Source organism: Heptranchias perlo, unplaced genomic scaffold (genome assembly GCF_035084215.1).
Source record: "Heptranchias perlo isolate sHepPer1 unplaced genomic scaffold, sHepPer1.hap1 HAP1_SCAFFOLD_538, whole genome shotgun sequence".
Taxonomy (NCBI): domain Eukaryota; kingdom Metazoa; phylum Chordata; class Chondrichthyes; order Hexanchiformes; family Hexanchidae; genus Heptranchias; species Heptranchias perlo.
The window spans coordinates 79,069-150,953 of NW_027139557.1; the positions used below are offsets into that span (position 1 = coordinate 79,069).

Consider the following 71,885-nt stretch of genomic DNA (forward strand, 5'->3'; position numbering starts at 1 on the left):
AGCTGGTCATTTCCTGCCCGTCATGTCCGTCTGTAACCCCAGATCGTCAAGGTGTTTTTAGTGAAGTGATCTTTAAACACAAAATCCTCACCTGGGGCAAGTCCTGCGTCCGTCTGTAGTGAAATGAGATTCAATGCTGTCTGGGCCTCACCTTGTCCTCCTCCTTTTACATTATTATATTGTCCGCACACAGTGATATGTTTGGTTAAGATGAAAATACAAATTATCCGCTCTGGGCTCCTCCAGTCTCTCTGTGTTTCTCTCTCCTCCTAAACTGACTGACTGTCGGATAATAGTAACTGGTGTCCTCTCCATCCCGTTCTCAACACCCAGACACGACTACTTACTGAATAAATTCAACACTCACAGACAGTCCAGTGTCAGACAGTTACAGACGGTTTCTCTCCACCTTTCCTTACAGGACTGGCGAATGATGAATGCCCCGTCAGACCGGTTGATATACAGTAAAAGGGACAGTAACCGTCTCACCAATAGCACCGGAGGTCTGTTCACAGACACAGAATCAGTCTTTCCCTTTCTATCAGTGTGTCTATATTACGCTCAGTAACAGTATCCCGCCTCCTTGTACAGCACGAGGGAGAGAGAAAGATAGACAGACAGAGAGAGACACACAGACAAACAGACACAGTATCAGTCTCACACTTCCCATCAGTGTGTCCGTTTCACACTCAGTAACAATATTCCACCTTCATTTACAGCGCTAGAGAGAGATAAAAACAGACAGGCACAGCATCAGAATTACACTTCCTATCGGTGTCTCTGTATCACTCTCAGTCACAGTATCTCAACTTCATATGCTGCACAAAAGAGAGAGAGAGAGAGAGACTGACCTGTAATGTCCTGTTTACACAGAGTAACAAATTGGAAAATATTTCTTTCCAAATGCTATTCCAAGGTGGAGAGACAGAAGATGCAGTCTCATCTCTCACTGATATTATTTCAGAGACAGACACATTATTAATCCCACTCTCAGGGACAGTGTCACACATTTAACCCTCTCTTGCATGTTGTCCCCTCTGCAATCTTGCAGCTCAGGGCCGTTCTGTATTACTCTCAGTGACCGAGAGTTTCACTCCGATTGAAATAAACTGGGACTGTTGCTGCCTGATATTAATCCTACACGGTCCCAGCAAATCCACCGACTCCCACTTTCCTCCCCCGTTTCTCCAGGATTGGTTTGAGGAATCCTCCCTCCAGTTTCGGAGTCAAACGTCACTTTATCAGTAAGGGAGCCAAGAATGAACAGAACCCATTGGCTCATTCCACAGCCGCTCACTTTATCTCTGAAAGACTCTTTCCCATCAAAAGAGCCCGAGAGAAACAGCAGGGATGGAAACCTCGAGTTTAATAGTTGGAGATTGTAAAGTCAGTCTGGATTCCAGCGTTAGGCACTGGTGGAATCCCATCTGTTTCCCATTCTGGTGCCTGTTCCTGCACTGCCTGTGGAGCCCATTCCCTCTGACCTTTCCCCCAGACCCACTTCCTTTGCTCAGACAGGCGGGAATGGAGAGATCACGGCCCCCGGGGGAAGGGAGCAAAGAGCAGCCTCATTACAGCAGCTCATCGCTCCGGGACCGTGTCCGCAGATGGGCTCAGAGATCGGCATTGAGTCCGGGGGAAGGGCAGGGGGAGTCCGGGGGCTGTTTGTAAGAGGCGGAGTGGATCAGGAACTGGTCCCGGAACATGGAGTGAGAGGGGGGGAACGGAGAGGTCATTCTCGGGCTGTGTGTGGACAGGGTGTGTCCAGGGGAAGGGAGAGAGAATGGGAAGAACCTGCTATTAAAACCATTGCTGCTTTCACTCCCCAAACCAGGAGTGAATGGTCCTGGTTTAGTTCCAGTCTCACCCTGTTTATTGTTATTGGACAGTGAAGAGTGGAAACAGAGCCGGACAGTAAGGATGTGGGGAGTTATACAAAGAGCATCTATTGCAGGCATCAGGTGAGAAGTGTGAAGGACACAATTTAAACAGCGGCTGTTTATTTTCGGTTGAACGGTTAGTCCCATGGGAGAGGGGATGAGAAACCTGACCTGGACAAAGGTCCCTGCCCCATCGGGTAGTCCCATTCATGGATCAGTGCAGGGGTTGGGTTGTGTCTGGATGTCACGAAATTGTTGTAAAACAGCCCAACACACCTGGTGTGCAGAAGCTGAGTGCTGCAGTGGAGTCAGACACTGACACTGTTTGTATCACTGGTTTTCATTTGTGGATATTCAAAATGATCATTAGCAGAGATATTAAACTGATCACTTTTCCATTTTCAACCTCACCGTTTCTTGGGTTACAAGAGATCATTTTCTTTCCACAGGCGAATCCTTGAATGATCCAGAATGAATGTGATGTTTCCTCCACCCGAGGCACAAGGAGGAGTGCAGCCAGCTCCTTCTCACACACAGGAGGTACATTATCACCCACAGAGCACAGAGACACAGACAGGTCATCAGTTCCACAGTCTCAGACAGCAGAAGTAGTCAGTCCCACACTGATCCCAAGTTCCAGAGACACACTTTCAATCCAACATTCAAACAGAGCGGGTGAGGCAGACACTGTTCCATTTGCCCCGAACTCAGTCCCGCTGACAGGTCGATACAAAAATCCCAGTCCAAAATCACACTCTCAGATTGTCAATCTCACAATCGGGCAACATAGCTAGGAATTAAATACCAGAGAGAAATCACACATGGTATCCGATTGAAAGGGACAGAATGAATCCCAATAATGTACCTGAGATTCCAATTGAATACTATCCCAGAACTCTCACACACATGACTTTAATACATGCAATATCCATTCGAAAAGTGAACCATTTGCTACAAATTGCAAACAAATCCAAACCTCACGTACAGTATCGATTGAGAAATACTGAAATATAGTAAACCTGAGAAACAAATTAGATTCCTGTTCAGAATGCACTCGTAGAATGAAATTTAAAGATACAGTATCAATTCTATTAGTGCAGACATTATATACCAGTCCAAAAATCTCATACAATATTAGACTGAAAGATACAGTATCAATTCCATTTCTACAGACTGATCTACACATTACAAACCAATTCAAAAATGTCACCTTATCCGTTTGAAAGATTCATTATCATCCACAATCGTACTCACAGAGATGCAGATTTAATAGTGGTCCAAAAAGCACACAAATTATCTGATTAAAACCTCCAACATTAAAGCCTAAAGTTCGTCCATATTTACAAATTAAATAAGGAGTAAAACTCTTCAAACATTAAGATATTAAAGCTGAAGTATTGAACGCAATAATGTAATCTGAGAGAATAATTACGTACAGATACAGAATGAAACTCACATTCAGATACAGTACCAGAGACACACAGACACAGAATGAATCCAACACTCACAGATACAGAAGGAATCCCAAACTCACATACAGTACTAGAGACTGACAGACACAGAGTTAATCCCACACTCTCATCAAGTACCAGGGACTGATAGGTACAGTATGAATCCCACACTAACATGCAGTATGAGTAACTGCATATTTAGGATGAATTCAACTCCCACATACAGTACTGGGGACTGTATATAAAGAATGATTCCCACACTCACATGGAGAAACAGAGATTGACAGATACCGAAAGAATCCCACACTAACACACAGTATGAGAGACTGCATATAAAGAATGAATCACAAACTCTCACACACACTGCTGACAAGATAGAGAATCAATCCCAAGTTCACACACAGTATCAGTGAGTGACAGATACAGAATGAATCCCACACTAACATACAGTACCAGAGACTGACAGATACAGAATGAATCCCACACTCACACACAGTACCAGAGACTGAGAGATACAGAATGAATCCCACTAAACTATCAGGGAATAAGCACAGACCAGGGATCAGGGCCTTTACCCAGTAAACTATCAGGGAATCAGCACAGACCAGGGATCAGGGCCTTTACCCAGTAAACTATCAGAGAATCAGCACAGACCAGGGATCAGGGCCTTTCCCCAGTAAACTATCAGGGAATCAGCACAGACCGGGGATCAGGGCCTTTACCCAGTAAACTATCAGAGAGTCAGCACAGACCAGGGATCAGGGCCTTTCACCTGTCGGAGAGAACATTGTATCACAGATCGCTTGTGATAAACCGACACATTCTGATTTACAGCCGTGCATAACAGATGTTTGTAGCTGCGATGGCCGAGTGGTTAAGGCGTTGGACTCGAAATCCCCTGGGGATTTCCTGCGTACGTTCGAATCCTCCTCGCAGCGCTACTTCTTAAAGTTATGTTTACTGCTCAAATAACGATGAACTGGAGTTGACGAACCGCATTCCCTCTCTCAGAGAGACTCTCCAGCGCGGCTCATGCTTTTAATTCGGAGCCCAATGGTCTCTTGCAAAATTGCAAGACACGTGAAGGAATCTCTCCCAAGCTCCATCTTAAATTCTGCCCGTTCGCAGAACTTGACATTGATCCTATTTCTTCCTATACTTTGATCCCACCTTGTCTCTGTCTCTTGACTCTCCGTGTTTTTCCCTCATGGACTTCTCAGGCTTCGTTGAACGGCCACGGATGATCGAACCTGGAACACCGGCAGTGAAGGGTAAAGATGGAAAGACTGAGACGGGGGGAGTGGCGAGAGGGTGGATTTGGAATTCCTGAGCGACCGCACTGCGCATTTTCCAGATCTGCTTGGAGCACCAATCCCTTCAATTCATCACTTACAGGGACAATTCGATTCGCGGTTTCTTTTCCCTGAGCTTGGCGAGATCTTAAAAATTGAAAGCGACCAATATCAGAGCGAACCTCGTCACCGACATGATCACAGATACAGAGCGGCCACACTCTACTTCAGTGAGGGGAAAACCCAGAGCGGTTTCAAGGTTGAATGTAATTGGAAGCAAAGCTCGTTCAATGAAAGTGCAGGTCATTGAGGTGCCTTTAAAGTCCTGATTGTTTGAACTGAATTTCTTTCAAAAGCGCTTGAGATTCAGGTGGAGTGATTTGGGGACTCCTTTTCCCTCTTCGCAAAACTTTGAACTGCAGATCAAGATCCAAAGTCCAGGGCTAAATTAGGGTTTCTCCAGGGTATGAAACATCGAATCAAGAATTATACCCCGACCTCAACGAGCCCAGAAATAAGAACGTGTCACGGACACATTCCATGAGAGGGCTGTCTGAATGATGAAAAGGCATTTTTGAAAAGACCTCCTGATCAGTTCCGTGTTGGATCCTGAACAAAACACAGCACTGTGTGCTTCTCAAATTCACTAAACACCACGAATTACACAAAGGCACCGCTGGGAGTTGAACCCAGGATCTCCTGTTTACTAGACAGGTGCTTTAACCAACTAAGCCACGGTGCCAAGTCATGGTCCTGTTTCCCACCTCCTCTCATTAATATCTATCAGCTACACGTCACATTCTGTTGTGGGTTCAGACTGTTTGATCTTTGTCGATTTCACTTGCCCGTTTCCCTGTGAATCCCGATACTGACTGCGTTTCAAGCTGTGTTTATCTTTCTGTGTCCATCAGTGCTTTGATACACGAATGAATATTTGTGCTTGTGTTTGTTTGTTACTTTAAATAAATTAGGGATGGACAATTCTCGCTCTGACACTGAAGAACTAATTGAACAAATTTCACAGTGAAGTGTTGTTTATTGTGGTGCTGAAACTAAAAAAAATCGTAAAAGGTGCAAAGAGGGAAAACGAGAAAAACTTGTGAGTGAAATTAAGGACAACTTTCAAGGTTTTTACACGTATATTAAGAGAAAGAAGGGTGACTAAGAGTAATGTGGGCCCCTTAAAGACAGATGGAGGTGATATTGTAATTGAAAATCAGGAAATGGCAGACTTGCGAAATACTCACAGAAAAGCATGAGGATAATATAACAGAGACACGAGGAAAACTGAAAATAAATCAAGGGGATTCAGTGTTAGTAAAATAATGGTAATGGAGAAAATAATTAGACTAAAGATAGACAAATCTCCAGGACCTGATGTTTACCATCCCAGGGGACGAAGGGGAATAGGTGAGGAAATTGTACATGCTTTAGTCATGATCGTTCAAAACTCTCTTGATTCAGGAATTGTTCCATGGATTGAAAAAATTCAAATGTCATTCCATTAATTAGGAAAGGTAGGAGAGATAAAACAGGAAATTTTCGACCTATTAGTCTGACGTCTGTTGTGGGGAAGTTACCAGAATCTGTTATTAGGGAAAGAATGACTGAGCACTTGGATAAACATGAATTGATCAGAGAGAGCCAGCATGGATTTGTAAAGTGTAAGTCTAACGAAAATAGTTGAACTTTTTGAAGATGTAACTAACGTGGTAAATGATGGAGTGTCTATGGGGGTTATGTGTATATTGACTTCCAGAGGCATTCGTTAAGGTTTAACATCAGAGACTGTTCTCATTTCTGTTGACATGTGGAATTCAAAGCGACCCATTGACATGGGGAGGGAGTTAGTTTGGAGGTAGGAGACAGAGAGTAGGGTTAATGGGTATGTACTCAAATTGACAGGATGTGATTCGTGGTGTCCCCCAGGGATCTGTTTTAATGAGGCAGATAAAGGAATAGAGAGCGGTATATCCAGGTTTGTTGATGACACCAAGTTAGGAGGCACAGTGAGTAGTGTAGATGGGAGCATAAAGTTGTAAAAGGAAATTGATAGATTCAGTGAGTTGGTAAAACTGTGTCAGATGGAGCTTACATAGAATTACATAGAATGTACATCACAGAAACAGGCAATTCGGCCCAACTAGACTATACCGGTGTTTATGCTGCAGACGAGCCTCCTCCAACCCCTCTTCATCGAACTCGATGAGCAAACACGAATATTCCTTTCTCCTCCATGTGTTTATCTCACTTCACCGTAAATGCATCCATGATATTCGCCTTAACTACTCCTTGTGGGAGCGAGCTGCACATTCTAACGCCTCTCTGGATAAATATGTTTCTCTTGAATGCCAGATTGGATTTATTGATGACTATTATATTCATGGCCCTAAGTTCTGACGTCCCCACTCCCAATTCAGATATGCCACTTTGGATGCTGTTGGGGGGGATGACTTATCAGGGGAAGGCAGCAGCAGCCAACTTCCTGGCACCACGGGTAGCTCTGCTGCACAGGCTGGGAGGAAAAAGAGTGGCAGAGCTATAGTGATAGGGGACTCAATTGTAAGGGGAATAGACAGGCGTTTCTGCGGCCGCAACCGAGACTCCAGGATGGTGTGTTGCCTCCCTGGTGCAAGGATCAAGGATGTCTCGGAGCGGCTACAGAACATTTTGGAGGGGGAGGGCGAACAGCCAGCTGTCGTGGTGCACATCGGCACCAACGATATAGGTAAAAAAGGGGATGAGGTCCTAAAAGCAGAATATAGGGAGTTAGGAGGTAAATTAAAAAATAGGACCTCAAAGGTAGTAATCTCAGGATTGCTGCCAGTGCCACGTGCTAGTCAGAGTAGAAATAGGAGGATATTTCAAATGAATACGTGGCTAGAGGAATGGTGCAAGGGGGAGGGATTCAAATCCCTGGGACACTGGAAACGGTTCTGGGGGAGGTGGGACCAGTACAAACCGGACGGTCTGCACCTGGGCAGGGCCGGGACCGCTGTCCTAGGAGGAGTGTTTGCTAGTGCTGTTGGGGAGGGTTTAAACTAAAGTGGCAGGGGGTTGGGAACCTGAGCAGGGAGAGAGAGGAAAGCGTAACAGGAAGGGACAGAAGGTATGGAGTAATAGGTAAAGTGTTAAAAAAGGAAAAAGCAGGAACTAAGCGTCACAAAACAGATTTGAAAGTTCTTTATCTGAATGCACGTAGCATTCGTAATAAAATGGACGAGTTAACGGCACAAATAACTACGTATGGGTATGATCTTGTGGCCATTACAGAAACATGGCTGCAGGGTGACAACGACTGAGAATTAAATATGCCAGGGTATTTAACAATCAGGAAGGACAGGCAGGAAGGAAGGGGAGGTGGGGTGGCTATGTTAATAAAGGAAGGAATCACTGTAATACAGAGAAATGATATTGGGACAAAGCATCAAGATAATGAAACAGTTTGGGTGGAGATAAGGAATAATAAGGGAAAAAAAACATTAGTGGGCGTAGTATATAGGCCTCCTAATAGTTGCAACTCTGCTGGAAGAAGTATTAATCAGGAGATAGTCGGGGCATGTAATAAGGGAACAGCCATAATTATGGGGGATTTTAATTATCATATTAACTGGACAAATCAAATTGGGCAGAGCAGCCTTGAGGACGAGTTCATTGAGTGCATCAGGGATGGATTTCTTGAGCAGTATGTAACTGATCCTACAAGGGGGCAGGCAACCTTGGACCTGGTCCTGTGTAATGAGTCAGGATTAATTAATAATGTCCTAGTTAAGGATCCCCTTGGAACGAGCGACCACAACATGGTTGAATTCCATATCCAATTAGAGGGTGAGAAGGTTGATTCTCAAACAAGCGTACTGAGCTTGAATAAAGGAGACTATGATGGTATGAGAGCGGAATTGATTAAAGTGGACTGGGAAAATCGATTAAAGGGTAAGACGGTACATGAGCAGTGGTGTTCATTTAGGGAGTTATTTTACAACTTTCAAAATAAATATATTCCACTGAGGAAAAAAGGGTGTAAAAGAAATGACAGCCACCCGTGGCTAAGTAAAGAAATCAAGGATAGTATCCGACTAAAAACAAGAACATATAAGGTAGCCAAACTTAGTGGGAGGATAGAAGATTGGGAATTCTTCAAAAGACAGCAAAAAGTAACTAAAGGATTGATTAAGAAAGGGAAGTTAGATTATGAAAAGAAATTAGCAAAAAATATAAAAACAGATAGCAAGAGTTTCTATAGTTATATAAAAAGAAAAAGGGTGGCTAAGGCAAACATAGGTCCCTTAGAGGATGAGACCGGGAAATTAATGGTGGGAAACATGGAGATGGCAAAAATGCTGAACAAATATTTTGTTTCAGTCTTTACAGTAGAGGACACTAAGAATATCCCAACACTGGACAAACAGGGGACTCTCGGGGGGGAGGAGCTAAATACGATTAAATTCACTCAAGAGATGGTACTCAGTAAAATAATGGGACTCAAGGCGGATAAATCCCCTGGACCTGATGGCTTCCATCCTAGGGTCTTGAGGGAAGTGGCAGTAGGGATTGTGGATGCTTTGGTGATAGTTTTCCAAAATTCCCTGGACTCAGGAGAGGTCCCGGCAGATTGGAAAACTGCTAATGTAACACCGTTATTTAAAAAGGGTAGTAGGCAGAAGGCTGGAAATTATAGGCCAGTTAGCTTAACATCTGTGGTGGGTAAAATTTTGGAGTCTATTATTAAGGAGACAGTAACGGAACATTTAGATAAGCATAATTTAATAGGACAAAGTCAGCATGGCTTTATGAAGGGGAAGTCATGTCTGACAAATTTGCTTGAGTTCTTCGAGGATATAACGTATAGGGTGGATAAAGGGGAACCAGTGGACGTAGTGTATTTAGACTTCCAGAAGGCATTCGACAAGGTGCCACATAAAAGATTATTACTTAAGATAAAAAATCACGGGATTGGGGGTAATATTCTGGCATGGGTGGAGGATTGGTTATCAAACAGGAAGCAGAGAGTTGGGATAAATGGTTCATTTTCGGACTGGCAACCAGTAACCAGTGGTGTTCCACAGGGGTCGGTGCTGGGTCCCCAACTCTTTACAATCTATATTAACGATTTGGAGGAGGGGACCGAGTGCAACATATCAAAATTTGCAGATGATACAAAGATGGGAGGGAAAGTAGAGAGTGAGGAGGACATAAAAAACCTGCAAGGGGATATAGACAGGCTGGGTGAGTGGGCGGAGATTTGGCAGATGCAATATAATATTGGAAAATGTGAGGTTATGCACTTTGGCAGGAAAAATCAGAGAGCAAGTTATTTTCTTAATGGCGAGAGACTGGAAAGTACTGCAGTACAAAGGGATCTGGGGGTCCTAGTGCAAGAAAATCAAAAAGTTGGTATGCAGGTGCAGCAGGTGATCAAGAAAGCCAACGGAATGTTGGCTTTTATTGCTAGGGGGATAGAATATAAAAACAAGGAGGTATTGCTGCAGTTATATAAGGTATTGGTGAGACCGCACCTGGAATACTGCATACAGTTTTGGTCTCCATACTTAAGAAAAGACATACTTGCTCTCGAGGCAGTACAAAGAAGGTTCACTCGGTTAATCCCGGGGATGAGGGGGCGGACATATGAGGAGAGGTTGAGTAGATTGGGACTCTACTCATTGGAGTTCAGAAGAATGAGAGGCGATCTTATTGAAACATATAAGATTGTGAAGGGTCTTGATCGGGTGGATGCAGTAAGGATGTTCCCAAAGATGGGTGAAACTAGAACTAGGGGGCATAATCTTAGAATAAGGGGCTGCTCTTTCAAAACTGAGATGAGGAGAAACTTCTTCACTCAGAGGGTGGTAGGTCTGTGGAATTTGCTGCCCCAGGAAGCTGTGGAAGCTACATCATTAGATAAATTTAAAACAGAAATAGACAGTTTCCTCGAAGTAAAGGGAATTAGGGGTTATGGGGAGCGGGCAGGAAATTGGACATGAAGCTGAGTTCGGATCGGTCAATGCCCTGTGGGTGGCGGAGAGGGCCCAGGGGCTATGTGGCCGGGTCCTGCTCCGACTTCTTGTGTTCTTTAGATTTGTGGTTGGGATCAGATCAGCCATGATCTTATTGAATGGCGGAGCAGGCTCGAGGGGCCGATTGGCCTACTCCTGCTCCAATTTCTTATGTTCTTATGTTCTTATCCCAGGCTCTTACATTAGGTTTAGACCCTCACCTGGTTTAAAATCGGTCACTCACTGATATAAATAAACCAGGAACAATCCCGAAACCTCAGCGGGGATATTTGTTCCGATACTTAGTGACCGGCTCGTTCGACCTGCTCATTTCGTGAACTCGCTGGTGTCTCAGCACGTGTGATGACTGAGTGAATCCCTTCCCACGCACGGAGCAGGTGAACAGTCTCTTAACCAATGGGCATGCGTTGATGTGTCAGCAGTTCATTTCTGCTTTTAAGCTCTTCTCACAGTCACTGCATTAAAAGGTGACTCAATAGTGTGAACAAGTTAATGTTTCAGAAGGTGGGATGATCGAGTGAATCTCTTCCCACACACGGAGCAGGTGAAAAGTCTCTCCCCAGTGTGAGTGCGTCGATGTCTCAGCAGTTCGTTTCTGATTTTAAATCTCTTCCCACAGTCAGAACATTTAAAGGTCACTCAGTGTGAACTCGCTGGTGTTTCAGCAGGGTGGATGACCAAGCGAATCCCTTCCCACACACGGAGCAGGTGAACGGCCCCTCCCCAGTGTGAGTGCGTTGGTGTGTCAGCAGATTAAATTTGCTTTTAAACCTCTTCTCACAGTCAGAACATTTAAAAGATCTCTCATCAGTGTGAAGTCGCTGGTGTCTCAGCAGGTTGGATGACTGAGTGAATCCCTTCCCACACACGGAGCAGGTGAACGGCCTCTCCCCAGTGTGAACTCGCTGGTGTTTCAGCAGGCTCGATGAATCAGCGAATCCCTTCCCACACACGGAGCAGGTGAACGGCCTCTCCCCAGTGTGAACTCGCTGGTGTTTCAGCAGGTTCGATGAATGAGCGAATCCCTTCCCACACACGGAGCAGGTGAACGGCCTCTCCCCAGTGTGAACTCGCTGGTGTGACAGAAAGTGTGATGACTGAGTGAATCCATTCCCACACACGGAGCAGGTGAACGGCCTCTCCCCAGTGTGAATGCGTTGGTGTTTCAGCAGTTCAATTTTGCTTTTAAAGCTCTTCTCACAGTCAGAACATTTAAAAGGTCTCTCATCAGTGTGAACTCGCTGGTGTGTCAGCAGGTTGGATGACTGAGTGAATCCCTTCCCACACATGGAGCAGGAGAACGGCCTCTCCCCATTGTGAACTCGCTGGTGTGTCAGCAAGGTGGATGAATGAGCGAATCCCTTCCCACACACTGAGCAAGTGAACGGCCTCTTCCCAGTGTGAACTCGCTGGTGTGACAGAAAGTGTGATGACCGAGCGAATCCCTTCCCACACACGGAGCAGGTGAACGGCCTCTCCCCATTGTGAACTCGCTGGTGTGTCAGCAGGTTGGATGACTGAGTGAATCCCTTCCCACACACGGAGCAGGTGAACGGCCTCTCCCCAGTGTGACTGCGTCGATGAGTTTCCAGCTCTGAAGGGTAACTGAATCCCTTCCCACAGTCCCCACATTTGCACGGTTTCTCCGTGGTCCGTGTGTCCGTGTGTCTCTCCAGGTTGGATGATCAGTTGAAGCCTCGTCCACACACAGAACACGTGTACGGTTTCTCCCCGCTGTGAACGGTGCGATGTTTTTTCTGGCTGTGTAACTGGTTAAAGCTCTTTCCACAGACAGTGCACTGGAACACTCTCACTCGGGTGTGTGTGTCTCGGTGCTTTTCCACTCACACTGATGTTTGAAATCTTCTCCCACAGATAGAACAGACAAACATTTCTCCTTCCACATTCAAAGGCCGACGATATTCAGGTCCTGATGAATCGAGTGACTCTGTCAGATCTTGACGTGATCTTTGGTTTGAGTATCCCTCTGTAAATCCTCCCCTGTAAAAGGAGTTCATAAAAGTTATCACTGGAAGTACAGGATGGAAATTCAGATCAGATAACTCTACTTTCTATGGAACATTATTTCCTCTCTCATTCCTCAAAGCTGAAAATCCCCTGTCCCACACACTCTCCCTCCTCCCTGTGCTGAAATCCAAACCCATCGCATCATCTTTCAGTGGCCCGAAACCATGAGTGAAAGGGTGAGAGAGTGTGAGAGAGTGAGTGTGAGAGAGTGAATGTGAGAGAGAGTGTGAGAGAGAGACAGTGTGAGAGAGTGAATGTGAGTACAGCAGTGGGCTCAGTGTGGAGAATGAAGTGGGGCAGGTGGAGCCTATTTCAGTGGGGCAGCAGTGATCATAATTTCATTCGGTTTAGAACAGTTATGGAAAAGGACAGGGGACAGTCAAATGTGAAAATTCTTAACTGGATGAGGGCTAATTTCATGAGTTAAAAAGGGATCTTGTCCAGGTGGATTGGAATCAAAAATTGGCAGGCAGAACAGTAATTGAACAGTGGGAGGCCTTCAAGGAGGAGTGGGTTTGGGTACAGAGTAGACAGATTCCCACGAGGAGGAAAGGAACAGCATCCAAAGCTCGAGCTCCCTGGATGACTGAAGATATGGAGATCACCATTTCTCCTTCATTTACAGACGCTCCCTGACCGATCACCATTTCTCCTTCATTTACAGACGCTCCCTGACCGATCACCATTTCTCCTTCATTTACAGACGCTCCCTGACCGATCACCATTTCTCCTTCATTTACAGACGCTCCCTGACCGATCACCATTTCTCCTTCATTTGCAGACGCTCCCTGATTCGATGAGTCACGAGGTTTGACGCTGACACTGCGCATGCTCGGAGGCCGCGGGCCGTGTGTTGAGTTTCGGGTCTGATCTAAACCGGAGCCCCCGGAGTGTAGAGAGAGAGAGGAGAATGTTCACTGTTTGATATTCGGGCCCGGGGCCGCACTCGGGGTTTGTGAAGCCCCCGCCCCCTCCCCCGGGGTTTATTAACCCGCTCCCCCCGCCCATCTCTCACCTGTTGCCGACACGATCTCGGCCTCACTCCCCGCCCGCCGCGCATGCTCAGCTCACACTGCCCGGGTGATTGACGGGAGCTCCGGACCAATAGGAAGAGCGGAGAGGGGCTGGAGGACCGAGAGGGCGGTTGGTCCTCCAACCAATGGGAGTGGGTGAGGGGCGGGACTTGCGGCACCGAGTGGGCGGGGCTGAGCCCGGATCTCCCTCATTGGCTGAAACTCTGCATCAATTTTAAACCTGATTGATGTCAAACTCGAGGGAAAAACTGGACTTTAATAAAGGACAAAGAGGAGGGAATATTGGAGGGAATAACACAGTGTAGGGATAAAATGGATTAATTCAGGACAGACAGCAGGGATTATTGGAGGGAATAACACAGTGTAGGGATAAAATGGATTAATTCAGGACAGACAGCAGGGAATATTGGAGGGAATAACACAGTGTAGGGATAAAATGGATTAATTCAGGACAGACAGCAGGGATTATTGGAGGGAATAACACAGTGTAGGGATAAAATGGATTAATTCAGGACAGACAGCAGGGAATATTGGAGGGAATAACACAGTGTAGGGATAAAATGGATTAATTCAGGACAGACAGCAGGGATTATTGGAGGGAATAACACAGTGTAGGGATAAAATGGATTAATTCAGGACAGACAGCAGGGAATATTGGAGGGAATAACACAGTGTAGGGATAAAATGGATTAATTCAGGACAGACAGCAGGGATTATTGGAGGGAATAACACAGTGTAGGGATAAAATGGATTAATTCAGGACAGACAGCAGGGAATATTGGAGGGAATAACACAGTGCAGGGATAAAATGGATTAATTCAGGACAGACAGCAGGGAATATTGGAGGGAATAACACAGTGTAGGGATAAAATGGATTAATTCAGGACAGGCAGCAGGGAATATTGGAGGGAATAACACAGTGTAGGGATAAAATGGATTAATTCAGGACAGACAGCAGGGATTATTGGAGGGAATAACACAGTGTAGGGATAAAATGGATTAATTCAGGACAGACAGCAGGGATTATTGGAGGAAATAACACAGTGTAGTGATAAAATGGATTAATTCAGGACAGACAGCAGGGAATATTGGAGGAAATAACACAGTGTAGGGATAAAATGGATTAATTCAGGACAGACAGCAGGGATTATTGGAGGAAATAACACAGTGTAGGGATAAAATGGATTAATTCAGGACAGACAGCAGGGATTATTGGAGGAAATAACACAGTGTAGGGATAAAATGGATTAATTCAGGACAGACAGCAGGGATTATTGGAGGAAATAACACAGTGTAGTGATAAAATGGATTAATTCAGGACAGACAGCAGGGAATATTGGAGGAAATAACACAGTGTCGGGATAAAATGGATTAATTCAGGACAGACAGCAGGGATTATTGGAGGGAATAACACAGTGTAGGGATAAAATGGATTAATTCAGGACAGACAGCAGGGATTATTGGAGGAAATAACACAGTGTCGGGATGAAATGGATTAATTCAGGACAGACAGCAGGGAATATTGGAGGGAATAACACAGTGTAGGGATAAAATGGATTAATTCAGGACAGACAGCAGGGATTATTGGAGGGAATAACACAGTGTAGGGATTAAATGCAATGGATGTTGTGAAGATGGATTGTTAAAAAGTGTTTGATAAGATGCCGGGCAGGAGGCTTGTTGATCAGATTAAATCTCACGGTGTTACAGGGAATGGGTCAGTGTGGATGGGAAGTTTGATAAAGGGCAGAGTATTGGTTAATGGATGTTTTTCAGACTGTGGGGATGTAAACAGTGGTGTCCCCCAGGGGCAGTGTTGGGACCATTGCTCTTCTCAATGCAGAGCAATGACCTGGGCTTGGGTACAAGGGCATCAGATCAACAGTTCCTGACAGCATCAAGATCGGGAGCATTAAGAACTGTGAAGAGGAATGTTAGAAATTTCAGTGGGCCATTCAGCCCCTCGAGCCTGTTCCACCATTCTGTGAGATTGGTATCAGTGACTGTGGGATTGGTTTATATCAGAGTGGAGGAGATTGGTGTCAGTGACTGTGGGGTTGGTTTATGTCAGAGTGGAGGAGATTGGTTTTAGTGACTGTGGGATTGGTTTATTTCAGAGTGGAGGAGATTGGTGTCAGTGACTGTGGGATTGGTTTATATCAGAGTGGAAGAGATTGGTGTCAGTGACTGTGGGGATTGGTTTATATCAGACTGGAGGTGATTGTTGTCAGTGATTTGTTTCAGGAACTGGAATTAACCATTTAACCCCTCAAGCCTGCTCCACCATTCAATTTGATCAGGACTAATCTGTACCACAACTCCATTTGCTCTTCTTTGCTCCATGTCCCTTTCAACCCTCACACAACATAAATCTATCAATCTCAATATTGAACATTTCAATCGAGCCCCAGCATCCACAGCCTTTCGGGAAAGTGAGTTTGTAATTTCCACCACCCTTTGTGTGAAAAATTGCTGCCTTATTTTGCTCGTAAATGACCGAGCTCTAATTGTAAGATTATCAAGAAGGTGGCAGATGGAGTATAATGTGGGGAAATGTGGAAATTATTCACTTTGGTCGGAGGAATAGAAAAGCAGAATATTTTTTTGAAAAGTGAAAGACTAAGAAATGTTGGTGTTCAGAAGGATTTGGCTGTCCTTGAACAGAGAAAGTTAATATGCAGGTGCAGCAAACAATTAGGAAAGCAAATATTATGTTGGCCTTTATTGCATGGGGGTTGGAGAATAAGAGTAAGGGAGACTTGCTGCAATTATATTGGGCCTTGGTGAGACCACACTTGGAGTACTGTGCACAGTTTTGGTCTCCTTACCTGAGGAAGGATATACTTGCCTTAGAGGGGGTGCAACGAAGGTTCACTCGATTGATTCCTGGGATGAGAGGGTTGTTGTATGAGGAGAGATTGAGTAGAATGGCCCGATATTCTCTGGATTTTAGAAGAATGAGAGGTGATCTCATTGAAACGTCTAAAATTCTTAGAGGGCTTGACAGGGTAGATGCTGAGAGGAAGTTTCCCCTTGCTGGAGAGTCTAGAACTCGGGGGCACAGTCTCAGGATAAGGGTTCGGCCATTTAGGACTGAGATGAGGAAACATTTCTTCACTCAGAGGGTGGTGAATCTTTGGAATTCTCTACCTCAGAGGGCTGTGGATGCTCAGTCATTGATTATTTTCAAGAATGAGATGGAGAGATTTTTGGACACCGAGGGAATCAAGGAATCAGGCAGGAAAGTGGAGTTAAGGTAGAAGATCAGCCATGTTCTTCCTGAATGGCAGAGCAGTCTCGAGGGGCCGTATGGCCCACTCCTGCTCCTATTTCTTATTCCCTCTTGTTCTGGATTCCCCCTCCAGAAGAAAAAATTTCTCTGTATCTACCTTATTGAATCATTTTATTATTTTAAACATCTCGATGAGGTCACATCTCAATGTTCTAAACTCATGGGAATAAAAACCAAGTTTATGCCACCTCTCCTCATAATTTAACCCTTTTAACCCCGGCATCATTCTGGTGAATCTGCACTGTACCTTTTCTAAGGCCGATTTATCTCTCCCTCGGTTCGGTGCCCAGTTCTCCAGGTGGGGTCTGACCAAGGTTCATTACAACTGAAGCATCACTTCTGTATTCCAACCCCACTCAAGATAAAGGTCAACATTCAATTAGACTTGTTGATTATTGTCAAGATTTGTAAGGAATTTGCAAAGGATTCTAGGGGATCTCAGAGTTGGGATTTTTCTTTATTCTGTCCACTCAAGGAGTTTGATAACAGACTTACTCCTTTGAATTTAGTGCTGGATTATTGGGCCGTGATGTGTTTACTTGTTTGTATTTTGTGAAATACATTTGCTGAGTGTATTTAAATTGAAGACGAGATTCCCAGGCCTGATGCTCTATTCACACATCGAAGGTGAGAGAGATGCTGTGGGACACACGATAAGTCCAGTCGCTGAAAGTGATTCACAGACTGGGTTTTGTGTTTAGTGATCCCGGGTACATTACTGATACCTTCCCTGGATCCCAAGGCTGGGAGAGGCACTCGGGAAGGACCGGGGAGCTGGGACTTGGCCATGAGAGTAATTGAAGGGATGAGAACTGAAATAATCAACAGTGAGAAAGGAGAAAAGGCGAAATAATCGGTAATGAGGACATCAATTAGTCTCTTATCTTGAATTCATCAAGTAATTGACCCATTCTGTTTGAAACAAAGTTGATTTATTTGACATCGATCCAGAATATTGAATTTCAGCCCAGTTATCGCGGTTATTAACATCAGCAGAAACAAATCCCAACTTCCAGAATGATGTTCTGCTGCTGAAACCCTCATCCGTGCCTTTGTTTATCTCCAGACTCGACTATTCCAATGCTCTCCAGGCCCGGCCTTCCACTTTACACCCTCCGTAAACTTGAACCCACAATCTCCAGATCAATAATCAGTCCCATTATTCATTGTGTCACTGGCCCAGGCTGTGGAGAACACAGAGCAGCTCCCACTCCCACAGCACTGCGGTATGAGCAGGTACCGAGTCAGCCTCAGTCATGAGCACTGGAATCCACGAGTCCGGGTGTGTCAAAGGTGCACGGTGAACAATCACCAAAGTGAACCATTTTTGCCGCTTCCCTTCGATACCTCAGCTGGTCGAGCGACAAGACTGTCGTGGAAAATAAGACAAAGTCATCCTTCCGTCATTTGTTCAATTCCTGCTCGAAGGAGAACGCGTGATTTTGGAATAAGCAGCAATTAGTTCAAGGTCACTCTCTTAACTTGACAGGCAGCTCACAGATTAACATGTTGCCACTCAGGCACAGGACACCACTTTTCCTTTCCAAAACCAAAAGGCTTTCTGTGCTGCCCGAGCACGGCTGTTTCACTCGAGCATTTCCCTCTGTTCCCTTTGAGCAGCAACACTTCAAATCGCCCTCAATTTCAGGCAAAATGGTCTTCGATCAGTCAGTCAGTCAGGGCTCTCGCTGCTCCTCGAGCTCGGGCGGCTGTTGTTTTCCGGTGACCTCGTCTTCCTTCCGAAGGCTCGGGCTCTTCTCAGCATCACTCATGATTACTGCGGCTTCCCGTTCTGCTGTTCCTCACTTGCTGATGCTCGATACCGCCGATTGGAGCAAAGTATTTAATATATTCAGGGAGCGGCAACCCAAGGCAAGATTTCTCTGCTGGTCTTGGAGCAGCTTGAAGGCGAGAGTGAGGCAGGAACTGTGAGGGGCGATTTACAAACAGCAAACGAGGAATTAGCTCAACTGGTGGAGCGCTCACTTGGCCTGTGAGAAGTAGCGGGATCATTGATTATATTCTCCACTCACCGTTTGTCTTGGTGCAATTATACAGAAACAAGAGTGTTGTCAGTGAGTCCATCGCCCATGGACTTCCTAAACTTCACTGTGTGTTTGGGTACAGAGAGATCAAGGGGCAGCAAATCTTTTGATGTGCAAAAGTTCTTGATTTTGCTATGCAGCAAAGATGGAAAGATGAGGTGAGAGATGGAGAAAAAGCTTCGTAATCCTTGATGCCTTCTCTGAAGATTGAATTCAAGCCCTTCAGATTATGACACTGATGCACTGCTTGCTGCACTGAGAAGGCACTTACCAGGTATGGAGCCAGGCAGCACCACCAAGTAGGACAGCTTGCAAGGTATTGAAGGCCATAAAATTTTGCATTAAAAAATCCAAGCCAGGTAGGAATCGAACCTAATGCGTTATCCATTGCACCACTGGCCCAGATTATAACGAATTAGTAGCAGTGGGAGGCAGTGGGCATGGCGGAGGTACTAAATAAATACATTGCATCTGTCTTTCCCAAGGAAGAAGACGCTGCCAGAGTGTCAGTGAAGGAAGATGTTGTCGAGATACTGGATTGGCTAAAAATTTATAAAGAGGAGGTACTGGAAAGGCTGGCTGCACTTAAAGTAGATACGTCATCTGGTCCGGATGGGATGCATCCTCGGTTGCTGAGGGAAGTAACGGTGGAAATTGCAGAGGTACTGGCAAAAAACCTCCAAACATCCTTAGATATGGGGGTGATGCCAGAGGACTGGAGAATTGCAAATGTTACACCCCTGTTCAAGAAAGGGTGAAAGAAAAAATCCAGCAACTACTGACCAGTCAGTTTAACCTCAGTCGTGGAGAAAGTTCTAGCAACGATAATCCAGGACAGAATTAGCAGTCACTTGGACAGGGATTAGGGAAAGCCAGCACGGATTTGTTAAAGGCAAATCGTGTTTAATTAAATTGATACAGTTTTTTGATGAGGTAACAGAGAGTAGATGAGGGCAATGCAGTTAATGTGGTGTGTATGGACTTCGAAAAGGCATCAGATAAAGTGCCGCAAAATGTGTTTGTCATCAAGATTGAAGCCCATGGAATAAAAGCGGCAGTAGCAGCATGGATACAGAATTGGCTAAATAACAGGAAACAGAGTGTAGAGGTGAACGGTTGTTTTTCGGAATGGAGGGAGGTGTACAGTAGTGTTCCCCAGGGGTCGGTGCTGGGACCACTGCTTTCCTTGATATAATGTGGAGATGCCGGTGATGGACTGGGGTTAACAATTGTAAACAATTTTGCAACACCAAGTTATAGTCCAACGATTTTATTTTTAATCCCACAAGCTTTCGGGGGCTTTCCCCTTCCTCAGACGGTGTGGAAAACTTCTTTACATAGGGAGTAGGCAGTCTGTGGAATTCACTTCCACGGTTAGTGTTTGGGGCACACAGTTCTGTAATGACAAGTGGTCCTCATGTTTTTATCCAAGACAGGCCTCAGCCCAGTCATTTACTCTAAATGTTGGTGCAATAGTTCAAGCTCAGAGGTGCCAGGTATCGGGAGCAGCAGTAGCTGTAAATAAAATCTAAATGTAAGTAAATACCAATAAAGTTCATCTTCATCTGTTTCGAGTTTAATAACTTTTGCTGAATGTGGCCCAGGCCAAGTGCCAGGATATCGGGTCAGGTTCACCATAGGAAATGAGTTTGACATCCCTGAGATAGACAATGTGAACCGGATTACCCTCATCCACTAACCCAGCAACTTCTTCAAAAAACTCAAGCAAGTTTGTAAGACACCATTTTCTTTCCCAGAAGCCGTGTTGAGTATCTCTAATGGCCCCTTCTCTTTCCCCGTGATCATAAACAGCATCTCTTAGGATCCCTTCAAGCATCTTCCCTCAGATCCCCGGCTCTGATTTGTCCCCTTTAATGAAAATGGGAACTATGTGAGCTCCCTTCCAATCTCAGGGGACAATCCCTGACTCTATTGAGCTGTTGAAGATACAGGCAAGGGGCTCACAGAGCACCCGTCCCATCTCTTTAAACACCCGGGGGTGGATATCATCTGCACCTGGAGCACAATGCATTTTGAGAGTTCATATTTTATCCAAAGTGACATCCCATTCTATTTTAATATTTATGATGTTATTGTTGACAGCACATCCCACAGCTGGAATCTGAGCCTCATCCACAGGAGTGTAGACTGATGAGAAATAGTCATTCAACAGCTCTGCCATAGCCCGGGAATCTGTCCTGAACCATCTTTCAGTGGCCCTAAAGCATCTTTAATGGTCTTCTGACTCCTGACGTAGCTGGAAAGACATTTGCTATTATTCTCAGAATTGGGCACCATCTTCTTTTCCAAAGATCTCTGAGCTTCTCTCATGGCTGCTTTTGTCTCCCTCGATTGTGGGTGATATTTGACCCAATTCTCCTGTAAACTGAATTCATCCTGATCCGATCTGGGTTAAATGTAAGACAGTTCGGGGAGTCAGGAATCATTCACCGCTAGACCCACACTGAGAGGTAAAACCCCAGACGGTTCCTTAGTAAGGATTCCTCTGGTACCTCAGCATATCTTTGTCAGCTATCTTACAGTCCACTCCTGGAGGCCCCACTCCCTGAGCCTACAACCTTCAGCAGGGTCAGAGGTGGAGTTCCGCAGTGGGAGTGATCCCAGAGTAACTGTCGGGATCGCTCCCACCCTGTGGATGGTCCGGATCGTGTATTTTTAGTGATCCTGGTGTCTAACACGCACACATCAATAAAACCGGGAATTCTGGAAACACACTGCAGGTCCTTCTTTATCTGGAGATCGAATGACTGTTGTATAATTGTACCAGCAGTTAACAGGCTCCTGTGAACTCCTCCCTCTGCTATTTTGATGCAGACTTTAACCCATTTATTTTAAATGGGTTTATTTTAAATGAGTTAATGCCTGCCTTAAATGGTAGACTCAGGACTGTCACACAAACAGGTTAAATCTTCATAGAATAATTACCACAGTCATTTTTAGACTGGACGCCGCACAGTGACTTTGCTGTCAGTGAAGAGAGACGAGAAAGACCAAAGTGCCGTTTGCCCCTCTCAGTGTGGCCCTGAAGGACTGTGTCCAGGCTGAAGTTCTGTTCCCACCGGACGATCCTCCCCCTAGATTGTCCTTTCTGAGCTCCAGTCAGGTGATGCTAAACACTCAGGTGGGAAAGACCAAAATCTACAACAAGGTGTTTAAAACAAAGCCGATTTATTTAACAGATATCCAGAATATTAAACTCCAGCCCAGTTTTAGGGGTTATTAACATCAGCAGAAACAAACCCCAACTGTCAGAATGAACATGGTTCAGTCCTGGATGGGATGAACAGCAGAATCCAACCCCTGCAGTCATATGTGAACTCGCTGGTGTCTCAGCACGTGTGATGACTGAGTGAATCCCTTCCCACACACGGAGCAGGTGAACAGTCTCTCAACCAATGGGCATGTGTTGATGTGTCAGCAGTTCATTTCTGCTTTTAAGCTCTTCTCACAGTCACTGCATGAAAAGGTCACTCAATAGTGTCAACAAGTGAATGCTTCAGAAGGTGGGATGATCGAGTGAATCTCTTCCCACACACGGAGCAGGTGAAAAGTCTCTCCCCAGTGTGAGTGCGTCGATGTCTCAGCAGTTCGTTTCTGATTTTAAATCTCTTCCCACAGTCAGAACATTTAAAGGTCTCTTATCAGTGTGAACTTGCTGGTGTGCCAGCAGGGTGGATGACCGAGTGAATCTCTTCCCACACACGGAGCAGGTGAACGGCCTCTCCCCAGTGTGGGAGCGTTGGAGTGTCAGCAGATTCCTTTTGCTTTTAAAGCTCTTCCCACAGTCAGAACATTTCAAAGGTCTCTCATCAGTGTGAACTCGCTGGTGTGTCAGCAGGGTGGATGACTGAGCGAATCCCTTCCCAGACACGGAGCAGGTGAACGGCCTCTCCCCAGTGTGACGGCGTCGATGAGTTTCCAGCTCTGAAGGGTAATTGAATCCCTTCCCACAGTCCCCACATTTCCACGGTTTCTCCATGGTCCGGGTGTCCTTGTGTCTCTCCAGGTTGGACGATCAGTTGAAGCCTCGTCCACCCACAGAACACGTGTATGGTTTCTCCCCGCTGTGAACGGTGCGATGTTTTTTCTGGCTGTGTAACTGGTTAAAGCTCTTTCCACAGTCAGTGCACTGGAACACTCTCACTCGGGTGTGTGTGTCTCGGTGCTTTTCCACTCACACTGATGTTTGAAATCTTCTCCCAGAGACAGAACAGACAAACGTTTCTCCTTCCACATTCAAAGGCCGATGATATTCAGGTCCTGATGAATCAAGTGACTCTGTCAGATCTTGATGTGATCTTTGGTTTGAGTTTCCCTCTGCAAATCCTCCCCGTAAAAGGGGTTTATAAAAGTTATCACTGTAATTAGAGGATAGAAATTCAGATCAGATAACTCTACTTTCTATGGAACATTATTTCCTCTCTCATTCCTCAAAGCTGTAAATCCCCGTCCCACACACTCTCCCTCCTCCCTGTGCTGAAATCCAAACCCATCGCATCATCTTTCAGTGGCCCTAAACCATGAGTGAAAGGGTGAGAGAGGAATGTGAGAGTGAGTGTGAGAGAGTGAGAGAGTGAATGTGAGAGTGATTGTGAGAGAGAGTGTGAGAGAGTGTGAGAGAGTGAGTGTGAGAGAGGAATGTGAGAGTGAGTGTGAGGAAGTGAGTGTGAGAGAGTGAGTGTGAGAAAGTGTGAATACAGCAGTGGGCTCAGTGTGGAGAATGAAGTGGGGCAGGTGGAGCATGTTTTAATGGGGCAGCAGTGATCATAATCTCATTAGGTTTAGAACAGGACAGGGGACAGTCAAATGTGAAAATTCTGAACTGGAGGAGGGCTAATTCCAGTGAGTTAAAAAGGGATCTTGTCCAGGTGGATTGGAATCAAAAATTGGCAGGCAGAACAGTAATTGAACAGTGGGAGGCCTTCAAGGAGGAGTTGGTTTGGGTACAGAGTAGACAGATTCCCACGAGGAGGAAAGGAACAGCATCCAAAGCTGGAGCTCCCTGGATGACTGAAGATATCGAGATCACCATTTCTCCTTCATTTTCAGACGCTCCCTGACCGATCACCATTTCTCCTTCATTTCCAGACGCTCCCCGACCGATCACCATTTCTCCTTCATTTACAGACGCTCCCTGACCGATCACCATTTCTCCTTCATTCACAGACGCTCCCCGACCGATCACCATTTCTCCTTCATTTGCAGACGCCCCCCGACCGATCACCATTTCTCCATCATTTACAGACGCTCCCTGTCCGATCACCATTTCTCCTTCATTTCCAGACGCTACCCGACCGATCACCATTTCTCCTTCATTTACAGACGCTCCCTGACCGATCACCATTTCTCCTTCATTTACAGACGTTCCCTGACCGATCACCATTTCTCCGTCATTCACAGACGCTCCGCGACCGATCACCATTTCTCCTTCATTGACAGACGCTCCCCGACCGATCACCATTTCTCCTTCATTGACAGAAGCTCCCTGACCGATCACCATTTCTCCTTCATTTACAGACGCTCCCTGACCGATCACCAATTCTCCTTCATTTACAGACGCTCCCTGACCGATCTCCATTTCTTCTTCATTTACAGACGCTCCCTGACCGATCACCATTTGTCCTTCATTTACAGACGCTCCCTGACCGATCTCCATTTCTCCTTCATTTACAGACGCTCCCTGACCGATCACCATTTCTCCTTCATTTACAGACGCTCCCTGACCGATCACCAATTGTCCTTCATTTACAGACGCTCCCTGACCGATCTCCATTTCTCCTTCATTTACAGACGCTCCCTGACCGATCACCATTTCTCCTTCATTTACAGACGCTCCCTGACCGATCCCCATTTCTCCTTCATTTACAGACGCTCCCTGACCGATCCCCATTTCCCCTTCATTTCCCGGCGGGTAGTGAGGGGGGGATAATGTTCACTGTTTTATATTCGGGTCTGGGGCCGCACTCGGGGTTTGTAAAGCCTGAGCCTGGGCCTGAGCCCGGACCCGGGCCCCGGGGTTTATTGAGCCTCTTGCTCCGATCCTCTGACCTGCACCGAACGCGCTCCTCCCGCAGCCTCGACTGGCCGCGCATGCTCAGGACACACTGACCGATAATGAGGCACTACTGCGCCTGCGCACTAAGCTCCACTGATTCAGATAGGGCACAATCTGTACCGCGCTGCATGCTGGGTGATGCAGCCGCCATTGATGATCTTAATATCAGGCCGAAAAACAAAAACATTGGAAGCAGGAAGAGCGCGTTTGGACCAAGGATAATAAAATAAACTGAAAGCCCAGCCCTTCGTGCCATTTAAACCGGCACAAACACACAGCATCGAAGCCCCCGCCCCACATTGGTGAACTCCAGAAAATATTTTTTTCGGTAACTTTTATTAATTTCGTTTTATTCATTGTTGCAACTGACGGGTTCAATTAATGTTTAGTTTCCAACTGCAACTCAGGACCGTCAGTTTCACTATTAACCCCGCCCTGGTGATTAAGGAGATATCCCGACCAATAGGAGCAGCAGGAATTGATTGGAATTTCCTTTTATCGGTGGGGTGCCGCAGGGATCAGTGCTGGGGCCTCAACTATTTACAATATATATTCATGGCTTGGATGAAGGAACAGGGTGTCTTGTGGCCAAATTTGTTGATGATACAAAGATTGGTGGAAAAGCAAATTGCGATAAGGATACAAAGTGTCTGTAAAGAGATATTGACAGGTTGAGCGGATGGGCAAAAATTTGGTAGATGGAATCTCATGTGGGAAAATGTGAAGTCATCCACTTTGGGAGGAAAAATAAAACAGCAAAATATTATTTGAATGGAGAAATACTACAAAACGCTGCGGTACAGACGGACCTTGGTGTCCTCGTACATGAAACAGAAAAAGTTAACAAACAAGTGCAGCAGGTAATCCGGAAGGCAAACGGAATATTGGCCTTTATTTCGAGCAGGATGGAGTATAAAAGCAGGGAAGTCATGCTACAACTGTACAGGGTGCTGGTGAGACCACACCTGGAGTACTGCGTACAGTTCTGGTGACCTTATTTAAGGAAGGGCATACTTGCATTGGAGGCAATTCAGAGAAGGTTCACGAGGTTGATTCCGGCTCTGGAAGGGTTGTCTGAAAAGGAAAGATTGAACAGGTTTGGTCTGTAATTATTGGAGTTTAGAAGAATGAGAGGAGATCTTATTGAAACATACAAGATTCTGAGGGGGCTCAACAGGGTTGATGCTGAGAGGATGTTACCCCTCATGGGGGAATCTAAAACTAGGGGGTATAGTCTCAGAATAAGGGGTCGCTCGTTTAAGACGGACATGAGGAGGAATTTCTTCTCCCAGAGGGTTGTGAATCTTTGGAATTCTTTGCCCCAAAAAGCTGTGGAGACTGATTCATTGAGCACATTCAAGGCTGAGTTAGACAAATTTTTAATCAGAAAAGGAGTCAAAGGATATGGGGAAAGGGCGCGAAAGTCCAATTAATCTAAAAATTAGATCAGCCATGATCTCATTAAATGGTGGATCAGGCTCGAGGGGCCGAATGGCCGACTCCTGCTCCTTTCTCTTATGGTCTTTTGGTAAATTGACTGGAGGGATGAGCCGACAGCTGGTCCTGCAACCAATCAGAGTGTGTGAGGTGCGGGAGTTGTGGCACTGAATGGGAGGGTCTGAGCCCAGATGTCCCTCGTTGTCTGAAGCATCTTTCGCTCCAGGAGAAAACTCGACCTTTCTGTTGTGGCTTGAAACAGATGAAACCAGATGAGGTGAAGCAAACATTTCAACATTTGTTAGAAAAACACATGAATTAAGAACAGCCAACATGGATTATTTGAGATATCTCAAGTCTACTGATAAAGGGAATGTAGTGGATGTTGTGTAGATGGATTGTGAAAAGGTGTTTGACAAGCTGCCGGACAGGAGGCTATTAAAATGAATGGGGCAGTGTGGGTAGGAATCTGTGTAAAGGGCAGAAAACAGAGAGTCGTGGTTAATGGATGTTCTTCAGACTGGAGGGATGTAAACAGTGGTGTCCCCCAGGGTCAGTGTTGGGACCATTGCTCTTCTCAATATAGAGAATGATCTGAGCTTGGGTATGTGGGACACAAGGTGAAAATCTCCAGATGACGCCAAAATTGGCAGCGTGGGGAACTGTGAAGAGGAGTCAGTGACTTCATTGTGACGTGCACAGATTGTCTTATTAATTAACAAGTCTGAGAGTCAGCAACTTTAATACCTTATTAAGAAATATATGAGCAAATTCTCTTTCCTCCACCAGAGTAAACATGCAAGTCCTCCGTATACACGAGATGATCCCGCTGGATGGAACCTCAGGCGCCCTGAGCTTGATCTCCGGTGTCTCCAGTCCCAACTGCCCCTTACATCAGTATCCCCTCACTTTTATACCCTGTTGTGATCCATCTCTGTCACTGGAGCTGGAACTTCCCTAATCTGTGGTTTACAAGAACACATTGCTTGGTTCCCAGCAGTTATTTTTCTTCAGTAGCGTTCTCATGACCCCTAAACTACCCTGCTTACTGTTAAATAGAATCATAGAATCAATGAAATTTATAGCACAGAAAGAGGCCATTCGGCCCAACATGTCCGTGCCGGCCGAAAAAGAGCTATCCAGCTTGATCCCACTTTCCAGCTCTTGGTCTGTAGCCTTGTAGGTCACGGCACTTCAAGTACATACCCATGTACTCTTTAAATGCGATGAGGGTTTCTGCCTCTATCACCCTTTCAGGAAGTGAGTTCCAGACCCCCACATCCCTTGGGTGAAAGAATTTCTCCTCAACTCCCCACTAATCCTCCTACCAATCACTTTAAATCAATTCCCCTGGTTATTAACCTCTCTGCTAAGGGAAATGGGTCCTTCCAATCCACACAATCTTGGCCCCTCATAATTTTGTTCACCTCAATTAAATCTGCCTTCAGCCTCCTCTGTTCCAAAGAAAACATCCCCAGCCTATCCAATCTTTCCTCATAGCTAAAATTCTACAGTCCAGGCAATACCCTTGGAAATCTTTCTTGCCTTGTGTATAAAATGTCTGCTATTTGAAAGTCGTGACATTGATCAAAGTCTGCGTTGAGTTTTCTTGCCATTTGTGTCAAGATTTGGAGAAGATCTGCTCCCTGACACTTTAAATGTTACCGACCTTTAACTGTAGCTCACAGGGTCTTAACAGTCACTGTTATCATTGGCCTTTTATGTATCTCCTTGTGCTCCGTCTCCTTAACAACACCAGCTGATCACAGCAATGTTTTCTTCAAATTAAACCCCAGTGTGAAAAAAATGCACAATTTCAGAGCGAAGCAGCGTATGCAAGATTGGTGGGAGATGCGACTGGAGATAATGGGCCTGGGGCAGTGAGAACATCTCTTGAGCATTAAGATATTCAGTATCCGAAGAAGCTGGGAGATGAGGTCGTTGTGTCTATTTATCCCGGTATCTGCAAAATCCATCGTCTCTCAATACCCAGCATCATTCTTCACCTCCCCTGCTTTCCAGTTAAGGTATTTTTTCTCGTTAAGTCGCAGTATTTGCTTTGAACATCTAATTCACCGGCATCTGGAGGAGCAGAGGAAGCTGGAGATAAAGTAGTGACAGAAACAGAAGGAGATGGCTCGTGATAGCAGAATCTTGTGTGTGTCAATTGCTTCAAGTGAGACATGACAGTCCTGCGTTGCCTTGCACCTTTCCCAGGAGCTGCACTGATTCGGTGCGTGTGTTTTGGAAATGGAAACAGTTCCACCAGCAGCTTGTGGTAATATTTCCCCTCACTGTCCATTTCATGTACCTGCCGACCCGCACTTGGTGCTGTCATTGTCTGAACAAGTCTTTCGTGTTCTAACAGTAAATTCCATTTTGTGCGAGCAATTTGTCTGGGGCGAAAGTGACAGGGTAGATGCTGGGATGTTGTTTCCCCTAGCTGGAGAGTCTGGAAGTATTGGTTATAATCTCAAGATAAGGGGGCGGCCATTTAGTACAGAGATTTCTTCACTGAGCGGGTTGTGAACCATTGGAATTCTCTACCTCAGAGGGCTGTGGATGCTGAGCCATTGAACAGATTCAAAACTGAGATAGATCGAATTTTGGACACGAAGGAACTCAAGAGATATGGGGACAGGTCGGGAAAGTGGAGTTGAGGTCGAAGATCAGCGATGACCTCATCAAATGGCGGAGCAGGCTCGAGGGACTGAATGGCCAACTCTTGCTCCTTTCGCTGATGTTGGTCCGCTGGAAAAGCAGAACTTGCCAGCTGTTTTAAAACTCTTAGCCTGAACAGGGATTTGAACCCTGGACCCTCAGATCACTACCTGTTTTAAAAGTCTGATGCTCTACCGACTGAGCTATCCAGGCTCGCTGTTAAATTAGTTTCCATCATACAGATTCATGGTGGGACTCTGAATTATCCCCGTCGATGTCGAATTGGGGGGAGTATCTCTTTTATACAATTTTCAGCAACGTGTTGAGGAGAATCCTTGTTTCTGTTGAACATGATGTAAGAAACATGGACAGCGAACTCGTGATTTTACAATTCCTCTTGTTTGTACAAAATGTCTTGTCATTCGTTCGCAGCAATTAAATAAAACACTTTACCCAATGGCTCAAAAGCTAAACTTGTTCCACACGGGAGCTGGGAAATGCCTCTCGACATTTCAGCCGATCAACAATTGAAAGCTGAATAATTTCACCCGTTACACCGTGACACCAGGCAGCAGATTTGCCTCCCGAATTTTCCCTACATGACACTTCAAACCGATGAATCCCTGCTTCACGGAAAGAAGAATTGTGTGTTTGGTTCTTTAGATTTAAAGATGTCGTGCCGGCCGCTTTACCATTTCAGCTCTCGCCAATCGCCCCCTCTCCCTCCTATAAACAAATAAACTCTCACCTGCTATTGCAAGACGGGAGGCCCGAGGAGCCTCAGTGCCCACATGGGGACATGAAGAAGTCGATGTGTTATGGAACCGGTTGTACCTTGAACTCCAGTCAAAATGTTTCGAAGGTTCAACTACTTTAGATGGCGCTGAAACTCACAACCCCAGCATTTCTCGAGTGTATAATTATTGTAGAAATAACGCGCGCTGACCGATTGCTCCACTGGAGCCGCGCACGGTCTGTGTCCCCAGTGCTCCCATCAAACAGCTTCATCCTCGGTCTCTCAATTATCACTTCCTGATCTTTCCCACACAGAAACCTCCAAACAAGAGGCGATTCGTTAAACATCAGCAGATCTTTAAAAGCCGTGAAATCTGAAACAATGCCCCTGAAGATAAGAACATTTCATTATATTATTATTGACTAAAGGCCAATTTTTTCACGGTACTTTAAGGAGGATTTGGGCAAAGTGGGAGCTGAAATTATGAAACTCTCTCTGGGCTGTCGGTGATTGGAGAGATGGGCGTTATTTCATTTGAAAACCGAGGTTCGGAACTTCCTGATGGAGAAGTGTGAGAGAAGATTGTGGTTAGTGGCAGCAACTGGGGAGATCGAGAGGAGAGGGAGAAAAGTCAAAGTCACAGCTGTGACAGCTCAAGTGCTCTGCTTATCTGTAATATTTAGACAGTAATGTACAGTACAGGACAAACCAGTTTAGAATGTGACCGTGACAAGTAAATGTGACGACACGTTCTTGTTTCTGGGCTCATTGAGGTCGGGGTATAATTCTCGATGCGAGGTTCATATCCCGGCGAATCCCTCATTTAGCCCGGGACTTTTGATGTTGAGCTGCGGTTCAAACTTTTGCGAAGAGGGAAAGGAAGTCCCCAAATCACTCCACCTGAATCTCAAGCGCTTTCGGAAGAAATTCAGTTCAAACAATCAGGACTTTAAAGGCACTTCAATGACCTGCACTTTCATTGATCGAGCTTTGCTTACAATTGCATTCGACCTTGAAACCGCTCTGGGTTTTCATCTCACTGAAGCAGAGTGTGGCCGCTCTGTATCTGTGAGCATGTCGGTGACGAGGTTCGCTCTGATATTGGTCGCTTTCAATTTTTAAAATTTCACCAAGCATCAGGGAAAAGAAACCGGGAATCGAATTGTCCCTGTAAGTGATGAATTGAAGGGATTGGTGCTCCAAGCAGATCTGGAAAATGCGCAGTGCGGTCGCTCAGGAATTCCAAATCCACCCTCTCACCACTCGGCGATCATATTAACTGAGCTTTACTCTGGCCCAGTGTCACCGCGCTGAAATCGAGTATTTCTCCGGCACGTTTCTCTTAACTTCACAGTTGCTGGTTTAAGAGTGAAGACCGGCTCGTTGGATTTTCACTCCTGCAAGTTTCAACCATTCATTTTGGACTGACTGTGGACAACTGTTCTATTGGTCACTGCAATCAAAAAGTTCAGCTCAGTGAGTTACTGGTTCAGTGGGTGACTTCTTCACCTGTCTTGTTGGTGCTATCTGTTAGTGCAAAAGTTTGATGGTTCGAGCCCTAATTTTATTTTCCCTCAGGATTCATCACCTCAAAGTTCCAGGGTTTCAATGTGTGTTTTGTCTTCAAGAAAATGTACCGTGATCATTGCCGGCTGAGCAGGGCTGATATTCCACCATTTACCCTGTTGTCGGAGAGCAGGCACATGAATCATATAAAGGAATGGAACATTGGCTTCACGGAAATCACAATTCATAACCCATTTATTTTAAACGGGTTTATTTTAAATGAGTTAACACCTGCCTTAAATGGTAGACTCAGGACAGTCACACAAACAGGTTAAATCTTCATAGAATAATTACCACAGTCATTTTTAGACTGGACGCCGCACGGTGACTTTGCTGTCAGTGAAGAGAGACGAGAAAGACCAAAGTGCCGTTTGCCCCTCTCAGTGTGGCCCTGAAGGACTGTGTCCAGGCTGAAGTTCTGTTCCCACCGGACGATCCTCCCCCCAGATTGTCCTTTCTGAGCTCCAGTCAGGTGATGCTAAACACTCAGGAGGAAAAGACCAAAATCTGCAACAAGGGTTTAAAACAAAGCTGATTTATTCAACAGATATCCAGAATATTAAACTCCAGCCCAGTTATAGGGCTTATTAACATCAGGAGAAACAAACCCCAACTGTCAGAATGAACATGGTTCAGTCCTGGATGGGATTAACAGCAGAATCCAACCCCTGTAGTCACTTTTGAACTCCCTGTTGTCTCAGTACGTGTGATGACTGAGTGAATCCCTTCCCACACACGGAATCAGAGAATCAGAGAATGCTACAGCACAGAAGGAAGCCATTCGGCCCATCGTGTCTGTGCCGGCCGAAAAAGAGCTATCCAGCTTAATCCCACTTTCCAGGGCTTGGTCCGTAGCCCTGTAGGTTACGGCACTTCAAATGCACATCCATGTACTTTTTAAATGAGTTGAGGTTTTCTGCCTCGACCACCCTTTCAGACAGTGAGTTCCAGACCCCGACCACCCTGTCCGCTTCTGTGTATCCTCGAACTTTATCACTGCTATCCGGAGGTCGAGGAGACAACCATTCGCTCCTCGATGACATAAATCGTGAATTATACCCTGACCCCGACGAGCCCAGAAACAAGAACGTGTCCTTAAATTAAAGTGTTACAGACACATTCTGTGAGAGGTCTGTCTGTGCGATGAAATGGTGTTTTTGAACAGTCATTCTGATATCGGTTTCCTCCTGAAACCGCAACAAATACCAATTCCAAAGTGTGACTTTGTCGCTGAATTCCACAAATTAGGTAAAAATAATAAGTTACACAAAACACTGCTGGGAGTTGAACCCAGGATCGCCTGTTTACAAGACAGATGCTTTAACCAACTAAACGACAGCACCAATTCACAGCACCTGTTCCCCACCTCGTCTCACTAATATCGATCAGCGACACGTTACTGTCTGTTCGAGGCACAGACCGTTTTATCTTTGTCCATTTCCCTTGTCCGTTTACCTGTGCATCCTGATACTGCCTGCATTTCTCGCTGTGTTTATCTTTGTGTATCCATCAGTGCGTTGATACACGGATGATTAAGTGTGCTTGTGTTTGTTACATGAAATAAATTAGGGGTTCAGACAATTCTCGCTCTGACATTGGAGAACTATTGAGCTGAACTTTACAGCAAAGTGTTGTTTATTGTGGTGCTGAAACGAAAAAACCGAAGAGATCCAAAAAGGGAAAAGGAGAAAAAACTTGTGAGGGAAAATAACGACAACAATCAAGGTATTTACAGGTATATTAAGAGAAAGAAGGGTGACTAAGAGTAATGTGGGCCCCTTAAAGACAGATGGAGGTGATATTGTAATTGAAAATCAGGAAATGGCAGAGTTGCTAAATATTTAATTTAGATCGGTCTTCATAGAAAAGGATGAGGCGAACATAGCAGAGACACGAGGAAAACTGCAAATAAATCAAGGGGATTCAGTGTAAATAAAATAATGGCAATGGAGAAAATAATGAGATTGAAGATTGTCAAATCTCCAGGACCTGATGTTTACCATCCCAGGGGAATAAGAGGAATAGGTAAGGAACTTGTACATGCTTACTCATGATCGATCAAAACTCTCTTGATTCAGGAATTGTTGCTTTAATTGAAACATTGTCAATGTCACTCCATTATTTCGGATGGGTCGGAGAGATAAAGTTGGAAATTCTAGGCCTATCAGTCTGACGCCTGTTGTGGGGAAGTTACCAGTATCCGTTATTGGGGAAAGAATGACTGAGCACTTGGATAAATATGGAGTAATCAGAGAGAGCCAGCATGGATTTGTAAAGGGGAAGTCAAGTCTAACAAAGCTCGTTGAACTTTTTGAAGATGTAACTAACGTGCTCGATAATGGAGTGTCTCTGGGTGAGAGATGGACATTGACTTCCAAAGGCATCCAATAAGGGACCACATAAGAGACTGTCAACAAAAATTAGAGTGCGCGGAATTTAAGGCAACCTATTGAAATGGGTCGGGAGTTGGTTAGAAGGTGGGAGGCAGAGGCCCGGGATAATAAGGGATGTACTCAAATTGGCCGGATGTGATTAGTTCTGGAGCATCAGCTTTTTCCGATATGTATAAATGAGGGAGATGAAGGAATAGAGAGCCGAACACTCACGTTTGTCGCTGACATCGAGTTAGGAGGCGCAGTGAGTAGTGTAGATGGGAGCATAAAGTTACAAAGGGAAATTGATAGATTCAGTGAGTTGGTAAAACTGTGTCAGATGGAGCTTACATAGAATTACATCGAATGTACATCACAGAAACAGGCAATTCGGCCCAACTAGACTATACCGGTGTTTATGCTGCAGACGAGCGTCCTCCAACCCCTCTTCATCTAACCCTATGAGTAAACTCTAATATTCCCTTCTCCTCTATGTGCTTATCCAGCTTCCCCGTAAATGCATCCATTCTATTCGCCTTAACTACTCCTTGTGGTGGTGAGTTGCACATTCGAACGACTCTCTGGGGAAGTCTGTTTCTCTTGAATGCCAGATTGGATACATTAGTGACTGTATTAATGTTTCAGAAGATGGGATGATCGAGTGAATCTCTTCCCACACACGGAGCAGGTGAAAAGTCTCTCCCCAGTGTGAGTGCATCGATGTCTCAGCAGTTCGTTTCTGATTTTAAATCTCTTCCCACAGTCAGAACATTTAAAGGTCTCTCAGTGTGAACTCGCTGGTGTGACAGAAGGAGGGATGACTGAGTGAATCTCTCCTTAAACACGGAGCAGGAGAACGGCCTCTCCCCAGTGTGAACTCGCTGGTGTCTCAGCAGGTTGGATGACTGAATGAATCTCTTCCCACACACAGAGCAGGAGAATGGCCTCTCCCCAGTGTGGGAGCATTGGTGCATCAGCAGGGTGGATGACCGAGTGAATCCCTTCCCACACGCAGAGCAGGTGAACGGCCTCTCCCCAGTGTGGGTGCGTTGGTGCATCAGCAGGGTGGATGACCGAGTGAATCCCTTCCCACACGCAGAGCAGGTGAACGGTCTCTCCCCATTGTGGGTGCGTTGGTGTGTCAGCAGATGAATTTTGCTTTTAAATCTCTTCTCACAGTCAGAACATTTAAAAGGTCTCTCATCGGAGTGCACTCGCTGGTGTGACAGAAGGTGTGATGACCGAGTGAATCTCTTCCCACACGCAGAGCAGGTGAACGGCCTCTCCCCAGTGTGAACTCGCTGGTGTCTCAGCAGGTTGGATGCCCAAGTGAATCCCTTCCCACAAGCAGAGCAGGTGAACGGCCCCTCTCCAGTGTGAGTGCGTTGGTGTGTCAGCAGATGAATTTTGCTTTTAAATCTCTTCTCACAGTCAGAACATTTAAAAGGTCTCTCATCAGAGTGAACTCGCTGGTGTGACAGAAGGTGTGATGACCGATTGAATCCCTTCCCACACACGGAGCAGGTGAACGGCCTCTCCCCAGTGTGAGTGCGTTGGTGTTTCAGCAGATTACTTTTGCATTCAAACCTCTTCTCACAGTCAGAACATTTAAAAGGTCTCTCCCCAGTGTGAACTCGCTGGTGTGTCAGGAGGCCGGATGACTGAGTGAATCCCTTCCCACACACGGAGCAGGTGAACGGCCTCTCCCCAGTGTGACGGCGTCGATGAGTTTCCAGCTGTGACGGGTAATTGAATCCCTTCCCACAGTCCCCGCATTTCCACGGTTTCTCCATGGTCCGGGTGTCCTTGTGTCTCTCCAGGTTGGACGATCAGTTGAAACCTCGTCCACACACAGAACACGTGTACGGTTTCCCCCAACTGTGAATGGTGTGATGTTTTTTCTGGCTGTGTAACTGGTTAAAGCTCTTTCCACAGTCAGTGCACTGGAACACTCTCACTCGGGTGTGTGTGTCTCGTTGCTTTTCCACTCACACTGATGTTTGAAACCTTCTCCCATGGATAGAACAGACAAACATTTCTCCTTCCACATTCAAAGGCCGATGATATTCAGGTCCTGATGAATCGAGTGACTCTGTCAGATCTTGATGTGATCTTTGGTTTGAGTTTCCCTCTGCAAATCCTCCCCTGTAAAAGGAGTTCATAAAAGTTATCAATGTAAGTACAGGATAGAAATTCAGATCAGACAACTCTACTTTCTATGGAACATTATTTCCTCTCTCATTCCTCAAAGCTGTAAATCCCCGTCCCACACACTCTCCCTCCTCCCTGTGCTGAAATCCAAACCCATCGCATCATCTTTCAGTGGCCCGAATCCATGAGTGAAAGGGTGAGAGAGGAATGTGAGATTGAATGTGAGAGAGTGTGTGAGAGTGTGAGTGTGAGTGTGAGAGAGTGTGAGTACAGCAGTGGGCTCGGTGTGGAGAATGAAGTGGAGCAGGTGGAGCATATTTCATTGGGGCAGCAGTGATCATAATCTCATTCGGTTTAGAACAGTTATGGAAAAGGACAGGGGACAGTCAAATGTGAAAACTCTTAACTGGAGGAGGGCTAATTCCAGTGAGTTAAAGAGGGATCTTGTCCGTGTGGATTGGAATCAAAAATTGGCAGGCAGAAGAGTAATTGAACAGTGGGAGGCCTTCAAGGAGGAGTGGGTTTGGGTACAGAGTGGACAGATTCCCACGAGGAGGAAAGGAACAGCATCCAAAGCTCGAGCTCCCTGGATGACTGAAGATATCGAGATCACCATTTCTCCTTCATTTACAGACTCTCCCTGACCAATCACCATTTCTCCTTCATTTACAGACTCTCCCTGACCGATCACCATTTCTCCTTCATTTACAGACGCTCCCTGACCGATCACCATTTCTCCTTCATTTACAGACGCTCCCTGACCGATCACCATTTCTCCTTCATTTACAGACGCTCCCTGACCGACCTCCATTTCTCCTTCATTTACAGACGCTCCCTGACCGATCACCATTTCTCCTTCATTTACAGACGCTCCCTGACCCATCACCATTTCTCCTTCATTTACAGACGCTCCCTGACCGATCACCATTTCTCCTTCATTTACAGACGCTCCCTGACCGATCCCCATTTCCCCTTCATTTCCCGGCGGGTAGTGAGGGGGGGATAATGTTCACTGTTTTATATTCGGGTCTGGGGCCGCACTCGGGGTTTGTAAAGCCTGAGCCTGGGCCTGAGCCCGGACCCGGGCCCCGGGGTTTATTGAGCCTCTTGCTCCGATCCTCTGACCTGCACCGAACGCGCTCCTCCCGCAGCCTCGACTGGCCGCGCATGCTCAGGACACACTGACCGGTAATGAGTCACTACTGCGCCTGCGCACTGGGCTCCACTGATTCAGATAGGGCACAATTTGAACCGCGCTGCATGCTGGGTGATGCAGCCGCCATTGATGATCATAATATCAGGCCGGAAAACAAAGACATTGGAAGCAGGAAGAGCGCGTTTGGAACAAAGATAATAAAATAAACTGAAAGCCCAGCTCTTCGTGTCATTTAAATCGGCACAAACACACAGCGCAGACGCTCCACCACTTTGGTGAACTCCAGAAAATATTTTTTCGGTAACTTTTATTAATTTCGTTTTATTAAATGTTGCAACTGGCGGGTTCAATTAATATTTATTTTCGAACTGCACCTCAGGATGTCAGTCTCAACACTAGTCCCGCCCTGGTGATTAAGGAGAGTTCCGGACCAATAGGAGGAGCGGAAATTGACTTGAGGGGTGGGCGGCTGAGGGGTGAGTTGGTCCTCCAACCAATCGGAGTGTGTGAGGGGTGGGAGTTGTGGCACCGAATGGGCGGGTCGAAGCCCAGATGTCCCTCATTGTCTGAAACATAATTTTTGAAACCTAATTTATCTTAAACTCCTGGAGACAACTCGACCTTTCTGTTGCGTCTTGAACAGATCAAACCAGATGAGGTGGAGCAAACATTTCAACATTTGTAAGAAAAACACATTAACTAAGAACAGCCAACATGGATCATTTGAGATAACTCAAGTCTACTGATAAAGTGAATGTCGTGGTTGTTGTGGACATTGATTGTGAAAGGGTTTTTGGTAAGATGCCGGACAGGAGGCTTGTTGATAAAATTAGTACTTACCGTATTAAAAGGAATGAGGCAGTGTGTATGGGAAGTTGTGTGAAGGGCAGAAAACAGTAAGTAGTGGTTAATGGATGTTCTCCAGACTGGAGGGATGTAAACAGTGGTGTCCCCCAGGGTCAGTGTTGGGACCATTGCTAACCACAATACAGAGAATCATCTGAGCTTGGGTATGTGGGACACAAGGTGAAGATTTCGAGATGACGCCAAAATTGGCACCGGGGCAACTGTGAAGAGGAGTGTCAGAGACTTCACTGTGACGTCCACGGGTTAGTAAATGGGCCAGGTGAAATTTAATGCAGAGAAATGTGACGTGATGCATTTTGAGAGGAAGAAAAATGAGATGAAATGTAAACTAAATGGACAAAGTTTAAAAGTAGAGAAGCAGAGAGACTTAGGGATGGAAGGTTCGAAATAATGCATTGTCTTATTAATTAACAAGTCTGAGAGTCAGCAACTTTAATACCTCATGAAGAAATATATGAGTAAATTCTCTTTCCTCTCCCATACCAGACGAAACATGCAAATCCCCCGTGTAGACGAGATCAGCCCTCTGGATGGAACCACGGACTCCCTGAGCTTGATCTCCGGTGTCTCCAGTCCCAACTGCCCCTTACATCAGTATCCCCTCACTTTTATACCCTGTTGTGATCCATCTCTGTCACTGGAGCTGGAACTTCCCTAATCTGTGGTTTACAAGGACACATTGCTTGGTTCCCAGCAGTTATTTATCTTCAGTAGTGTTCTCATGATCCCTGAACTACCCTGCTTACTGTTAATTAGAATCATAGAATCATAGAAAATTTAGGCACAGAAGGAGGCCATTCGTCCCATCGTGTTCCCGCCAGCCGAAAATGAGCCACCCAGCCTAATCCCACTTTCCAGCACTTGGTCCATAGCCTTGGAGGTCACGGCACTTCAGGTGCATATCCGGGTACCTTTTAAATGAGTTGAGGGTTTCTGCCTCTACCACCCTTTCAGGCAGTGAGTTCCAGACACTCACCACCCTCTGGGTGAAAAATGTCTTCCTCAGCTCCTCAATAATCCTTCTACCAATCACTTTAAATCAATGCCGTGCCCCTTGTTTATTGACCTCTCTGCTACGGGAAATCGGTTCTTCGTCTCCAGCCAATCACGGCCACACATAAATTTGTACACCTCAATTAAATCAATCCTCAGCCTTGTTAGACTCGATTTTTTGGATCAAAACCAGACGGAGACGGAACTGCTGACCAAGTTAAAGTTTATTAGAAAACCTTGTGCACAAAGGGAGAGTGGCAGCTTCCTCAAGCTCGTGACTAACTCTCAAAGGAACGTCAGCACTACAAGCATGTTTATACCTTTCAATAAGCAACACCCACCTGCCGTAGAATGTGGTACAGGTCTATGTAACTACAGAGGGTTTCATTGGGTGGTACAGTCTGCCACTCATTTGTCAGGTGCTACCTTGGGTCGTCCCATGACATTAAACATCTCACATTCCTGAGGAGGACACTTATCAATAAACACAAGTCCCAGACATTGCAACTACACAAAGGGTCTTCACAAATTCCTGAGCAGCTGCTCCTATCTGACTCCCTTTTGAGCTGGGGTAACCTTGGAGATATCCACCGCTCCTCCCTTAATCATCTGAAGTGAGCTAGTTAGGATAAACAATGTCGGCTTCGGCCTTGGATAAACATTCCCTGGTGTGTTCTGGAGATAAGCGAGGTGGTGGACACAAATCCAACAAACCTGCCTTTGTCAGCTTTTACAGTGTGGGTTACGAGCTGCTCCCATAATGGTCAAGTATCCCATCATGCTTTGCTGCTACCTCAATGCTGCATGTGCGATTTAACTACTTGTGTGTGTGAGGATAGGAGTGGCTAATCATTCTTTAATATATATATATACATATATCAGGTTAGGTGAGGGGGGGCTGGAGGTTTTGGATTTCTGTTCACAAGCCTATTTTCCAGTCCAACAGTCCCCCCTCCAAACCTGGACATTGGATTATTCAGGGAAAAGCAAGAGCGCAAGTGACTGAGGTTTTGTATAATAATCAACCTAATTTACTCCCCCTCTCCCCTCTCCAGCCCACTGGCTATTCCAGGGGGATCCTCTATTGGTCCCATATGATCCGACATGAGTCCTGTCGAGGCGGCCGCCCGTCGAGGCACCTGGTCTGCATCAAAAGAGGGTAATTAGTTATTTACATTAAAACCATTCCCGATTCAATCTCCTCTGCTCTCCTCACCCACACACTTGATTTTTCCCACAAGCGGCTGAAATCATCTGAAGCACGGGTGGGGGAGGGGCGCATACACCAGCTGTTTTAACCACCTGTCCAGCCAGATGTTTTGCCGCAGCCCGTTTACATTTCTTACATGCCATACATAGCAGAATAGAGACCAGTATTAACTGCACCATGACCAAAACATGGGAAATTAGTCGGATCCATGGGTGAATCTGTACATTTAGTCCCCAGTCCCATAAGACATCCCACCACATGATGTCTTTCCTCAACTCCTTGCTCCCCTGTTCCATGGTATAATACACCTGCTGGGAATGTTCAACCTTCTCTCGTAACTGTCTCAGGTGTTCGGGCAATGGAGGTATTGGATATCCAAACGTGTTGATGTAGTTCCATACGTCGTTCCCAATGTCTTCAGACACTTGAAGAAAGGCCGTGTTGTCCTGGTGCATGTCCACCAGCTCCTCGTGTCCAATTCGTACAGGAATTTCCGGGGTGAAGCTAAACTCTGGACTGGGGCTGGCACACATTAAGTAGGCCGACTCGAACGAGTCATCACACAATATTTGCCTTTTCCGGTGTAAGCCACTTGAGTGGGTTTTGTGTCGGCGTCCAGTGCCTCCATGGTGCAGTTAATTTCCAGGTCAGTGTTGTTAAATCCGCATTGGGCTTGTGGGCTTCGGCTGATCGTCTGTGGACAGACTATGATGGCATGTCGAGTGACACATCTTTCCAATTTGGTTCCGACCAAATTTTCGTTTATTATCACTGCAAAAGGTAACACATTGTGATGAGATACAGGCATGCCGTCTTTCATTACACCAATATTCTGCACCCGATACACCTCTCGCCCCCGAGTCTCCGGGGTCAGGACTGGGATGACCAGAACCAGACCCAGGAGCCCTCCCCCATCCGGTTTGCACTCCACTTGGGTGGGGTAGGACCGTTCAGCTCCTCTATTTTTCCGTATTCTTAACACTCAACCCTGGTGGGGGTACAGGAGGGATGCCAAATCCCTTGATTGTTCTGGCAGCACATGGCCCTCCGCTCCCCGGTATCACAACTAACGCATACCCACCCCGCCTCGGTTATCATCCATAAAGCCTGTGTGTCCCAAACTCGTCCCCACACCATCCCAACTCCGAGTCAGCAGCTGCCTGCCTATAAACCAGCAGTCCCAACAATCCTATCGTCCCTGATACAGACCAATTCATGGTGTCAAAGTCGTTACTGTCTCAGGTTCAGGAACCAGTGCTGGGCCGGGGTCGGGGGAGAGGGGTCCGATAGACCTGGGAAAAGGGGGAAAGAAATAGAGAGGAGGAGAAGGAGGGAAAAAAAAAGACGTGAGCTCAAAATTTAAGAGGCGTATCCCGGGACGAGGTTAGTTATATTCCAGTCTGGGTAACCAATAGCACGGAGCGTTGGAGAGTCGATATGTCCGGTAGTGGTGACAGTACCGGGGACGGCCCGTGTACCTGTAAGGAAGAGAGAGAGATACATAACACCCGAAACAATTGACTCGATCTTCTGACCTTGGTCCTGGTAAAACAAGAGAGCTGAAAGGTTTTCTTTTAGGGATTAGGGGAACTCCCTTCCCCGGGTGCCATCACCGGGTATTATTAGTACCAACCCTAGGAGCCCTCTTCTGACACCAAACCGTAAGCGAGGAAAATCCGGAAGGTAAAACAGAACTAACAGACTCAGGTGTTACCCAGAACAATAGATTATTACGAGTGTACACAGGAGAACAGTCTCAGCCACCCCAGCTGGAGACCTCGTTCTCGAAGGAAAAGTGACAATACAACTTAGTTCATACAGTTTATTAGACAACACCCACTAATTACTAATGGGGGTGTATACATGGTAATATTGACACATCATTGGTTTATAGGGTTAATCAATCAACTACTAGGCCTGCCCTTTGAACTCGAATACCCCCCTGTGAGAAGTTTATGGGCTGCAGAAGCTTCACTCTAACTTCGCATTCTTGAGCTATCTCTTCCCCTTGTTATCACTATCGGGAGGGATCTTCAGTGGGAACATGGTCTGCTGGAATACAAAGTTTTATTGAGTTATGCAGCCAAACTGACTTCTTTCCCATGCCATCAGCAGATGTTTCATCAATACGCATTTGAACTCTTATCTCTTCTCAGATACAGACTCCTTCTAAACATTTCCCAAGTAAGCTGGGAATGTCCTTGGTCAGCTAAACCTATCCATGTTAGTTTGAAAAGGGCTAACATAGTCAAGTATCCCATGGTGCTTTGTGTTTTGTTTCCAGCCTAACTAGACTGAATGGTACCTTTCAGACCGTTTTATACCGGTGAATTGGGGCCCACCCCTTTACAGCCCTTAATCCAAATTTTATCCCTACAATATCCCCCCTTGGGCTCTTGGCTAAGCCCAAGATATCCAACCTTTATCCGTCACCCATGGTTGCCCATAGGTATGCCCCGCTCAGTGTTGCCCTCTTGCAAGCACCTAGGCATCCCCTGGATATTTACATATGCAAGATGCTGGACCTCATCTTAACCAGGTTCCCTTCGTGTTGGCCACCAGTCCGGGTGGAAGAGAGGCAGAGCATCTGATAATCCTATCAAACTATGATTGTCTTCCCTTTTACATGCACCTTACCCCAGCGGGTGCTAGTCCCGGTACCATTAAGATGTTTTCTTAGTTGAAATCACAGAGACAATGGGGACATTCTCACCCAGGCTCTGTTTTACTACCTTTGCCAAACCCTTCATCCTCTGCTTACATTTATTACATGCCATGAAAATCAAGAAGCACATTACAACAAACTGCACTACGACTAATACATGTGAAATTCATCTAATCCAAGGATGGATCTGTATATTCAGTCCCCAATGTTCATACCGTTCAATTATCCGGTCAATATACGCATTGGGGTCTTCCCCCGGGTTTTGTCGTGGGACCGTGAGTTCTGTCCAGGTGGCAGTGCTGTTACCCAATCCATCTTGAACCCAGGTCTTTAGAGCTTCAAATTGGGTGTCATACTCGACCATAGTAGCTGGGACCTGCAAATCCCAAGGAGGCAACGCCCCATAGACAGCGGAGGGGCACTTAACTTCAATGATATATTTTATGTCCTATATGGACAGATTAAAATGTCGGGCGGCGCTTTGTATCTTTGCCCATACATTGGGGTTATATCTCTTCAGGTCGGGAATGAGAAGGATCACGCTGGATCTCTCCTGTGGTGTAAAAGGCTGAGATTCCCCCATTATGCCCATGCCTCCCATTTCCCCATTTGCTGCCCCTCCGGCTGGGTTTACTCGGACAGGGGCCATGGACTTCGGCTCCCCATTTCCAGGTTGTACCGGTGCCGAAGGGCAGATACGGTTGTATTCGGGCAGGCCCTCGGTCTGCGGCGTTTTGTGCTGCTGAGCCTCCATTGCCTTAACAATTCCCCCCCCCCCCCAAACCTGTAAATCGTCTAACTCCTCCGTTGCTGGCGCTTCCAGATCCAACAGACTGAAAACTCGAACTTTAACCTCTTGTACAGATCTCAAAAAGTCCTGTGGAGGAGACGGTCTCCCCCATTTGTCTACAATTAAAGATCCTGTCTGATCTGCCCAACTAGCGAGCAGAACGGTGCCATAATTAATTTGTTTAGCAGCCTTGTGTCCCGCCCACCACTCTATTAGATCGACCACTGGACTCGTCTCCTTCCATCCGTTCCTGATCATTTCACTTTGATATTTTAAATTAGCCTCTTGGACTCGTTTTACAACAGAGACACTGGTGGGCAGAGCCGGGACGTCCGGAGGAAGGGGTTTCCCCTCGTTACTCATGTCAATCATTACGTATATCCTTATGCTCTATCTTATACTTTAATTTATTTTACTCTAATCTTATACTTTAATCGGCACAAACGTATCATCTTATAGTCTAATTTATACACACTCACTGGTCCCCGGATCACAATCCTGTGGTGGTTGTCGTTCCCTTCGCCAACTTAATCCTGGCCGTCACGTGGGACTTGGTCCTCTTAATTCAGGCTCAGGCTCGGTGTTTGAGATAAACCACCACCCTTGTCCGTGTCGATCACCACGTGACTCTCAAAATCCAACCTTATACTGTATCGGAATAGCGGCATAAACTTATACTCTAAGCAAACAAACACTTACACTATATCTTATATACCTACAGGTCTAGTCAATTCCGTCAATCCGTGGTCTCCGTGAGGAATTTTACGACGTGGATAATTTTAATACTGCGGCAAGTGCCACTGCCAATCCTGTCTCCAATAATGAGCCGAGCCCCTACCATAGGCTACCGGCCTCACCCTCGAGGGCTTTATGCAGGGGCACCCCCCATCTGGAGTACAGGGCTATCCTGTTTCACTATACCACGTACCCTCCAATACAGGATCCGTTAGCCTACCTGCAGCGCAGTATCCCACTTCTGACACCAACTGTTAGACTCGAATTTTTGGAGCAAAACCAGACGGAGACGGAACTGCTGACAAAGTTAAAGTTTATTAGAAAGCTTTGTGCACAAAGGGAGAGGGGTCAGCTTCCTCAAGCTCGTGACTAACTCTCAAAGGAACATCAGCACTACAAGCATGTTTATACCTTTCAATAAGCAACACCCACCTGCTGTGAACGGTGAGGGTACATGTTTACGTAACTACAGTGGGTTTCATTGGGTGGTATAGTCTGCCACTCACTTGTCAGGTGCTACCTTGGATCGTCCCATGACTTTAAACATCTCACATTCCTGAGGAGGGCCCTTATCAGTAAACACATAAGTCCCAAATATTGAGACTGGGCGGGGGTCTTCACAAGTCCTGAGCAGCTCATCCCTCACTCCCTTTTGTGCTGGGGTGACCTTGGAGATATCCACCGCTTCTCCCTTGATCATCCCAAGTGAGTTAGTTCGGATAAACAATGTCCTTGAGTAAACATTCCTTAGTGTGTTCTGGAGATAATCGAGGGGGTGGCCATAAATCCAACAAACCTGCCTTTGTCAGCTCTTACAGTGTGGGTTACGAACTGCTCCCATAATGGTCAAGTATCCCATCATGCTTTGCTGCTACCTAAATGCGACATGTGCGATTTAACTATCGATTTTTTGTGAGGATAGGAGTGGCTAATCATTCTTTATTATATATATATCAGGTTAGGTGAGGGGAGGCTGGAGGTTTTGGATCTGGGTTCACAAGCGTATTTTTCCAGTCCAACAACAGTGAGGAGGAGAGTGACAGGACAAAGACAGGTTGGTGGAATGGGCAGAAACATGGCAGATGAAATTTAACGCAGAGAAGTGCGAAGCGATACATTTTGGTGGAAGAACGAGGAGAGGAGAAATAAACTGAAGGGCACAATTCGAAAGGAGCTGCAGGAACCGAGAAATCTGGGGGTTCATGTGAACAAATCTTTAAAGATGGCCGGGCAGATTGAGAAAGCGGTTAAAGAAGCATACAGGATCGTGGGCTTTACAAATAGAGGCATAGAGTACATAAGGAAGGAAGTTATGATGAACCTTTATAAAACACTGGTTTGGCCACAACTGCAGTATTGTGTCCAGTTCTTGGCACCGCACTTTAGGAAGGATGTGAAGGCCTTTGAGAAGGTGCAGAACAGATTTATTAGAAAGGTTCCAGGAATGAAGGACTTCAGTAACGTGGATAGACTGGAGAAGCTGGGGTTGTTCTCCTCAGAGCAGAGAATGTTGAGAGGATATTTCATCGATGTTTTTAAAAACATGAAGATTCTAGACAGAGTGGATCGAGAGAAACTGCTCCCATGGGCGGAAGGGTCAAGAACCAGAGGACAAAGATTTATGGAGATTGCAAAAGAATCAAAGTCAACATGAGGAAAAACGCTTTTGCACAGCGAGTGGTTAAGATCTGGAATTCACTGCCGAAGTGAGTGCTGTAGGCAGATTCAATCGTGGCTTTCATTAAGAGAATTGTATAAGTACTTGAAGGGAAAAAATTGCAGGGCTACGGGTAAACTTGGTGGGGGAGGGGGGAGGGGGGAGGGGGGGGTGTGACAAGCTGGATTGCTCTTGCAGAGTGCCAGCACGGACTCGACGTCCCGAACGGTCTCCCTCCGTCCTATCACCATTCAATGATTCTGGGATTCAAAGAGGCAGAAACAAAATAACTCAAACTTGTGAAACCCGAGATCTTTAGATCTTTAGTCCAACGCCCTCCCAACTGAGCGATTTCCTCCCCACTGCAAATTGAACTTTGTGTCATTATGTTGGAAGAAAATAAAACCCCAGGAGGAATTGCCCCTCCCGGTCAATCCGCACTTCATATATAAACATCACACTCATATATACACCCCACAGTTCATATATAAACATCACACTCATATATACACACCCACAGTTCATATATAAACATCACACTCATATATACACTCCCACAGTTCATATATAAACATCACAGTCATATATACACACCCACAGTTCATATATAAACATCACATTCATATGTACACACCCACAGTTCATATATAAACATCACACTCATATATACACACCCACAGTTCATATATAAACATCACACTCATATATACACCCCACAGTTCATATATAAACATCGCACTCATATATACACACCCACAGTTCATATATAAACATCGCACTCATATATACACACCCACAGTTCATATATAAACATCACACTCATATATACACACCCACAGTTCATATATAAACATCGCACTCATATATACACACCCACAGTTCATATATAAACATCACACTCATATATACACACCCACAGTTCATATATAAACATCGCACTCATATATACACACCCACAGTTCATATATAAACATCACACTCATATATACACACCCACAGTTCATATATAAACATCGCACTCATATATACACACCCACAGTTCATATATAAACATCGCACTCATATATACACACCCACAGTTCATATATAAACATCACACTCATATATACACACCCACAGTTCATATATAAACATCGCACTCATATATACACACCCACAGTTCATATATAAACATCACACTCATATATACACACCCACAGTTCATATATAAACATCGCACTCATATATACACACTCACAGTTCATATATAAACATCGCACTCATATATACACACCCACAGTTCATATATAAACATCACACTCATATATACACACCCAAAGTTCATATATAAACATCGCACTCATATATACACACCCACTGTTCATATATAAACATCACACTCATATATACACACCCACAGTTCATATATAAACATCACACTCATATACACACACCCACAGTTCATATATAAATATCGCACTCAAATATACACACCCACAGTTCATATATAAACATCGCACTCATATATACACACCCACAGTTCATATATAAATATCGCACTCATATATACACACCCACAGTTCATATATAAACATCGCACTCATATATACACACCCACAGTTCATATATAAACATCACACTCATATATACACACCCACAGTTCATATATAAACATCACACTCATATATACACACCCACAGTTCATATATAAACATCACACTCATATATACACACCCACAGTTCATATTTAAACATCGCACTCATATATACACACCCACAGTTCATATATAAACATCACACTCATATATACACACCCACAGTTCATATATAAACATCACACTGATATATACACACCCACAGTTCATATATAAACATCACACTCATATATACACACCCACAGTTCATATATAAACATCACACTCATATATACACACCCACAGTTCATATATAAACATCAGACTCATATATACACACCCACAGTTCATATATAAACATCACACTCATATATACACACCCACAGTTCATATATAAACATCAGACTCATATATACACACCCACAGTTCATATTTAAACATCGCACTCATATATACACACCCACAGTTCATAGATAAACATCACACTCATATATACACACCCACAGTTCATAGATAAACATCACACTCATATATACACACCCACAGTTTATAACAGAACAGCGCACTCCTAATCCACACCCAATTTATATTTACCCAAAGTCCTGTTCACAGCTCTCACCAAAGTCTGAACACTGAAAGTTGAACTGTTTTCCAGATACTGTCCGTCCTACTTTGTAATTTTAGCATCGGATTTTATGCAGACCGGCAAAGGGAGCGGAATAGCGGTCCTGGCGGTGAATGCTGCTTCGAACGGAAGTCTCGGTGTCCAGGAGCTGGCGGGGATTGGAAAGCTCCTGTGTCACACGAAGTGTCTGAAAGGCCCGGATACACCTGAAGGTTATCAGTGCGGTGCCCACACCTCGTGCTGTAATGTTAGCGAGCCTGACATCAACTTAAAAGGCGGCTTGTTGCAAACACGTTGTGGTCACAGTTTCATTCTGTACATAACTGAACGGAAATCATTGAAAATGGAATGTTTTCTTCGCTGATTCACCATAAACAATATTTTATTATGAAATTTGATTCTCAGTTCCCCAGTGTCAGAGGGAAAATTGCTTAAATCCGAGCCAGGTAGGAGTCGAACCTACAATCTTGTGATCCGTAGTCAGACGCGTTATCCATTGCGCCACTGGCCCAGCCGATGACTAATGTGTTTTATTTCATTTTTCATTCAGAATCAACCCACAGATTGACACAGAGAGATGAACACAGCGAGAGATACAGACAGTGTCGGCAAACACAGCGAAATAGACAAGAGATATAGAAATGTACCAAACGGCCTCAAACTCCACCAGACAGTGGCGGGTATCTGACAGGTATCAGTGAGAGGAGGTGGTGAATTTGCAGTTTGATTTGGCTCCGTGGCTGAGCTGCTCAAAGTGCCCGTTTGGTCGGGGCATTTTTTGTCTTCAGCCTCCTCTGTGATATTTACCCAATTTGTGAATTAAGCAACAAAATAACACAGAGCGGTATTTGTATTAGTTCCGGAGCCAACAAGGAAAGGATTCCAGATCTGCAGTATGTAAATGTTCCTGCACTGTACAGGCGGACCTCTCATACAATGTGTCCGAAACACCTTTTGAGGATATTGCTCCAGAGGGCTGATTGTACAAACTTCTTTACTTACAACCAGCAACCGAATCTCCATGAAGAGTTGCGAAGCGAAGCTGGTTTCAGAGCAGTTTTCGCTGTTCAGCTTTTGTAAAATTGATTGAAACTCATTTTGAACACATCTTAGTATCAATGAGAAGGTCAGGCACAGGGTTGTTGGGATGGAACCGTCTCTAACAATAAGTACAAAGTATAATAGATTATAAAGTGAAACAGCCAATCCAATCTCTCAGTCTCTCTCTCTCTCTCACTTTCTCGGTGAGTGAACGTAAACCAGCAGAAGAAGCTAAAACAAAGAACTGTTTCCTTTTCCTTCGGGCGAGTACAGTTGAAGAGAATGATTTCTGTTTCCTGCTGGACAAATAACTGGAATGAGCAGTGTATCTGGTTCCCATGGTACCCAGTGAAACATCCACGTTTCTATCTCCCATTTACACTGATACCTTCCTTCCTCACTAATTATAGGAAACTTTTGGTCAGGTTCAATCACACTTCAGAAGTCCAGAAGCGCAAAGCAAGGTCGACACCTCATGGTGACGTAACCTACAGGAGAGGGAGGTTTGCAGGTTTACCTGGAGCTGAAAATGGATAAACTCCTTCCAATGTACAAACTCCCCTCACCAACAGTAATTCAATTCGAACTGATCTGAGACTTTGGTCATTTATGGTGATTATACTTTGTGGAGTTAAAGCAGCAGTAAATCCGTTGTGTGTTAAATACAAAGCCGTTCAGTCAATGTAAAACATTGTCATCCGACCCACCATGAGCAATGCCACACGGGGTATGTTAGGTAACGGACAGTTCCGCCTCCAGCAGTTGTTCTCTCGGTCACATATCCGGCATCACCTCTCGGTCTCACACTTCAGAGTCACGCCTGAATATAAACACATTTCTGTTTCAGACTTTAAACTGGAGATCAACAAATCACAAGTCAAGAGGTAGGGAACAAACAAATCAAATATTTAAGAATGTTAACAGATAGAAAATTCACCATAAATGACTGAGGAAAAAATGAAGCAAACGGATCAAGATGAACAATTAACAAAAGGTAACAATTAAAGAAAGGAGAAGGGGAACTGATCATATCGCCCCAAATAGTTTTTGAAAAATCCTTGTGGTTTACATCTTAGTTTCTCCGTTAAGTTGGGGACGTACATCTAGAAATATTTTTCGTAACATCATAAAGACAATTGGAATACAAATTTCACAAAGTAGGGATTAATCTTACTTATACGATAGCGTGTTATTTGTTTGTAAAATCTGCAATTGTTTCACCATTCTTTAAGTTTAGAGGGATGCATTGAAATTTAAGTGGATTAATACAATAAAATGTGGAAGTTTTTTTATGAACATGAAGAGTTGCTTTTCCATGTTGGATATCGCGATATATTTATGTACACAACTGTCATTTGTGAAATGATGGAATGTATTTATTTCTACATCTGTACCGGTAAGGAAATCCCCACTGGATCATTTCCAGGAACCAGTCAAGTACTTAAATTAGTTTGTCAAACCCAAAACACCCGTTGGGATTTGCTGATTGAAAATTTGAATGGAAATCGAGACCATCACAAAGTATTGGAACAAATATACCCGCTGAGGTTTCGGGGTTGTTACTGATTTATTTCTATCACTGAGTAATCTATTTTAAACAGGGTGAAGGTACAAATCTAACGATAAGGGTCTGGGTTGGAGAAGGAACAGATGAAAGTATCAAATTTAATTACACTGATTCCACAAACACTGCACACCACATCCCTTAAACATTGTAAACTGTTTCTACATAAAACTGGAGAGGGTGTAAATAGAAAGTAACAGAACAAAAAGCTAATTGTGTCAAATTTAATTTTGATATTGTTGCACAAACACTGAACATCCCATCCCTAAAACACTGTCCCGATCTAAAATCAGTCGGCAGGACCCTGAGCCACAGTGAAAATGTTGTGATTTCAACCTGGTTCAAAACACGCAGCCTTCTGATGTGGAGTCAGACGCGACTGTTCTTGCACCAGGCCCACAACAAGCGGCTGGAGCCGGATCCATTGGAGGGCGATCGGTGCAGACTGCCGCCCCGGCTCTCGGAATGTGAGAGGCGGAAGCAGGAGCAGCCTGACCGCCTCAACCACAGCACAGGATCCCCGCTCTCCCGCACATTGTATAACTGACTCTGTGGCGCAATGGATAGCGTGTTCGACTTCTACTTAATAATTGGAGGGGACATTCAAAGGTTGTGGGTTCGAGTCCCACCAGAGTTGGGTTTTAGTTCACGGATCGGGAGCTGGGAAGTGAAATTTTGCAGCAAAACCGCAACAGGATCATGAATGTCCGTCAAGGATGTGAAACTGCCCCCGACACTTCATCTTACACAAGTGGCTCCAGTCACACCCGGATTTATGATTATTAATCCACTCTGAGCTGGATTGGCGAAACACTCTCAAGGAGGAGACTCATCATCTGCTCAGACCGAAAGTCAATCTGCTGGACTTCCGGCTCTGTCAGACTGAATGTTCCTTCAGACAGGTTTCTAACTGGACACATGCATCCTGCTGCCGTGTGAGCATTGGTGCTGGAGGGGTAGAATTCTTGCTTGCAGTAATTCTATTCCTGTAAAACTAGCTCCTGAAGTGCAGGTTGGAAAATATCCTGGCTGAGCGGTCTAAGGCGCTGGTTTAAAGCTCCAGTTAAATCCCACGATTTGTGGATGGATCAAAATCATAGTTTGTGTCTCCAAAACCGCAGCCTCCCTCCTGTAAACAAGTAATACTGAACATCTCATCTGCTATTGCAACAGCGTAATCCGGAGGAACCACATGGCAATTCAAATAAGTAGATGCATTTTGGAACAAACTAATTGTACCTTCAACTCCGGTCGAAATGTTCACAAGCAAAAGGATTGTTTGATCTCGGTGAGACTCGAATTTACAACCTCGGTATTTCCCGACCCTGTCCTGTCAGATAAGGACCGCGCACTGACCGATTGCGCCGCTGGAGCCCGGTCACTCTGATCACCTGTCCCACTCTGCTGGAAAGAATCTTAAGGTGAGAGGCCCGAACCTGTGGAAACGTGTCCAGTCACTGTGATGAAACTAATATCTGCACTTCCACTTTCAGCTTCTTTCACATCCTCTGCTCCATCGCACGACAATCGGGTTTTCTGCGAACAGGTCAAAATGAACATTGCCAGAAATTCTATCAGTGGTGAGATTTTAACCCAGCGCCCACGCAGTGATTGGATTTATTGTCTGAAAGCAGTGAGCTCCGTTCACACAACGCCTCGCCAGACTTTCACATTTTGTTTAATGCCCAAATAAATAAATTGGAGCTAATTGACCGCATTTACCCCGTGCTGGGGTTGTTCTCCTCAGAGCAGAGAAGGTTCAGAGGAGATTTGATAGAAGTGTTCAAAGTCATGAAGGGTTCAGATAAAGTTAATAAAGAGAAGCTGTTCCCATTGGCGGAAGTGTCGAGAACCAGAGGACACAGATTTGAGGTGATTGCAAAAGAACCAAAGGCGACATGAGGAAAATCTTTTTTACGCAGCGAATGGTTATGATCTGGAATGCGCTGCCTGAAAGGGCGGTGGAAGCAGATTCAATCGTGGCTTTCAAAAAGGAATTTGATAAATACTTGAAGGGGAAAATGCAGGGCCCCGGGGAAAGGGACGGGGAATGGGACCAATGGGATTGATCTTACAAAAGGCAGGTAAGGGATTGATGGGTTGAATGGCCTCCTTCTGTGGTGTGTTCATTCTGTGATAAATATTATTTTGCACACAGTGAACAGACCATCCCTGAAAGACTGCCCCGCGATAAAACAGAGTGACACTGAAACGTTGCGAAAATGCAATGACCCCGACGTGATTCGAACACGCATCCTTCTGATCTGGAGTCAGACGCGCTACCGTTGCGCCACGAGGTCCACAGCACCCACCTGGAGCCGGATCCATAGGAGGGAGATCGGTACCGACCGCCACAGGGTCTCGAAGAGGCGGAAGCAGCAGCAGCAACAGCGCAGGAGCCCCGCTCTCCAATCCAGCCGTTCCCAGCGGAGAGCTGCCAGTCCCGGCCTGAGCCCTGTCTGGGAGCCGCCTGCCATTCAGTCTTTACAGAACGGGGCCGATCCAGTTTCAGCTCACACACAAGCTCAGGAATCCCACTCCTGACAGATTCACTTATTTAAACCTTGTTTAGATTCAGTGAATTGGGATTTAATTCAATCCTCATCTGCCCTCCGCTCTGTCAGTTCAGGACTTTATTTAAACCGACACTTGGAGCTCTGTTTCACAGGGTGCCGGCTGTTAAAGCATTTCTCAGTCCCACCACGAACACTTTTTGCTGCTAACTTCTGCTTAATACAAAGTTCCCAGGAACTCGGCAATTTCCCCTGGGTACTGAGTTCGAGTTAAGGAACAATAAAGATGCGATTACACTACTTGGTGTATTCTATAGGCCACCAGCTGGTGGGAAGGATATAGAGGAGCAAATTTGCAGGGAAATTACAGAGAGGTGCAAAAGCCATAAAATAGTAATAACCGGGAATTTCAACTATCCTAAGATAGACTGGGATAACAATAATATAAGGCGCAAAGAAGGGGAGGAATTTTTGAAATGTGTTCAGGATAACTTTCTCGACCAGTACGTTTCTGGCCCACTGAGGAAGGAGGCATTGCTGGACTTGGTGCAAGGGAATGAGGCGGGCCAAGTGGAGCAAGTGTCAGTGGGGGAGCATTTAGGGAGCAGCGATCAGTATCATAAGGATTAGACTATCTATGGAAATGGACTCTGTCCACTCTAAAGTAAAAGTACTCAATTGGAGGAGGGTCAATTTCAGTGGGATGAGAACAGATCTGGCCCCGGTAAATTGGAATTAAAGATTGTCAGGCAAAACTATAATTGAGCAGTGGGTGGCTTTTAAAAAGATGATTCGGGTATAGAGAAGGTACATTCCAACGAGGTAGAAAGGTCGGGCAACTAAAGCCAGAGCTCCCTGGATAATAAGAGAGATAGAGAGTAAGATGAAGCGGGGAAAAGTGACCTATGACAGGTGTCAGGTTGATAACACAAGTACCAACCAGAGAGACTATAGAAAGTTCAGAGGGGAAGTGAAAAAGGAAATAAGAGGGGCAAAGAGAGAGTATAAGAATCGCGGAAAACATAAAAGGGAATCAAAAAGCCTTCTACAGACATGTTAACAGTAAACGGGTAGTAAGAGGAGGGGCGGGGACGATTAGGGACCATAAAGGAGATCTACGTATGGGTATGATCTTGTGGCCATTACAGAAACATGGCTCAAGGGTGACAATGACTGGGAATTAAATATGCCAGGGTATTTAACAATCAGGAAGGACAGGCAGGAAGGAAGGGGAGGTGGGGTGGCTATGTTAATAAAGGAAGGAATCACTGTAATACAGATAAATGATATTGGGACAAAGCATCAAGATAATGAAACAGTTTGGGTGGAGATAAGGAATAATAAGGGGAAAAAAACATTAGTGGGCGTAGTATATAGGCCTCCTAATAGTTGCAACTCTGCTGGAAGAAGTATTAATCAGGAAATAGTCGGGGCATGTAATAAGGGAACAGCCATAATTATGGGGGATTTTAATTATCATATTAACTGGACAAATCAAATTGGGCAGAGCAGCCTTGAGGACAAGTTCATTGAGTGCATCAGGGATGGATTTCTTGAGCAGTATGTAACTGATCCTACAAGGGGGCAGGCAACCTTGGACCTGGTCCTGTGTAATGAGTCAGGATTAATTAATAATGTCCTAGTTAAGGATCCCCTTGGAACGAGCGACCACAACATGGTTGAATTCCATATCCAATTAGAGGGTGAGAAGGTTGATTCTCAAACAAGCGTACTGAGCTTGAATAAAGGAGACTATGATGGTATGAGAGCGGAATTGATTAAAGTGGACTGGGAAAATAGATTAAAGGGTAAGACGGTACATGAGCAGTGGTGTTCATTTAGGGAGTTATTTTACAACTTTCAAAATAAATATATTCCACTGAGGAAAAAAGGGTGTAAAAGAAATGACAGCCATCCGTGGCTAAGTAAAGAAATCAAGGATAGTATCCGACTAAAAACAAGGACATATAAGGTAGCCAAACTTAGTGGGAGGATAGAAGATTGGGAATTCTTCAAAAGACAGCAAAAAGTAACTAAAGGATTGATTAAGAAAGGGAAGTTAGATTATGAAAAGAAATCAGCAAAAAATATAAAAACAGATAGCAAGAGTTTCTATAGTTATATAAAAAGAAAAAGGGTGGCTAAGGCAAACGTAGGTCCCTTAGAGGATGAGACCGGGAAATTAATGGTGGGAAACATGGAGATGGCAAAAATGCTGAACAAATATTTTGTTTCAGTCTTTACAGTAGAGGACACTAAGAATATCCCAACACTGGACAAACAGGGGACTCTACGGGGGGAGGAGCTAAATACGATTAAAATCACTCAGGAGATGGTACTCAGTAAAATAATGGGACTCAAGGCGGATAAATCCCCTGGACCTGATGGCTTCCATCCTAGGGTCTTGAGGGAAGTGGCAGTAGGGATTGTGGATGCTTTGGTGATAGTTTTCCAAAATTCCCTGGACTCAGGAGAGGTCCCGGCAGATTGGAAAACTGCTAATGTAACACTGTTATTTAAAAAGGGTAGTCGGCAGAAGGCTGGAAATTATAGGCCAGTTAGCTTAACATCTGTGGTGGGTAAAATTTTGGAGTCTATTATTAAGGAGACAGTAACGGAACATTTAGATAAGCATAATTTAATAGGACAAAGTCAGCATGGCTTTATGAAGGGGAAGTCATGTCTGACAAATTTGCTTGAGTTCTTTGAGGATATAACGTACAGGGTGGATAAAGGGGAACCAGTGGACATAGTGTATTTAGACTTCCAGAAGGCATTCGACAAGGTGCCACATAAAAGATTATTACTTAAGATAAAAAATAACGGGATTGGGGGTAATATTCTGGCATGGGTGGAGGATTGGTTATCGAACAGGAAGCAGAGAGTTGGGATAAATGGTTCATTTTCAGACTGGCAACCAGTAACCAGTGGTGTTCCACAGGGGTCGGTGCTGGGTCCCCAACTCTTTACAATCTATATTAACGATTTGGAGGAGGGGACCGAGTGCAACATATCAAAATTTGCAGATGATACAAAGATGGGAGGGAAAGTAGAGAGTGAGGAGGACATAAAAAACCTGCAAGGGGATATAGGCAGGCTGGGTGAGTGGGCGGAGATTTGGCAGATGCAATATAATATTGGAAAATGTGAGGTTATGCACTTTGGCAGGAAAAATCAGAGAGCAAGTTATTATCTTAATGGCGAGAAAGTGGAAAGTACTGCAGTACAAAGGGATCTGGGGGTCCTAGTGCAAGAAAATCAAAAAGTTGGTATGCAGGTGCAGCAGGTGATCAAGAAAGCCAACGGAATGTTGGCTTTTATTGCTAGGGGGATAGAATATAAAAACAGGGAGGTATTGCTGCAGTTATATAAGGTATTGGTGAGACCGCACCTGGAATACTGCATACAGTTTTGGTCTCCATACTTAAGAAAAGACATACTTGCTCTCGAGGCAGTACAAAGAAGGTTCACTCGGTTAATCCCGGGGATGAGGGGGCGGACATATGAGGAGAGGTTGAGTAGATTGGGACTCTACTCATTGGAGTTCAGAAGAATGAGAGGCGATCTTATTGAAACATATAAGATTGTGAAGGGTCTTGATCGGGTGGATGCAGTAAGGATGTTCCCAAAGATGGGTGAAACTAGAACTAGGGGGCATAATCTTAGAATAAGGGGCTGCTCTTTCAAAACTGAGATGAGGAGAAACTTCTTCACTCAGAGGGTGGTAGGTCTGTGGAATTTGCTGCCCCAGGAAGCTGTGGAAGCTACATCATTAGATAAATTTAAAACAGAAATAGACAGTTTCCTAGAAGTAAAGGGAATTAGGGGTTATGGGGAGCGGGCAGGAAATTGGACATGAAGCTGAGTTCGGATCGGTCAATGCCCTGTGGGTGGTGCAGAGGACCCAGGGGCTGTGTGGCCGGGTCCTGCTCCTACTTCTTGTGTTCTTTAGATTTGTGGTTGGGATCAGATCAGCCATGATCTTATTGAATGGCGGAGCAGGCTCGAGGGGCCGATTGGCCGACTCCTGCTCCAATTTCTTATGTACTTATGTACTCATGGAGGCAGTGGACATGGCCTGAGGTACTAAATGAGTACTTCGCATTGTTCTTTACCAAGGAAGAAGATGCTGCCAGATTCTTGATAAAGGAAGATATAGTTAAGATACTGGATGGGCTAAAAAATGAGAAAGAAGAGGTACTAGAAAGGCTTGCTGTACTTAAAATAGATAAGTCACCTGGTCCAGATGGGATGCACCCGAGGATGCTGAGGGAAGTAAAGGGGGAAATTGCACAGGTACTGGCCATAATCTTCCAGACATCCTTCGATATGGGGATGGTGCCGGAAGACTGGAGAATTGCAAATGTTACAACCTTGTTCAAAAAAAGGGTGTAAAGATAAACCCAGCAACTATAGGCCAGTCAGTTTAACCTCGGTGATGGGGAAAGTTTTGGAAATGATAATCCGGGACAGAATTAACAGTCACTTGGACGAGTGTGGATTGATTAGGGAATTCCAGCACGGATTTGTTAAAGGCAAATCGTGTTTAACGAACTTGATAGAGTAGTTTGATGAGGTAACAGAGAGGGTAGATGAGGTCAATGCAGTTGACGTGGTGTATATGGACTTTCAAAAAGCGTTTGATAAAGTGCCACGTGGTAGGCTTGCTATCAAGATTGCAGCCCATGGAATAAAGGGGGCAATAGCAATATGGATGCAGCACTGGCTGAATGACAGGAAACAGAGAGTTGTGGTGAATGGTTGTTTTTCGGACTGGAGGGAGGTGGGCAATGGTGTTCCATAGGGGTCGGTGCTGGGACCACTACTTTTCTTGATATATATCAAAATTTGCAGATGACACAAAACTTGGAAGGGTAGAGAACAGTGAGATGGGGCAGGACTGGCAGCTCAATGTTCCAGGGTACAGATGCTATAGGAAAGATAGAGCAGGAGGTAAGAGAGGAGGGGGAGTTGCGTTCTTGATTAGGGAGAACATCATGGCAGTAGTGAGAGGGGATATATCCGAGGGTTCGCCCACTGAGTCTATATGGGTAGAACTGAAAAATAAGAAGGGAGAGATCACTTTGATAGGATTGTACTACAGACCCCCAAATAGTCAACGGGAAATTGAGGAGCAAATATGTAAGGAGATTACAGACAGCTGCAAGAAAAATAGGGTGGTAATAGTAGGGGACTTTAACTTTCCCAACATTGACTGGGACAGCCATAGCATTAGGGGCTTGGATGGAGAGAAATTTGTTGAGTGTATTCAGGAGGAATTTCTCAATCAGTATGTGGATGGCCCGACTAGAGAGGGGGCAAAACTTGACCTCCTCTTGGGAAATAAGGAAGGGCAGGTGACAGAAGTGTTAGTGAGGGATCACTTTGGGACCAGTGATCATAATTCCATTAGTTTTAAGATAGCTATGGAGAAGGATAGGTCTGGCCCAAAAGTTAAAATTCTAAATTGGGGAAAGGCCAATTTTGATGGTATTAGACTGGAACTTTCAGAAGTTGATTGGGAGAGTCTGTTGGCAGGCAAAGGGACGTCTGGTAAGTGGGAGGCTTTCAAAAGTGTGTTAACCAGGGTTCAGGGTAAGCACATTCCTTATAAAGTGAAGGGCAAGGCTGGTAGAAGTAGGGAACCTTGGATGACTCGGGAGATTGAGGCCCTTGTCAAAAAGAAGAAGGAGGCATATGACATGCATAGGCAGCTGGGATCAAGTGGATCCCTTGAAGAGTATAGAGATTGCCGGAGCAGGGTTAAGAGAGAAATCAGGAAGGCAAAAAGGGGACATGAGATTGCTTTGGCAGATAAGGCAAAGGAGAATCCAAAGAGCTTCTACAAATACATAAAGGGCAAAAGGGTAACTAGGGAGAGAGTAGGGCCTCTTAAGGATCAACAAGGTCATCTATGTGCGGAACCACAAGAGATGGGTGAGATCCTGAATGAATATTTCACATCGGTATTTACGGTTGAGAAAGGCATGGATGTGAGGGAACTTGGGGAAATAAATAGTGATGTCTTGAGGAGTGTACATATTACAGAGAGGGAGGTGCTGGAAGTCTTAACGCGCATCAAGGTAGATAAATCTCCGGGACCTGATGAAATGTATCCCAGGACGTTATGGGAGGTTAGGGAGGAAATTGCGGGTCCCCTAGCAGAGATATTTGAATCATCCACCGCTACAGGTGAGGTGCCTGAAGATTGGAGGGTAGCAAATGTTGTGCCTTTGTTTAAGAAGGGCGGCAGGGAAAAGCCTGGGAACTACAGACCGGTGAGCCTGACATCTGTAGTGGGTAAGTTGTTAGAGGGTATTCTGAGGGACAGGATCTACAGGCATTTGGAGAGGCAGGGACTAATTAGGAACAGTCAGCATGGTTTTGTGAGAGGAAAATCATGTCTCACGAATTTGATTGAGTTTTTTGAAGGGGTAACCAAGAAGATAGATGAGGGCTGTGCAGTGGACGTGGTCTACATGGACTTCAGCAAAGCCTTTGACAAGGTACCGCATGGTAGGTTGTTGCATAAGGTTAAATCTCATGGGATCCAAGGTGAGGTAGCCAATTGGATACAAAATTGGCTTGACGACAGAAGACAGAGGGTGGTTGTAGAGGGTTGTTTTTCAAACTGGATGCCTGTGTCCAGCGGTGTGCCTCAGGGATCGGTGCTGGGTCCGCTGTTATTTGTTATTTATATTAATGATTTGGATGAGAATTTAGGAGGCATGGTTAGTAAGTTTGCAGATGACACCAAGATTGGTGGCATTGTGGACAGTGAAGAAGGTTATCTAGGATTGCAACGGGATCTTGATAAATTGGGTCAGTGGGCCGATGAATGGCAGATGGAGTTTAATTTAGATAAATGTGAGGTGATGCATTTTGGTAGATTGAATCGGGCCAGGACCTACTCCGTTAATGGTAGGGCGTTGGGGAAAGTTATAGAACAAAGAGATCTAGGAGTACAGGTTCATAGCTCCTTGAAAGTGGAGTCACAGGTGGATAGGGTGGTGAAGAAGGCATTCGGCATGCTTGGTTTCATTGGTCAGAACATTGAATGCAAGAGTTGGGATGTCTTGTTGAAGTTGTACAGGGCATTGGTGAGGCCACACTTGGAGTACTGTGTACAGTTCTGGTCACCCTATTATAGAAAGGATATTATTAAACTAGAAAGAGTGCAGAAAATATTTACTCGGATGCTACCGGGACTTGATGGTTTGACTTATAGGGAGAGGTTAGACAGACTGGGACTTTTTTCCCTGGAGAGTAGGAGGTTAAGGGGTGATCTTATAGAAGTCTATAAAATAATGAGGGGCATAGATAAGGTCGATAGTCAAAATCTTTTCCCAAAGGTAGGGGAGTCTATAACGAGGGGGCATAGATTTAAGGTGAGAGGGGAGAGATACAAAAGGGTCCAGAGGGGCAATTTTTTCACTCAAAGGGTGGTGAGTGTCTGGAACGAGCTGCCAGAGGCAGTAGTAGAGGCGGGTACAATTTTGTCTTTTAAAAAGCATTTGGACAGTTACATGGGTAAGATGGGTATGGAGGGAGATGGGCCAAGTGCAGGAAATTGGGACTAGCTTGGTGGTATAAACTGGGCGACATGGACATGTTGGGCCAAAGGGCCTGTTTCCATGTTGTAACTTCTATGATTCTATGATAGACTTGAAGAGGATATGGACACGCTGGTGGCATGGACAGACACGTGGCAGATGAAGTTTAACACGGAAAAATGCGAGGTGATGCATTTCGGTAGGAAAAACGAGGAGAGGCAATATAAACTCGAGGGCACAATTCTGAAAGGGTCAGAGGAACAGAGGGATCTTGGGGTATATGTGCACAAATCGTTGAAAGTAGCAGGGCAGGTTGAGAAAGCGGTTTAAAAAGCAGACGGGGTCCTGGGCTTTATGAAGAGGGCATACATTAGAAAACAAGGAAGTCATGATGAACCTTTATAAAACACTATTTTGGCCACAAATGAAGTATTGTGTCCCGTTCTGGGCAGTGCACTTTTGGAAGGATGTGAAGGCCTTGAGAGGGTGCAGAGGAGATTTACTGGAATGATTCCAGGGATGAGGGACTTAAATTACGTGGATAGACTGAAGAAGCTGGGATTGTTCTCCTTGGAACTGAGAAGGCTGAGAGGAGATTTGACAGACATATTCAAAATCATGAAGGGCCTTGACAGAGTAGATAGAGTGAAACTGTTCCCATTGGCGGAAGGGACATGAACCAAAGGGCATAGATTTAAGGTGATTGGCAAAAGAAGCAAAGGTGACATGAGTAAAAACTTCTTTACACAGCGAGTGGTTGGAATCTTTGATTTTTGTGCATTTCAAGTGATGAAATTTCATTATTTTACAGACTGTATCTTAAGAGTGGGATTAAAAGTTCAGTGTTTTTGACGCCAGGAATCTGGTGCAGCCGTTGTTAAATTTATCAAAGCAGGCAATTGTCGCCATTTATCACAAGAACGCCCTAACTGGTTATGCGATCAAGATGAAAGTAACGCAACGAGGGACAATTGATACAACACGAAAGGCATCGGGCTATGACAAAAATCCCCACCGTTTTGCTTTTCCAACATAAAGCGTGCGCCATTTATTCTCTGAACATAGAAACAGTCTGGTCTCGCTCACTACAGGAATCTCCATGTCTCAGCGAATTCGCCTTTCGGGACCTTGTCTCAAGATGAATTGTGATTTCCGTGAAGCCAATGTTCCATTCCTTTATAAGTTTCATGTGCCTGCTCTCCGATCACAAGGTTTTTTTTAGTCCACAGGGTAAATGGTGGAATATCAGCCCTGCTCAGCCGGCAATGATCACGGTACATTTTCTTGCAGACAAAACACACATTGAAACCCTGGAACTTTGAGGCAATGAATCCTGAGGAAAAATAAAATAAGGGCTCAAATCAATCTAACCAATAGCACCACCGAGACAAGTGAAGAGGTCACCTGCGAAACCAGTAATTCACTGAGCTAAACCTTGAGGCTGCAGTGACCAATATAACAGCTGTCCACTGTCAGTTTACTTTTACAAAATGAATGGTTGAAACTTGCAGGAGTGAAAATCCAACAAGCCGGTCTTCACTCTTAAACCAGCAACTGTGAAGGTAAGAGAAACGTGCCGGAGAAATACTCGATTTCAGCGCGGTGTCACTGGGCCAGAGTAAAGCTCAGTTAATATGATCGCCGAGTGGCGAGAGGGTGGATTTGGAATTCCTGAGCGACCGCACTGCGCATTTTCCAGATCTGCTTGGAGCACCAATCCCTTCAATTCATCACTTACAGGGACAATTCGATTCGCGGTTTCTTTTCCCTGAACTTGACGAGATCTTAAAAATTGAAAGCGACCAATATCAGAGCGAACCTCGTCACCGACATGATCACAGATACAGAGCAGCCACACTCTGCTTCAGTGAGATGAAAACTCAGAGCGGTTTCAAGGTTGAATGCAATTGGAAGCAAAGCTCGTTCAATGAAAGTGCAGGTCATTGAGGTGCCTTTAAAGTCCTGATTGTTTGAACTGAACTTCTTCCGAAAGCGCTTGAGATTCAGGTGGAGTGATTTGGGGATTTATTTTTCCTCTTTGCAAAGTTTGAACCGCACGTCAAGGTCAAAAGTCTAGGGTTAAATTAGGGCTTCTCCAGGGTATGACCCTCGAATCGAGAATTATCCCCCGACCTCAACGAGCCCAGAAACAAGAACGTGTCACTGACACTTTCTATGAGAGGGCTGACTGTTTCATGAAAAGGCATTTTTGAAGAGACTTCCTGATCAGTTCTGTGTTGGCTCCTGAACAAAACACAAACACCGCACTGTGCGTTTTTCCGTCTAAAATTCACTAAACACCACGAATTAAACAAAGGCACCGCTGGGAGTTGAACCCAGGATCTCTTGTTTACTGAACAAGCGCTTTAACCAACTAAGCCACAGAGCCAAGTCATGGTCCTGTTTCCCACCTCCTCTCATTAATATCTATCAGCTACACGTCACATTCTGTTGGGGGTTCAGACTGTTTGATCTTTGTCTATTTCGCTTGCCCGTTTCCCTGTGAATCCCGATACTGACTGCGTTTCAAGCTGTGTTTATCTTTCTGTGTCCATCAGTGCTTTGATACACGGATGAATATTTGTGCTTGTGTTTGTTACTTTAAATAAATTGGGGATGGACAATTCTCGCTCTGACACTGAAGAACTAATTTAGCAAATTTCACAGTGAAGAGTTGTTTATTGTGGTGCTGAAACGAAAAAAACGTAAAAGGTGCAAAGAGGGAAAACGAGAAAAACTCATGAGTGAAATTAAGGACAACTTTCAAGGTTTTTACACGTACATTAAGAGAAAGAAGGGTGATGAAGAGTAATGTGGGCCCCTTAAAGACAAATGGAGGTGATATTGTAATTGAAAAATCAGGAAATAGCAGCCTTTTTTGACACTCACAGAAAAGCATGAGGATAATGTACCAGAGACACGAGGAAAACTGAAAATAAATCAAGGGGATTCAGTGTAAGTAAAATAATGGTATTGGAGAAAACAAGAAGACGAAAGATAAACAAATCTCCAGGACCTGATGTTTACCATCCCAGGGGAATAGGTGAGGAAATTGTACATGCTTTAGTCATGATCGTTCAAAACTCTCTTGATTCAGGAATTGTTCCATGGATTGAAAAATTTCAAATATCATTCCATTATATAGGAAGGGTAGGAGAGATAAAACAGGAAATTATAGACCGATTCGTCTGACATCTGTTGTGGGGAAGTTACCAGAATCTGTTATTAGGGAAAGAATGACAGCACTTGGATAAACATGAATTGATCAGAGAGAGTCAGCATGGATTTGTAAAGTGTAAGTCAAGTCCAACGAAACTTTTTGAAGATGTAACTAACGTGGTAAATAATGGAGTGTCTATGGGGGTTATGTGTATATTGACTTCCAGAGGCATTTGTTAAGGTTTAACATCAGAGACTGTTAACAGAAATGAGAACATGTGGAATTCAAAGCAACCCATTGACATGGGGAGGGAGTTGGTTTGGAGGTAGGAGACAGAGAGTAGGGTTAATGGGTATGTACTCAAATTGATAGGATGTGGTTAGTGGTGTCCCCCAGGGATCTGTATAAATGAGGCAGATAAAGGAATAGAGAGCGGTATATCCAGGTTTGTCGACGACACCAAGTTTGGGTGCACAGTGAGTAGTGTAGATGGGAGCATAAGGTTACAAAGGGAAATTGATAGATTCAGTGAGTTGGTAAAACTGTGTCAGATGGAGCTTACATAGAATTACATCGAATGTACATCACAGAAACAGGCAATTCGGCCCAACTAGACTATACCGGTGTTTATGCTGCAGACGAGCCTCCTCCAACCCCTCTTCATCTAACCCGATGAGCAAACCCGAATATTCCTTTCTCCTCCATGTGTTTATCCAGCTTCCCTGTAAATGCATCCATGATATTCGCCTTAACTACTCCTTGTGGTGGCGAGCTGCACATTCTAACGACTCTCTGGATAAATATGTTTCTCTTTAATGCCAGATTGGATTTATTGATGACTATTATATTCATGGCCCTAAGTTCTCACATCCCCACTCCCAACAGTACAAACACCTTATCGACATCTGACCGATCAAACCCTTGCATAATCTTAAAGTCCTGTATCAGGTCACCCTCAGCCTTCTCTTTTCTCGACAAAAGAGCCCCAGACTGTTCAAAGTTTCAATCTGGGGAAATGTGAGGCCATCCACTTTGGCCCTAAGCAAGATAAATCAGAGTATTTTCGAAATGGTGAGAAGCCAGGAACTGTGGGTGAGCAGAGATACTTCGGGAAATCAGGAAGAGTTGGCAGACAGGTGCAAAAAATAATTAAAATGGCTAATGGAATGTCGGCCTTTATCTCAAGGGAACTGGAATTCAAAAGGGTGGAAGTTATGTTAGAATTCTATAAACTCTGCTAAGGCCACATTTAGAGCACGGCATTCAGTCCTGGGCACCAGACCTCAGGAAGGATATATTGGCCTTGCAGGAGGTGCAGCGCAGAAAGACCAGAATGATACCGGGGCTAAAATGGTTACATTATGAGGGCAAGTTGCGTGGACAAGGTTTGTATTTCCTCGTGTATAGAGGATTAAGTGGTGATGTAATTCAGGTGTTGAAGGTGATTCAATGATCCAATGGTGGGTGTGTGAGTTGGTGCTGAATCGGTCCCCTTCAGTGAAGAGAGGGTCAGCGGGCGCCTGACAGACACGGCTCGGAACGGGACTCGCTTCTCTCCGGCGGCAGCGGCTGGTTTAGAGAGATCTCTCTGTCTGCTGCTGTTCCTCCGCCTCCCGCACTCTGGGAGAACCGCGGAGGTCGGTCCTCATTTTTCTCTTATGGATCCGGCTCCATCCGTTTACTGTTGACGGGAGTGCGTCTGATACCAAGTCAGTCAGAAGCGGGTGCAAATCACAACATAGGCACAGGCCCAAGGACTGGGGACTGGTTTGATATTGGGTCCTTTTTAAGGGATAGGCTGCAGAATGTTTGTATAATAATAATGATCAGAATTAACTTTGATACAATGAAGTTTTCTTCAGTTATTTCCCATTTCCACCCTCACCAGTTTTATACAGTAACAGGTAACAATGTTTGAGGGATGTGATGTCCAGTGTTGGTGGAATCAGTGTAATTTAACTTGATACATTGAAGAATCTCTTGTCTATCCCAGGCTCTTACCTTAGGTTGAGACCCTCACCGAGTTTAAAATTGGCCACTCACTGATATAAATAAACCAGTAACAATCCCGAAACCTCAGCGGGGATATTTGTTCCGATACTTAATGACGGTCCCAATTTCCACTGAAATTCTCAATCAGCAAATCCCAGAGGCTGTTTCGGGTTTGACAAACTGTGAAACAGATTGTTTTAAAAGCCGGAAAGAGGGAAAAACTGGTGGTTGATATGAAGTGTTATACATTATCTCTTTCTGTTTCAGATTTACAATTTCTCTTTGTGTGTTACTGACAGGAGAGGCTATAACGGAGCCCAGTGACTGGGTAACGAGCTGCACTGAGTCATTGGCCTGTGTTACAGACCGGCTCGTTGGACCTGCTCATTTCGTGAACTCGCTGGTGTCTCAGCACGTGTGATGACTGAGTGAATCCCTTCCCACACACGGAGCAGGTGAACAGTCTCTCAACCAATGGGCATGCGTTGATGTGTCAGCAGTTCATTTCTGCTTTTAAAGCTCTTCTCACAGTCACTGCATTAAAAGGTCACTCAATAGTGTCAACAAATTAATGTTTCAGAAGGTGGGATGATCGAGTGAATCTCTTCCCACACACGGAGCAGGTGAACAGTCTCTCCCCAGTGTGAGTGCGTTGATGTCTCAGCAGTTCGTTTCTGATTTTAAATCTCTTCCCACAGTCAGAACATTTAAAGGTCTCTCAGTGTGAACTCGCTGGTGTTGCAGCAGGTTGGATGACCAAGTGAATCTCTTCCCACACACTGAGCAGGTGAGCGGCCTCTCCCCAGTGTGGGTGCGTTGGTGTGTCAGCAGATTAAATTTGCTTTTATACCTCTTCTCACAGTCAGAACATTTAAAAGGTCTCTCATCGGAGTGAACTCGCTGGTGTCTCTGCAGGTTGGATGGCCGAGTGAATCTCTTCCCACACACGGAGCAGGTGAACGGCCTCTCCCCAGTGTGAACTCGCTGGTGTTTCAGCAGGGTGGATGACCCAGCGAATCCCTTCCCATACACAGAGCAGGAGAACGGCCTCTCCCCAGTGTGGGTGCGTTGGTGTGTCAGCAGATTAAATTTGCTTTTAAACCTCTTCTCACAGACAGAACATTTAAAAGGTCTCTCATCGGAGTGAACTCGCTGGTGTCTCTGCAGGATGAATGACCGAGTGAATCTCATCCCACACAAGGTGCAGGTGAACGGCCTCTCCCCAGTGTGAACTCGCTGGTGTTTCAGCAGGTTGGATGACTGAGTGAATCTCTTCCCACACACGGTGCAGATGAACGGCCTCTCCCCAGTGTGGGTGCGTTGGTGTCTCAGCAGTTCAATTTTGCTTTCAAACCTCTTCTCACAGTCAGAACATTTAAAAGGTCTCTCATCAGAGTGAACCCGCTGGTGTCTCAGCAGGATGGATGACCGAGTGAATCGCTTCCCACACAAGGAGCAGGTGAACGGACTCTCCCCAGTGTGAACTCGCTGGTGTGTCAGCAGGATGGACGACTGAGTGAATCTCTTCCCACACACGGTGCAGATGAACGGTCTCTCCCCAGTGTGAGTGCGTTGGTGTCTCAGCAGTTCAATTTTGCTTTTAAACCTCCTCTCACAGTCAGAACATTTAAAAGGCCTCTCCCCAGTGTGAACTCGCTGGTGTGTCAGAAGCTCAGATGACCAAGTGAATCCCTTCCCACACTCAGAGCAGATGAACGGTCTCTCCCCAGTGTGAGTGCGTTGGTGTGACAGCAGATTACTTTTGCTTTGAAACCTCTTCTCACAGTCAGAACATTTCAAAGGTCTCTCATCAGAGTGAAGTCGCTGGTGTGTCAGCAGGGTGGATGACTGAGTGTATCCCTTCCCGCACACGGAGCAGGTGAACGGCCTCTCCCCAGTGTGAACTCGCTGGTGTGTCAGGAGGAGGGATGACTGAGTGAATCCCTTCCCACACACGGAGCAGGTGAACGGCCTCTCCCCAGTGTGAACTCGCTGGTGTGTCAGGAGGAGGGATGACTGAGTGAATCCCTTCCCACACAAGGAGCAGGTGAACGGCCTCACCCCAGTGTGGGTACATTGGTGTGTCAGCAGGTTCCTTTTGCATTTAAACCTCTTCTCACAGTCAGAACATTTAAAAGGTCTCTCCCCAGTGTGAACTCGCTGGTGTGTCTGGAGGCTGGATGAAATAGTGAATCCCTTCCCACACACGGAGCAGGTGAACGGCCTCTCCCCAGTGTGGGTACGTTGGTGTATCAGCAGATTAATTTTGCTTTTAAACCTCATCTCACAGTCAGAACATTTAAAAGGTCTCTCATCAGAGTGAACTCGCTGGTGTGTCAGCAGGGTGGATGAATGAGCGAATCCCTTCCCACACACGGAGCAGGTGAACGGCCTCTCCCCAGTGTGACTGTGTTGATGAATTTCCAGCCTGGACGGGTAATTGAATCCCTTCCCACAGTCCCCACATTTCCAAGGTTTCTCCATGGTCTGGGTGTCCTTGTGTCTCTCCAGGTTGATGATCAGTTGAAGCCTCGTCCACACACAGAACACGTGTACGGTTTCTCCCCGCTGTGAACGGTGCGATGTTTTTTCTGGCTGTGTAACTGGTTAAAGCTCTTTCCACAGTCAGTGCACTGGAACACTCTCACTCGGTGTGTGTCTCGGTGCTTTTCCACTCACACTGATGTCGAAAATCATCTCCCACAGACAGAACAGACAAACATTTCTCCTTCCACATTCAAAGGTCGATGATATTCAGGTCCTGTTGAATCGAGTGACTCTGTCAGATCTTGACGTGATCTTTGGTTTGAGTTTCCCTCTGCAAATCCTCCCCTGTAAAAGTAGTTTATAAAAGTTATCACTGTAACTACAGGATAGAAATTCAGATCAGATAACTTTACTTTCTATGGAACATTATTTCCTCTCTCATTCCTCAAAGCTGTAAATCCCCGTCCCACACACTCTCCCTCCTCCCTGTGCTGAAATCCAAACCCATCGCATCATCTTTCAGTGGCCCGAAACCATAAGTGAAAGGGTGTGAGAGAGAGAGTGAGTGTGAGAGAGTGTGAGTGTGAGAGAGTGTGATTACAGTCGTGGGCTGGGTGTGGAGAATGAAGTGGGGCAGGTGGAGCATGTTTCAGTGGGGCAGCAGTGATCATAATCTCATTAGGTTTAGAACAGTTATGGAAAAGGACAGGGGACAGTCAAATGTGAAAATTCTTAACTGGAGGAGGGCTAATTCCAGTGAGTTAAAAAGGGATCTTGTCCAGGTGGATTGGTATCAAAAATTGGCAGGCAGAACAGTAATTGAACAGTGGGAGGCCTTCAAGGAGGAGTTGGTTTGGGTGCAGAGTAGACAGATTCCCACGAGGAGGAAAGGAACAGCATCCAAAGCGAGAGCTCCCTGGATGACTAAAGGTATAGAGATCACCATTTCTCCTTCATTTACAGACGCCCCCTGACCGATCACCATTTCTCCTTCATTTATAGACGCTCCCTGACCAATCACCATGTCTCCTTCATTTTCAGACGCTCCCTGACCGATCACCATTTCTCCTTCATTTGCAGACGCTTCCTGACCGATCACCATTTCTCCTTCATTTACAGACGCTCCCTGACCGATCACCATTTCTCCTTCATTTGCAGATGCTCCCTGACCGATCACCATTTCTCCTTCATTTACAGACGCTCCCTGACCGATCACCATTTCTCCTTCATTTACAGACGCTCCCTGACCGATCACCATTTCTCCTTCATTTACAGACGCTCCCTGACCGATCACCATTTCTCCTTCATTGACAGACTCTTCGTGACCGATCACCATTTCTCCTTCATTTACAGACGCTCCCTGACTGATCACTATTTCTCCTTCATTTACAGACGTTCCCTGACCGATCGCCATTTCTCCTTCATTTACAGACGCTCCCTGACCGATCACCATTTCTCCTTCATTTACAGACGCTCCCTGACCGATCACCATTTCTCCTTCATTTACAGACGCTCCCTGACTGATCACTATTTCTCCTTCATTTACAGACGTTCCCTGACCGATCACCATTTCCCCTTCATTTACAGACGCTCCCTGACCGATCACCATTTCTCCTTCATTTACAGACGCTCCCTGACCGATCACCATTTCTCCTTCATTTACAGACGCTCCCTGACCGATCACCATTTCCCCTTTATTTACAGACGCTCCCTGACCGATCGCCATTTCCCCTTCATTAACAGACGCTCCCTGACCGATCACCATTTCTCCTTCATTTACAGACGCTCCCTGACCGATCCCCATTTCTCCTTCATTTACAGACGCTCCCTGACCGATCCCCATTTCCCCTTCATTTCCCGGCGGGTAGTGAGGGGGGGATAATGTTCACTGTTTTATATTCGGGTCTGGGGCCGCACTCGGGGTTTGTAAAGCCTGAGCCTGGGCCTGAGCCCGGACCCGGGCCCCGGGGTTTATTGAGCCTCTTGCTCCGATCCTCTGACCTGCACCGAACGCGCTCCTCCCGCAGCCTCGACTGGCCGCGCATGCTCAGGACACACTGACCGGTAATGAGTCACTACTGCGCCTGCGCGCTGGGCTCCACTGACTCAGATAGGGCACAATCTGAACCGCGCTGCATGCTGGATGATGCAGCCGCCATTGATGATCTTAATTCCAGGCCGAAAAACAAAGACATTGGAAGCAGATAATTCAAGTGTTTAATTTATAATATAAATAATTCAATCGTTCAATTCATTTCATAAATAATTGAATAGTTCAATTCATTAAATAATCAATTGTTTAATTTATTACATAAACAATTAGTGTTTATTTATTATTTAAAGGATTCAAGTGTTTAATTTATCGTAGAAATAATTCAATAGTTTAATTCATTATATAAATTTTCCTTCGTTTAATTTATTAGATAAAGAATTCAATATTTAGTTGAATTATTTATATAATAAATTAAACACTTGAATGATTTATCTAATAAATTAAACACGAGACTTCATTATATCATAAAGTAAACAATTTATGTGTAATGAATTAAACCTTTGAATTATTTATATAATCAATTAAACAATTCATTATGAATATAATGAATTAAACAATTGATTATTTATATAATAAATAACATTTTGAAATTCTTCATGCAATAAATTAAATAATGGATTATTAATATGATTAAATAAACACTTGAATCTTTCTATGATAAGTTAAACCTTTGAATTAATTATATAATTTAAACACTTGACCTCTTTATATAATAATTTTAACACTTGGATTATTTATATAATAAACTAAACAATTGGTTATTTATATAATAAATTAAACAATTGATTTTTTGATATAATAAATGAAACACTTGAATTATTTATATAATGAATGAAACATGAATTATTTATATAATGAATTAAACTATTGAATTATTTATTTAATAAATAAAACCTTTTAATTATTTATATAATAAATTGAACTATTGAATTATTTAGATAATAAATTAAACAGTTGAATTATTTAAATAATAAATTAAACAAATGAACGATTTATGTAATAAATTATACACTTGAATGCTTCATTAATAAATTAAACACTTGTTTATTTGTATAATAAATTCACAAATTGAATTATTTATACAATAAATTAAACAACGGAGCTATTTATATATTAAATTATACACTTGAATTATATAATTAAACTACTGAATTATTTATCAAATATATTAAT

The 71,885-nt window shown here is 44.9% G+C and overlaps 3 protein-coding genes, 1 long non-coding RNA gene and 6 other non-coding genes across 11 annotated transcripts in view; 1 reads left to right on the plus strand and 9 right to left on the minus strand.

Annotated features, from left to right (window-relative positions):
- The first annotated feature begins 4,187 nt into the window (after nt 1-4,187).
- On the plus strand, nt 4,188-4,269 carry trnas-cga (transfer RNA serine (anticodon CGA)). Its single transcript has one exon. It is a non-coding gene; the product is annotated as a tRNA-Ser (tRNA).
- Nucleotides 4,270-5,291: 1,022 nt separating this feature from the next.
- On the minus strand, nt 5,292-5,365 carry trnat-agu (transfer RNA threonine (anticodon AGU)). The gene has a single exon. It is a non-coding gene; the product is annotated as a tRNA-Thr (tRNA).
- A 16,864-nt stretch (nt 5,366-22,229) lies between these two features.
- On the minus strand, nt 22,230-23,186 carry LOC137315131 (gastrula zinc finger protein XlCGF49.1-like). Its single transcript, XM_067980035.1, has one exon. It carries the CDS (start codon nt 23,037-23,039, stop codon nt 22,641-22,643), a length of 399 nt encoding a protein of 132 aa, XP_067836136.1. The 5' UTR covers nt 23,040-23,186; the 3' UTR covers nt 22,230-22,640.
- Nucleotides 23,187-29,341: 6,155 nt separating this feature from the next.
- Nucleotides 29,342-29,426, minus strand: trnak-uuu (transfer RNA lysine (anticodon UUU)). The gene is given in 2 exon segments: nt 29,342-29,377; nt 29,390-29,426. It is a non-coding gene; the product is annotated as a tRNA-Lys (tRNA).
- Nucleotides 29,427-35,077: 5,651 nt separating this feature from the next.
- LOC137315133 (zinc finger protein 774-like) lies at nt 35,078-35,707 on the minus strand (the record flags this gene model as incomplete). Its single annotated transcript, XM_067980037.1, has 1 exon — nt 35,078-35,707. A coding segment is annotated over one exon (630 nt), but the record flags the coding sequence as incomplete, so codon positions are not given.
- Nucleotides 35,708-39,260: 3,553 nt separating this feature from the next.
- LOC137315129 (uncharacterized) lies at nt 39,261-41,557 on the minus strand. The gene is made up of 2 exons (XR_010961322.1): nt 41,474-41,557; nt 39,261-41,035 (listed from the first exon to the last, which is right to left on the minus strand). It is a non-coding gene; the product is annotated as an uncharacterized lncRNA (long non-coding RNA).
- Nucleotides 41,558-48,787: 7,230 nt separating this feature from the next.
- On the minus strand, nt 48,788-48,860 carry trnar-acg (transfer RNA arginine (anticodon ACG)). Its single transcript has one exon. It is a non-coding gene; the product is annotated as a tRNA-Arg (tRNA).
- A 4,322-nt stretch (nt 48,861-53,182) lies between these two features.
- Nucleotides 53,183-53,254, minus strand: trnaw-cca (transfer RNA tryptophan (anticodon CCA)). The gene has a single exon. It is a non-coding gene; the product is annotated as a tRNA-Trp (tRNA).
- Nucleotides 53,255-62,037: 8,783 nt separating this feature from the next.
- The window catches only part of LOC137315130 (zinc finger protein 585A-like), a 12,894-nt gene continuing 3,046 nt past the window's right edge, over nt 62,038-71,885 (minus strand). The window contains exons 2-3 of one of the 2 annotated variants that reach the window (XR_010961323.1): nt 66,182-69,004; nt 62,038-62,353 (exon numbers count right to left, since the gene is read on the minus strand). Coding sequence is in view for 1 of the 2 variants with exons in the window: in XM_067980034.1 (XP_067836135.1) it covers nt 66,833-68,656 (1,824 nt within the window). In the remaining variant the exon portion in view is untranslated. Of the gene's footprint in view, nt 69,005-71,885 lie in introns of both variants that reach the window. The other variant, XM_067980034.1, reaches the window with a different exon arrangement.
- trnat-agu (transfer RNA threonine (anticodon AGU)) lies at nt 63,336-63,409 on the minus strand. The gene has a single exon. It is a non-coding gene; the product is annotated as a tRNA-Thr (tRNA).

What these genes read in the sequence shown, in the direction of transcription:
- LOC137315131 (XM_067980035.1), bottom strand. Translation starts at nt 23,039, where the DNA reads ATGGAGAAACCGTGGAAATGTGGGGACTGTGGGAAGGGATTCAATTAC.